Source organism: Diorhabda sublineata, chromosome 8 (genome assembly GCF_026230105.1).
Source record: "Diorhabda sublineata isolate icDioSubl1.1 chromosome 8, icDioSubl1.1, whole genome shotgun sequence".
Taxonomy (NCBI): domain Eukaryota; kingdom Metazoa; phylum Arthropoda; class Insecta; order Coleoptera; family Chrysomelidae; genus Diorhabda; species Diorhabda sublineata.
This window is the reverse complement of record NC_079481.1, coordinates 8,485,172-8,556,356: the sequence shown is the minus strand read 5'-3', so window position 1 is coordinate 8,556,356 and position 71,185 is coordinate 8,485,172. Positions and strand designations below refer to the sequence as shown.

The 71,185-nt window shown below is 33.4% G+C and overlaps 6 protein-coding genes across 8 annotated transcripts; 4 read left to right on the top strand and 2 right to left on the bottom strand.

Annotated features, from left to right (window-relative positions):
• Nucleotides 1-25,966: 25,966 nt before the first annotated feature.
• On the top strand, nucleotides 25,967-31,599 carry LOC130447675 (suppressor of cytokine signaling 5). 3 transcript variants are annotated; one of them, XM_056784629.1, is made up of 6 exons: nucleotides 25,967-26,105; nucleotides 28,125-28,540; nucleotides 28,752-28,952; nucleotides 29,051-29,206; nucleotides 29,261-29,439; nucleotides 29,496-31,599. In XM_056784629.1, the coding sequence occupies exons 2-6, from the start codon at nucleotides 28,137-28,139 to the stop codon at nucleotides 29,975-29,977; spliced, it is 1,422 nt and encodes a 473-aa protein (XP_056640607.1). In that variant the 5' UTR covers nucleotides 25,967-26,105; nucleotides 28,125-28,136; the 3' UTR covers nucleotides 29,978-31,599. The 3 variants fall into 3 exon arrangements, with proteins under 3 accessions (XP_056640607.1, XP_056640605.1, XP_056640608.1); XM_056784627.1 differs by lacking the exon at nucleotides 25,967-26,105 and adding an exon at nucleotides 26,148-26,339; XM_056784630.1 differs by lacking the exon at nucleotides 25,967-26,105 and adding an exon at nucleotides 27,529-27,787.
• Nucleotides 31,600-31,831: 232 nt separating this feature from the next.
• On the bottom strand, nucleotides 31,832-39,737 carry LOC130447875 (mucin-2-like). Its single transcript, XM_056784914.1, has 4 exons — nucleotides 39,708-39,737; nucleotides 35,001-39,468; nucleotides 34,162-34,395; nucleotides 31,832-34,095 (listed from the first exon to the last, which is right to left on the bottom strand). Exons 1-4 carry the CDS (start codon nucleotides 39,735-39,737, stop codon nucleotides 31,832-31,834), a joined length of 6,996 nt encoding a protein of 2,331 aa, XP_056640892.1.
• Nucleotides 39,734-45,435, bottom strand: LOC130447874 (mucin-2-like). The gene is made up of 4 exons (XM_056784913.1): nucleotides 45,426-45,435; nucleotides 40,797-43,202; nucleotides 39,839-40,439; nucleotides 39,734-39,770 (listed from the first exon to the last, which is right to left on the bottom strand). Exons 1-4 carry the CDS (start codon nucleotides 45,433-45,435, stop codon nucleotides 39,734-39,736), a joined length of 3,054 nt encoding a protein of 1,017 aa, XP_056640891.1.
• Nucleotides 45,436-49,177: 3,742 nt separating this feature from the next.
• On the top strand, nucleotides 49,178-51,018 carry LOC130447939 (uncharacterized). The gene is made up of 3 exons (XM_056784998.1): nucleotides 49,178-49,447; nucleotides 50,012-50,182; nucleotides 50,294-51,018. Exons 1-3 carry the CDS (start codon nucleotides 49,387-49,389, stop codon nucleotides 50,488-50,490), a joined length of 429 nt encoding a protein of 142 aa, XP_056640976.1. The 5' UTR covers nucleotides 49,178-49,386; the 3' UTR covers nucleotides 50,491-51,018.
• Nucleotides 51,019-51,794: 776 nt separating this feature from the next.
• LOC130447873 (uncharacterized) lies at nucleotides 51,795-55,779 on the top strand. The gene is made up of 9 exons (XM_056784912.1): nucleotides 51,795-52,220; nucleotides 52,280-52,466; nucleotides 52,529-52,764; nucleotides 52,855-53,097; nucleotides 53,197-53,421; nucleotides 53,494-53,743; nucleotides 53,830-53,990; nucleotides 54,116-54,244; nucleotides 55,594-55,779. The coding sequence occupies exons 1-9, from the start codon at nucleotides 51,795-51,797 to the stop codon at nucleotides 55,777-55,779; spliced, it is 2,043 nt and encodes a 680-aa protein (XP_056640890.1).
• Nucleotides 55,780-57,043: 1,264 nt separating this feature from the next.
• LOC130447872 (uncharacterized) lies at nucleotides 57,044-70,477 on the top strand. The gene is made up of 22 exons (XM_056784911.1): nucleotides 57,044-57,172; nucleotides 57,292-57,429; nucleotides 57,484-57,615; nucleotides 57,868-58,021; nucleotides 58,112-58,303; nucleotides 58,373-58,548; nucleotides 58,657-58,792; nucleotides 58,865-59,034; nucleotides 59,214-59,352; nucleotides 59,412-59,553; nucleotides 59,653-59,831; nucleotides 62,488-62,546; nucleotides 62,612-62,749; nucleotides 67,395-67,529; nucleotides 67,605-67,758; nucleotides 67,815-68,006; nucleotides 68,067-68,242; nucleotides 68,303-68,438; nucleotides 69,611-69,777; nucleotides 69,869-70,007; nucleotides 70,070-70,211; nucleotides 70,266-70,477. Exons 1-22 carry the CDS (start codon nucleotides 57,089-57,091, stop codon nucleotides 70,450-70,452), a joined length of 3,267 nt encoding a protein of 1,088 aa, XP_056640889.1. The 5' UTR covers nucleotides 57,044-57,088; the 3' UTR covers nucleotides 70,453-70,477.
• The last annotated feature ends 708 nt before the right edge of the window (nucleotides 70,478-71,185 follow it).

Below are 71,185 nucleotides of genomic sequence, written 5' to 3'. Positions count from 1 at the left end.
TAACCTGTATAACTGAAATAACCTGTATTCTCACCTCTATTAATAGAACACTCTGTAAATGAGATATGTAGATATTTATTTATACCTGTATATCTGAGACACTGGGTAAGTGGAATACCTCTATAAGTGAAACGACAGTGCAGGTCCCTTGATGTCTCACTTAACCAAGTTTCACTGTAATAACTTCTCCTCAATTTCCTATGCTTTTTGCAGATGATTAATGACAATCCGTTCGTCACTAATAACATTAACTAATTTCCTCCCATTTTTTTATTAAATTATTCCTTTAACTTCATAATCTCTGATACAGTGTTGCTTATAATTACTTGGAGAAGTATCGAAAGTAAAAAGATTTCAGAATCAATTTATCTTTATAGTGCTAATTAAGCAAGAAAATCTGCTACTTTCAATTCAGATTTATTAAAGAACAGCTGATCATTAATCAAAAAAGAAAATTCTATCTCCGATCCGACCCTATTCTTTTATAGAACAGGGCAGGACTGCGAATTATCAAAATCGTCAACTAAACATATAACATCATTCATTTTATATACGAGTTTTGGAATAAATAAGATAAATGAAAATAATTTATTTGTTATTTGAAAATTCTTTTTTAAGTGTAAATAATTTAGCAGTTGAATAGTTATAAAGAAAATTATAGCCCTGAATAATTAAAATACAAATCTAGAGGACCTAAATCAATAAATAGTCGCTTTGCAACAGCGAGTTGAGTAGATAATGAGTCTGACATTTATAATTTGTGTCTTAGAATTGATTTTTTTCTTTACCTCGGAAGATATTATAATACAATATTCGTAGAAAATATCGCTTGTCCAGTTCAAGACTGGTTTATTTAAAAAAAAAACGATTTCTCAGAAGAGCTGATTAAAGTTTATGCTTTTCTCTTCAATTGATATCCGATGATTGCATTATCCGAATTTTTTAAATTTTGCACGAATTCTCACAATAAAAGTACTCCTCTATAGATTTACAGAGGTTTTCTCCTCTCTCTATACTATTTTTTTTATGAGTAATTATGAGCAAAACTCCAAGATGATCCTATCTTGCACCGAAATATTTCAGGTTTTTATAGATAACTCCAGTTATTAATCATTCAAAATCTCTTTATTTTTTATGAAACAAGTACAAAAATAAGAACAAAAGTGTAAGGCATAATAAATATCTTCATGAATTCAAAAATCCTTGAGACTAGTGAGACATTTTTAGTGAAAAAAAGTCATGAGTCTTTATTCTCAGTGGTAACTACGTCTTTCTTCAGACTGGGGAAGGCACTCTTATCACAAATTGTAGACAAAAAAAACATTTTCATTATTTTAAGATAATCACAGCTTATTACAAAATATGACTTTGTACAATAAATGCATGTAAAACTTCTATCTAGATACTTAAAAAAAGAGAGAAAAAAATACTGTGCCAATTCGTTTCCTACTGAAGGAACTCAACAATACAATTAGTTGGAAAAAAATACATGTAAATACTTTTACAACTAGATACTTAAAAAAAGAGAGAAAAAAATACAGTGCCAATTCGTTTCCTACTGAAGGAACTCAACAATACAATTACTTGGAAAAAAATGCATGTAAATACTTTTACAACTAGATACTTAAAAAAAGAGAGAAAAAAATACTGGGCTAATTCGTTTCCTACTGAAAGAACTCAACAATACAATTACTTGGAAAAAAATGCATGTAAATACTTTTACAACTAGATACTTAAAAAAAGAGAGAAAAAAATACTGGGCTAATTCGTTTCTTATTGTAGGACATCAACAATACAATTACTTGGAAAAAAATGCATGTAAATACTTTTACAACTAGATACTTGAAAAAAGAGAGAAAAAAATACTGTGCCAATTCGTTTCCTACTGAAGGAACTCAACAATACAATTACTTGGAAAAAAATGCATGTAAATACTTTTACAACTAGATACTTAAAAAAAGAGAGAAAAAAATACTGGGCTAATTCGTTTCTTATTGTAGGACATCAACAATACAATTACTTGGAAAAAAATGCATGTAAATACTTTTACAACTAGATACTTGAAAAAAGAGAGAAAAAAATACTGTGCCAATTCGTTTCCTACTGAAGGAACTCAACAATACAATTACTTGGAAAAAAATGCATGTAAATACTTTTACAACTAGATACTTAAAAAAAGAGAGAAAAAAATACTGGGCTAATTCGTTTCCTACTGAAAGAACTCAACAATACAATTACTTGGAAAAAAATGCATGTAAATACTTTTACAACTAGATACTTAAAAAAAGAGAGAAAAAAATACTGGGCTAATTCGTTTCTTATTGTAGGACATCAACAATACAATTACTTGGAAAAAAATGCATGTAAATACTTTTACAACTAGATACTTGAAAAAAGAGAGAAAAAAATACTGTGCCAATTCGTTTCCTACTGAAGGAACTCAACAATACAATTACTTGGAAAAAAATGCATGTAAATACTTTTACAACTAGATACTTAAAAAAAGAGAGAAAAAAATACTGTGCCAATTCGTTTCCTACTGAAGGAACTCAACAATACAATTACTTGGAAAAAAATGCATGTAAATACTTTTACAACTAGATACTTAAAAAAAGAGAGAAAAAAATACTGTGCCAATTCGTTTCCTACTGAAGGAACTCAACAATACAATTACTTGGAAAAAAATGCATGTAAATACTTTTACAACTAGATACTTAAAAAAAGAGAGAAAAAAATACTGGGCTAATTCGTTTCCTACTGAAAGAACTCAACAATACAATTACTTGGAAAAAAATGCATGTAAATACTTTTACAACTAGATACTTAAAAAAAGAGAGAAAAAAATACTGGGCTAATTCGTTTCCTACTGAAAGAACTCAACAATACAATTACTTGGAAAAAAATGCATGTAAATACTTTTACAACTAGATACTTAAAAAAAGAGAGAAAAAAATACTGGGCTAATTCGTTTCTTATTGTAGGACATCAACAATACAATTACTTGGAAAAAAATGCATGTAAATACTTTTACAACTAGATACTTGAAAAAAGAGAGAAAAAAATACTGTGCCAATTCGTTTCCTACTGAAGGAACTCAACAATACAATTACTTGGAAAAAAATGCATGTAAATACTTTTACAACTAGATACTTAAAAAAAGAGAGAAAAAAATACTGGGCTAATTCGTTTCCTACTGAAAGAACTCAACAATACAATTACTTGGAAAAAAATGCATGTAAATACTTTTACAACTAGATACTTAAAAAAAGAGAGAAAAAAATACTGGGCTAATTCGTTTCTTATTGTAGGACATCAACAATACAATTACTTGGAAAAAAATGCATGTAAATACTTTTACAACTAGATACTTGAAAAAAGAGAGAAAAAAATACTGTGCCAATTCGTTTCCTACTGAAGGAACTCAACAATACAATTACTTGGAAAAAAATACATGTAAATACTTTTACAACTAGATACTTAAAAAAAGAGAGAAAAACATACAGTGCCAATTCGTTTCCTACTGAAGGAACTCAACAATACAATTACTTGGAAAAAAATGCATGTAAATACTTTTACAACTAGATACTTAAAAAAAGAGAGAAAAAAATACTGGGCTAATTCGTTTCCTACTGAAAGAACTCAACAATACAATTACTTGGAAAAAAATGCATGTAAATACTTTTACAACTAGATACTTAAAAAAAGAGAGAAAAAAATACTGGGCTAATTCGTTTCTTATTGTAGGACATCAACAATACAATTACTTGGAAAAAAATGCATGTAAATACTTTTACAACTAGATACTTGAAAAAAGAGAAAAAAATACTGTGCCAATTCGTTTCCTACTGAAGGAACTCAACAATACAATTACTTGGAAAAAAATGCATGTAAATACTTTTACAACTAGATACTTAAAAAAAGAGAGAAAAAAATACTGGGCTAATTCGTTTCTTATTGTAGGACATCAACAATACAATTACTTGGAAAAAAATGCATGTAAATACTTTTACAACTAGATACTTGAAAAAAGAGAAAAAAATACTGTGCCAATTCGTTTCCTACTGAAAGAACTCAACAATACAATTACTTGGAAAAAAATGCATGTAAATACTTTTACAACTAGATACTTAAAAAAAGAGAGAAAAAAATACTGGGCTAATTCGTTTCCTACTGAAAGAACTCAACAATACAATTACTTGGAAAAAAATGCATGTAAATACTTTTACAACTAGATACTTAAAAAAAGAGAGAAAAAAATACTGGGCTAATTCGTTTCTTATTGTAGGACATCAACAATACAATTACTTGGAAAAAAATGCATGTAAATACTTTTACAACTAGATACTTGAAAAAAGAGAAAAAAATACTGTGCCAATTCGTTTCCTACTGAAGGAACTCAACAATACAATTACTTGGAAAAAAATGCATGTAAATACTTTTACAACTAGATACTTAAAAAAAGAGAGAAAAAAATACTGTGCCAATTCGTTTCCTACTGAAGGAACTCAACAATACAATTACTTGGAAAAAATGCATGTAAATACTTTTACAACTAGATACTTGAAAAAAGAGAGAAAAAAATACTGGGCTAATTCGTTTCTTATTGTAGGACATCAACAATACAATTACTTGGAAAAAAATGCATGTAAATACGTTTACAACTAGATACTTAAAAAAAGAGAGAAAAAAATACTGGGCTAATTCGTTTCCTACTGAAAGAACTCAACAATACAATTACTTGGAAAAAATGCATGTAAATACTTTTACAACTAGATACTTAAAAAAAGAGAGAAAAAAATACTGTGCCAATTCGTTTCCTACTGAAGGAACTCAACAATATAATTACTTGGAAAAAAATGCATGTAAATACTTTTACAACTAGATACTTAAAAAAAGAGAGAAAAAAATACTATGCCAATTCGTTTCCTACTGAAGGAACTCAACAATACAATTACTTGGAAAAAATGCATGTAAATACTTTTACAACTAGATACTTAAAAAAAGAGAGAAAAAAATACTGTGCCAATTCGTTTCCTACTGAAGGAACTCAACAATACAATTACTTGGAAAAAAATGCATGTAAATACGTTTACAACTAGATACTTAAAAAAAGAGAGAAAATAATACTGTGCTAATTCGTTTCCTACTGAAAGAACTCAACAATACAATTACTTGGAAAAAAATGCATGTAAATACTTTTACAACTAGATACTTAAAAAAAGAGAGAAAAAAATACTGGGCTAATTCGTTTCCTACTGAAAGAACTCAACAATACAATTACTTGGAAAAAAATGCATGTAAATACTTTTACAACTAGATACTTAAAAAAAGAGAGAAAAAAATACTGGGCTAATTCGTTTCTTATTGTAGGACATCAACAATACAATTACTTGGAAAAAAATGCATGTAAATACTTTTACAACTAGATACTTAAAAAAAGAGAGAAAAAAATACTGGGCTAATTCGTTTCCTACTGAAGGAACTCAACAATACAATTACTTGGAAAAAAATGCATGTAAATACTTTTACAACTAGATACTTAAAAAAAGAGAGAAAAAAATACTGTGCTAATTCGTTTCCTACTGAAGGAACTCAACAATACAATTACTTGGAAAAAATGCATGTAAATACTTTTACAACTAGATACTTAAAAAAAGAGAGAAAAAAATACTGTGCCAATTCGTTTCCTACTGAAGGAACTCAACAATACAATTACTTGGAAAAAATGCATGTAAATACTTTTACAATTAGATACTTAAAAAAAGAGAGAAAAAAATACTGTGCTAATTCGTTTCCTACTGAAAGAACTCAACAATACAATTACTTGGAAAAAAATGCATGTAAATACTTTTGCAACTAGATACTTAAAAAAAAGAGAAAAAAATACTGGGCTAATTCGTTTCCTACTGAAAGAACTCAACAATACAATTACTTGGAAAAAAATGCATGTAAATACTTTTACAACTAGATACTTAAAAAAAGAGAGAAAAAAATACTGGGCTAATTCGTTTCTTATTGTAGGACATCAACAATACAATTACTTGGAAAAAAATGCATGTAAATACTTTTACAACTAGATACTTAAAAAAAGAGAGAAAAAAATACTGGGCTAATTCGTTTCTTATTGTAGGACATCAACAATACAATTACTTGGAAAAAAATGCATGTAAATACTTTTACAACTAGATACTTAAAAAAAGAGAGAAAAAAATACTGTGCCAATTCGTTTCCTACTGAAGGAACTCAACAATACAATTACTTGGAAAAAAATGCATGTAAATACTTTTACAACTAGATACTTAAAAAAAGAGAGAAAAAAATACTGTGCCAATTCGTTTCCTACTGAAGGAACTCAACAATACAATTACTTGGAAAAAAATGCATGTAAATACTTTTACAACTAGATACTTAAAAAAAGAGAGAAAAAAATACTGTGCCAATTCGTTTCCTACTGAAGGAACTCAACAATACAATTACTTGGTAAAAAATGCATGTAAATACTTTTACAACTAGATACTTAAAAAAAGAGAGAAAAAAATACTGGGCTAATTCGTTTCCTATTGTAGGACATCAACAATACAATTGCTTTGGAAAAAAATGAAAATAATAATAACAGTATAAAATATCAAAAATTGTAGGAAAACCAAGGAAGCGATTAGTTTGCACCTTTTATAAATTTTTGTAAAACTCTTTGTAACACAGAGGCATGACAGCTACACCATTGGTTTTTTTCTGGAAAAGAGAAAGTAATGCTTCTTTTTTTTTATTAGTGATGTTGATAGATTTGAAATCTTGCTGAGAGAATGATGTTTTATATCGAAAAAATCCAGACTCATCTTTGTGGGTCTCAATCACACAGATATCAGCGATTGGTACCTTAACACCGTCTTCATTGAACAAAGCGTCCTTTATTGTCAAGTCAGCTGTCAGCTTTTTCAAATCGATGATTTCGGAGAAATCTATTTGCTTGACAGCGTATACTGGAGGTGTCTTCTTTGCTTGTGAGATGATAGAAATATAATTTTCTGGGACGTAGATAGGTGAGGCTTTTCTATATTTCTTTATAGCCCGTTCTATAACAGAGTGAACGTTGTCGCCCCCGTTTTGAGAGTGTCCAGTTACTAGGAATTTGTGCGCTATAGATCTGATATTTTTAAGCTCCTAAGTGGCAAACATGAACAGGGCAAAAATAAACCGTTTTTTTGCTGACCTCCGCAGTTATCACTGTAAAAAATGACATCAACTGGGGTATTGACAGTTCTGTTTAGGTTTTCGAGGTACAACCAGATACAACTGCTAATTTCGTTGGCCCCGTTTTGCTTGGCCTTCATGCCACATGTAACAATATGTCTTGTTGGACTTTAGCTCATACATAGTGAAGTTATACACGTTTAATTTGGACACGTAATAAAAGGCTGATGATTCTCCTTGAGGGCAAGGCAGGGAAGCTTGTCGATCAAAAACGGTCACAATTTTATCTAATCCTTTATCTGTATCTTTTTCTAATCGAGCCATCTCCTTTTCTCTTAAATGCTCTTGGTAATTATCTTCGAGCTGTGCTTTCTTAGATTGAGAGGCGTTCAGGTAGCCCAAACAAAAATTAAACTGATCTTTTTTAGGGCGGTGGAAAGCAATGTTGAACTCGGTGTTGAATATGAAGGCGTACATTGAATACTTAACGAATGGCTGGCTTGCCTCTTTCTGGACCTCGACATAATCACGATGCAGATCTGCAATAGACTTTCCTCCTTCAATGTACTCCTTTTTACTATTCGATCGGCAGTAGTGGCTTTCGAGCCGAGGTATGGAGTTGATGTGATTTCGTACACCTTCCTTCATCTCAGGTGGAAGAGTGGGTTGCTTATGGTGTTTTCCTTTTTGGTCTGATTCAAAAATACCACCAATGTTGGATTTTTCTTTTCTTATCGCAGTGTTGAGAGTTGGATTTACCTTGAGTTCGGTTTCTGCTTTTCAAGGCCAAAGCTACCATTTGTTTTCCTCTGTTCATTTTGGTTTCCTGAAAGAGGAATCAGTAATCCTTAGTAAATAAACAAATAGAAAAACAGCGAATTAGTTATCGGAGGAGAAGAGTGTTGAACAAAATAATTCTTCTTAAGGGTCGTATACGCTACATGAAGAGAAAGATATCTCCATAATAGATCACTTACCAAGAACAATATTACTAAAAATTTCAGTGTTAAAGAGGGCTATCTCAAGTTGGCTCTTTCTTGAAGAGAATAATCTAGAGGGAAATAAGTTAATTTACCATTCAAAATAGAGCCATTATCATAATAGTTCAGTTTTGTACTAAAGATTGATATGAAAAAGTTACTTACTGTCGGTTTATCACATAATAACCCACTATTGCACAATAGAACTCCACTGTCTCTATGTGTGTCAAGGATCAAAACTGAAATGATTCAATCTTGCACAGCCCCCTCTCCACAAATCAAAGATGGCCCACTTACATGCACTCCATCTAGGGGTGATCCACTAAGTTTTTTAAGAAACGGTCTTGCACAGAGTAGAAGTGGCAACTTGAAGATAATTTATGCAAAAAACTGAAAATCGCTTTATTTTGAATTAAGCCAGTCTTGAACTGGACAAGCGATATGATGTAAGATTTACCACTATTTCTCGCAAATTTTTCTCTATGAGACAATCTCAATATTTTTTTGATACACCAATTCCATCTATTATAAGAGTATTTCGAAAAAAAAAAAAAATACACACACGACAAATACTAATCACGTCTCTGTTATTACGAGACGTGAAAAAGCATGTTATTCTCTAGATATTGTTTTTAATTTACTAGAACTAATCTTTTCGTTCAATTTCCGTTTGAATCGAATGCTTTGTGTTAAACGTAGACCAATTAATATTTCTTTGGAAACTTTTCCTATTTATTATATTCGAAACAAAACCTACAGCAAATCTTTTTTCGCTGCTGCTGCGAAACGTTGAAAAAGATTTAATTTTTTTCTGAATTAGATAAATGGAATTAACGAGGTTGGTGTTGATAAGAAATAGTGAATTTATCAAAACCCAGTTGAAGCATCCATCAATTTTTATTGATCTATAACTGAAAATCAAACCTCAATATGTACTGTACCTAAACGACATTATTAAATTGATTAATTTTGTAGTCCAATTTTGACGAGCACCTGTAAGTATTCTTATTGTTCGATATGATTTTCTAATTCTTGACGTCAAATTATTTCACTTGACATTTACGATAATGGAAGGAAATATATTGTTTCGCAGATTGAAGCCTCGCGTTTCTAAGGAAACATATCTATGTCACATTGATCTTTTAAGCTTTGTGAGGTCGTCCCCTTTGTCTAATTAGCTGGAAGTCGATTACCAAAGACTAATATCAGCTCTTAGTTCTACGGGAAAGGAACAGCTAAAACTCGTGAGGAAATGATGTCGATGAAGAAGATACCGATAAATTTATTTTATATATTAAATCAGGGGTGCTCAAACGGTCGATCGCGATCGACCAGTCGATCGCTAGTGCTTTTTGAGTAGATCTCGAGAAGAAAAAATTTTTTAATAAGTAGGTGGGTAACTAAACTACAAAAATGTATTACGTAATAAAATAACACTGCTTGCGGCAAAAGGCGGCTTTATCAAAAGCCGCGTTGTTTCTAGACTAGACTGTACTGTCTACTTTCGGGCGGCGCGTTTGACGGGAACATTCGAGACTTTCTTTCAAGCCGATATAAATGTTGCGCCTGCATGAATTGGAGTCATTCTGAATTGTAACTTGATAGCGATACTACGTCGATACAAAGTTTATTATTAAATAGTGGAAAATGAGTGCAGTGAAGAAATCTAAAACGTATCATTTTAATAAGGATTGGTAGGAAGAATTTTTCTTTTGTATGGTGAAGGATAAATGCATTTATGTTATTTGTCGTGCGTCAGTTGCAATACCTAAGCGTGGTAACTTAGAGAGGCATCATAAAAACTATCAAAAGGATTTTCCGCCACAGAGTGAATTAAGAAAACGAAAAGTAAGTGGTTTTATATCTTGTTTGAAAAAAGAACAAACCATGTTCACAAGACCAGCCAAACAATCAAAAGCTGCTACGATCGCGTCATTTAAAATATCTCATATATTGGCGAAAAACAAGAAACCATTCGAAGATGGATCGGTGGTGAAGGAAGCATTTATTGAAGTGGGTGAGACTTTATTTGGAGATTTTAAAAATAAAACAGAAATCATGTCTGCTATTAGAGAACTTCAGTTATCTCGTCCGACTGTCACAAGGCGTATTGAAGTCATGAGTCAAGACATCGCAGATAAACTAAAACATGATATCATGGAATGTACATACTTTTCTTTACAGTTCGACGAATCCACCGATATGACAGATACTGTCCAGCTGTGTATTTTTATTCGGATGGTATTCAATGACATGTCGGCTAAGGAAGAATTTTTGACAATCATTTCTCTGAAGGGAAAGACCCGTGGCGAAGATATATATGAAGTTTTCTTTAATTTTGTAAAAAACTACGAGCTACCAATATATAAATTAGTGTACATTACAACCGATGGAGCACCAGCAATGACTGGAAACAAAAACGGTTTTATGGCATTGTGTCGAGCTAATGAAGAATTCCCTTCATTTTTTTCATTCCATTGCATTATCAATTATCAACAAATTTTGTGTTCCAAAGTTTTAAACACGGAGGAAATTATGGGCATTGCAAAAAAAATTGTGAATTCCATCCGTGCACGTAGCTTGCAACGGCGGCTCTTTCAGTTGCAGTTGGAAGGTAGGGAGTCAGCTGAACACACTGATTTAGTTCTTCGCACAGACGTCAGGTGGTTGAGTCGCGGAAAGTTCCTACAAGAATTATTGCCCGAAATAACAGCTTTTCTAGACGAAAGAGGTGATGACACTCAGATTTTGAAAAACGAAAAATGGCTGACTGATTTGGCATTTTTGACTGACATCACAATGCACTTAAACATCGTTAACTTGGAGCTTCAAGGTAAAGGAAAAACTATTATTGAGATGATTAGCGCAGTAAACGCATTCAAAAGTAAATTGCAACTTATGATAGATCAACTGAAAAGAAAGGATCTGAAACATTTTCCGTCTTTGAAAGCAAGGATTCCTCAGTTTAATTATGATACGTATGAGGCTGAATTATCAAATATTTTGGGACAATTCTAAATGCGTTTTTATGATTGCAGTAAATTGGAAAATATAGCATCATTTATGAGTTATCCTTTTTCATGTAAAAACATTGAGGAATTAGCTACTGAAATAGCAAGTCAGTTTAATATGAACTCATGTTCTGTTGAAAATGAGTTGGTGCAGATTATATCAGATATACATCTCAAAGTTACAGCATCTGATACAAATTTCTGGTGTTCTATATCTGAAGATAAATATCCGAATCTAAGGCAGATCGCCCTTCAACTGACTAAGGCATTGTTTGGGTCAACTTACCTATGCGAGTCTGCATTTTCTGAAATGAAGAAAATTAAGTCAAAATATCGCATTCGACTAACTGACAATCATATGTCATCATGCTTGCGATTAGCACTCAGTGGTTACGTACCATCTTATGAAAAGTATGCTGAGGACATGCAGTGCCACGCTTCAACATCCAAAGCCACTCTTTAGTTAGGTTTAACACCATATGTAACTCTTTTGTTTTGTAACAACCAATAAACTCGCAATTTTGAATAACTATGAGTTTTTTCATTGATATTGTAGAGAAGAACCCAACTAAACCTAACCCAAACCTTGACTAAAATAATGTACCTATATTGTGCAGAAAGCTAATATCTATATATGCTACGGTACACCCTACCTAGGTAAGTAGGGTGTATCGTGTATGTACGACAACCCTGCATCACACATACTTGCATACTCGATGCAGAGTCGATCGTAAGTAGTCTAAAAATATTGAGGTAGATCGCCAGCAGTTCAAGTTTGAGCACCCCTGTATTAAATAAATATTTCATCGTCGGTATCCCAAATATCATTCGATGAAGATTAATTCAAATCTTTTTTTTTTCCTATTAAATTTCTTATTTTTCCAATAATTACTGGTCTAAGAATTTATAATATTACTCGTGCTGGATTGACTTCACAGCTCTAATTAGTTATCTACCTAAATGGCATACAACCTCAACTTATTGCAGACCGAAACGTTGTGATGATATCAGGTGTTGCTTGATTGCCTGCTATTTACCCAAGATAATCAAGTAGATAGCTGTTTAACTATGATGCAAATGTAGAATTTAGGTTTTTGACGTCGTAATTTTGTATTTTCTTTATATAAATGATGTGATTAATAATTGATTAGTAGTTTATTTGTCGTTGTTAACGCGAGGATCAAAATCTAATATAATTAAATCTGTTTAAATATTATTAAAGTTCGATAAACCGATTATGGGTTGAGTAATCGTTGTCATAATTATATTTAAAAGTATAATTTGTGACAAATTAGATTATAAATATATATAAATTATGATTTTTAAAACGAATAATCTATAAATGTTGTTTATAGTTTATAATAGATAAGAAATAATGTTTCAGGTGAGAAAAGACACAATTTTCACATAATATAGCAACGAAATTTTATATTCTTCATTAACATAATAAATCAATTAATCGTTGAAATAAAAAATGTGTATAGCTGGAGTTATAGTGAAGCTCTTACTGTTCTTGTTATTATTTAAAAAGTTCCACGATAAATCTTTCTCGATAACTCTATTATGTTCTTTTGAAGCAACTTTAAAATTTCTTTCCACTTCATTTTTAACCGTTCTTTCGGAAAAGCAATAAGTTATTTTTAATGTTAGATTTTTATTCTTAACGTGACTTTAATGGCGTTTTATTAAAAAAAAGTACTAGAACAACTTTCTCAAAAGGGAAAAAAATAATTATTGCGAAATTTACTTCGTAACATTACGAAGGACGATCAAAAAATAATAAGAGTAATAAAAACATGAAAAATTCTTCAGTTAAAATCAGTTTACGTCAAAAATTTTGTACAAGGTGTCCAAAATGAGTATCGGGTATTTGTTTTCGCACCAAATTGGAAACGGAGCGATAAATTGGAGCGGGGAGGCGTCCGCCATTTTGTGGAGTTTCAGTCACGATGGAACAGTACTCGGGGACGCATCGCGCATTTTGCGTACGAACGTATTATCGTAACAGTGATTCGATAGTGACCGCTCAACGTCTATATCGTGCGGAATATCGTACACGCCAATTGACGATAGCATTAGGAAATGGATCAGGATCTTCGAGAATACAGGTGCGACAGTTAAAATTCAAAACTCTGATCGTTCTAGTTCAGTTCGCGATGAAGAAATCATCGAAATCCATCTTTATCCATCCGAAAGCGTCAAACATCAAAAAATCGTCCTTACATTTGATTTTAAAGGAAAATTTGCATTTAGAAGCCTATAAAATTCAATTGGTTCAAGAATTGAAGGATACGGACTCTGCTAATCGACTGAATTTTGCGAACGAAATGATGCAGCGATTTAACAACTTTGAAAACATACTGTTCAGCAAATTTGTCGGTACTGGGCAGTCGAGAATCCGAGAAGAAAGCATGAACGACCCCTGCACAGCCCAAAGGTCGTTGTTTGGGGCGCTATGTCTGCTATTGGTCCTTATTTTTACGAGGATCAACAAGGCCGAGCAATCAATGTGAATAGTGACCGTTACTGAGCAAGATGGGTCCACTTGCCATACCTCGAATGACTCGATGGAAGTTTGGAATGAATTATTCCCTAATAGAGTCATTTCGCGAAGGGGTAACATCAACTGACCTCCCAGAAGCCCCGACCTTACCCCGCTTGACTATTTAGTATGGGGATACCTTAAAAGTAAGGTTTATCAAAATAATCCAACGAACCTAGCCCAATTGAAGGAAAACATCAGGTCAGAAATGGCAGCAATATCAAGAGCTTTGTATCGACGTGTTATCGCCAATCTTCGTTTATGGTATCAAAAAACAATAAAAGTTTTTATCGCTTATAAATAATTTTTGTTTACTTGAACTTACAAATACTCGATACCCTTTCTGGAGACTTTGAACATGTGGAAGAAATTGTTTATCATTCGAAATATGTAGCTAGAGTTTGGAGGTATGAGGTATGTAATTAAATAAATATCTCAGGCATATCTACAATAAAAACGAAACAACATACGACCGAGATGATTAGTGAGGATACACATACATTATCCATGTATAGCAATCTCTTTGATCTCATAATTTCATCGCAAATGCAGACACATTTTATTTGCATGGATTAATTCTAATTAACACTTTGTCAAAGGACCCGAATAAATGCAGTAATTCTAAACAAATATAATTCTAACTAAGGACGTCCTCAAACAAAATCAAATATTTACCTCAACAACTCCATTTTATATATGCGATAGAGCCGCAATTATAGAAGTAAAGCAGACCGAATATAAGGGACCAGTCGTCCCATTCGTTGAATGTTGAATGATGAAAAATTTTATCACATTATATATATATATATATATATATATATATATATATATATATATATATATATATATAAATAATAATTGACTAGCTTTTACCTGCGGCTTCGCTCGCATCGAATTCATTAAATAAGTATCAGAAATCATTATAATAGAAAAGAACGAACTGTGTAGCTATATTAGAACCTGAGATATAGATGTTTGAATGTAGAAAAATTCCCAAAAACCTACAAAAATCCATAACTTCACGTTGAATGTCCGCGCCTAGCTCCTCTCCAACTCAACCGATTTAAGTGTTCGAAAACTCAAAAGGAAGAAGGTATTTCAGCGAGTGTTCTCAAACTAAAACGAACTCTGTAGCTATATTAGAACCTGAGATATAGATCTTTGATTGTAGAAAAATTGCCAAAAACCTACAAAAATCCGCGCCTAGCTCCTCTCCAACTCAACCGATTTAAGTGTTCGAAAACTCAAAAGGAAGAAGGTATTTCAGCGAGTGTTCTCAAACTAAAACGAACTCTGTAGCTATATTAGAACCTGAGATATAGATCTTTGATTGTAGAAAAATTGCCAAAAACCTACAAAAATCCGCGCCTAGCTCCTCTCCAACTCAACCGATTTAAGTGTTCAAAAACTCAAAAGAAAGAAGGTGTTTCAGCGAGTGTTCTAAAAGCAGATCTAACTCTGTAGCTATATTAGAACCTGAGATATTGATCTTTGAATGTAGAAAAATTGCCAAAAACCTACAAAAATCCGCGCCTAGCTCCTCTCCAACTCAACCGATTTAAGTGTTCAAAAACTCAAAAGAAAGAAGGTGTTTCAGTGAGTGTTCTAAAATCAGAACTAACTCTGTAGCTATATTAGAACCTGAGATATTGATCTTTGAATGTAGAAAAATTGCCAAAAACCTACAAAAATCCGCGCCTAGCTCCTCTCCAACTCAACCGATTTAAGTGTTCAAAAACTCAAAAGAAAGAAGGTGTTTCAGTGAGTGTTCTAAAAGCAGAACTAACTCTGTAGCTATATTAGAACCTGAGATATTGATCTTTGAATGTAGAAAAATTGCCAAAAACCTACAAAAATCCGCGCCTAGCTCCTCTCCAACTCAACCGATTTAAGTGTTCAAAAACTCAAAAGAAAGAAGTTGTTTCAGCGAGTGTTCTAAAAGGAGAACTAACTCTGTAGCTATATTAGAACCTGAGATATTGATCTTTGAATGTAGAAAAATTGCCAAAAACCTACAAAAATCCGCGCCTAGCTCCTCTCCAACTCAACCGATTTAAGTGTTCAAAAACTCAAAAGAAAGAAGGTTTTTCAGCAAGTGTTCTTAAATCAAAATGATCTCTGTAGCTATATTAGAACCTGAGATATAGATCTTTGAATGTAGAAAAATTGCCAAAAACCCACAAAAATCCATAACTCCACATTGAATGTCCGCCTCTAGCTCCTCTCCAACTCAACCGATTTAAGTGTTCGAAAACTCTGAAGAAAGAAGGTGTTTCAGCGAGTGTTCTCAAACTAAAACGAACTCTGTAGCTATATTAGAACCTGAGATATATATCTTTGATTGTAGAAAAATTGCCAAAAACCTACAAAAATCCGCGCCTAGCTCCTCTCCAACTCAACCGATTTAAGTGTTCAAAAACTCAAAAGAAAGAAGGTTTTTCAGCAAGTGTTCTTAAATCAAAATGATCTCTGTAGCTATATTAGAACCTGAGATATAGATCTTTGAATGTAGAAAAATTGCCAAAAACCCACAAAAATCCATAACTCCACATTGAATGTCCGCCCCTAGCTCCTCTCCAACTCAACCGATTTAAGTGTTCAAAAACTCTGAAGAAAGAAGGTGTTTCAGCGAGTGTTCTCAAACTAAAACGAACTCTGTAGCTATATTAGAACCTGAGATATAGATCTTTGATTGTAGAAAAATTGCCAAAAACTTACAAAAATCCATAACTCCACATTGAATTTCCGCGCCTAGCTCCTCTCCAACTCAACCGCTTCAAGTGTCCAAAAACTTAAAAGAAATAAGGTGTTTCAGTTATCAGCGAATTTCGAAATTTCGTTTTAAAATGTCGAAATATAAAATCTTAATGGATACATTTACCTCGACTTGCATTTTAGCGTTTACTCTATTCGCGAAAGTTATGGAGTTGTTATTTTAATCGAATTACCCGTATAAGCTGGGATAAAACGAAATACACAGAACGCGAGAGTTTTGTTTACTCCAATTTAACGGAAACCTGAGAACTTCCACCGATTTAATATTATGTCAAAAGCAAATAGATCCCACTCTTTGTATTTGTGCAAGAAAGCGGATCAAAATAGTAATTAGTAAAGGTTAAGACACGACGCAAGACAACTCCGCTAAACTCCTTTGTTTTATTCAATATTCCGTTGGAAAAAATTGAATTAAACGTCTATTGCTTGCTTGTTTCCCTCGCCATTAAAAAGAAATTTATCGAAGAATTAAATCTGGTTCTAGAAAAATCCTCTTTCGTTTTCTATCTTGCAAAGTTGACATTGATCTTTTCTTTTTTAAATCCCAACGATATAGACGATTAGCAAAGTGACTAATATTCGATTCTCGTTGATATCACATTTCCGTTTTCTTTATCGCTTGATGAAGTTTTCCACCTTAATCCTCGTTGATTGCACCTTAATTTCCAGGAAAATAGTCCGGGTCTATAAATGGCAAATACACATTTGAATTTTCATTATCAGTCACTTGTAAGTAGATATTTGTACTTTAATTTCACGTAAGGGGTTAGGGGTAGTCAGGGGCACGAAAAAATGAGAATTTTCAGTATTTTTTTTCGCTATTAAATCGCGTTATTTTACAAAAGTAGTTATATGGCATTATTATACAATTTTTTGACTTGAAGTCACGAAAATTTAAAAAAAAAATTTTATTTCCAAAGTTATAGCTGTCTGTGTTGACCCAGTTCCAAAAAAATGTCCTTGCGGTGATAATCATAAGTCCTTGGAGATTCATCTAAAATCAATCGGATAAAAAAAATTAGTTTTATAAATAGATAATCCTGGGCTTGATCGAAGGATTTTTTTTCCCAAAAATTAACAAAATGGCGGCCTCAGGAAATTTTTGTCTAGATTTTTGGGAAAAAATCAACAGTTAATTGGTCTTGAAAAATCGAAATTTTTGAAAAAAATCCTTCGATCAAACTCGAGTTTATTATATATTCTAAAAGCTGTATAAATTTCATTAAAATCTACTGAGCGGTTTTCAAGTTACAGTTGTCACCAGTTCAAAAAACATAGTTTAGAGTTTCATACTATATTTACGTACAGAAATACGAATTATTAAATTACTTAAACCGAGTCATCTATTCCTGGACCATCTAATGGTTCTTCAACCAATGTGGAAGTTTCGGAAACATCAATTTGCTGTTGCCTACTACATACACCAAAGTCTTAGCTCATGGACGACAATACAAGCCTAAAAGACGGTTTCCTGCAGCTGCCCTAGCTACCTGCTCCCGAGCGCTTTGAAGTGCCCGAGCTCTCTTTGTTATTTGTCGAATAACTCAAATAGTAATTATCATATCAACTTGAAATTTTCAGAAAATATTTTTAAGATCTTACACTTAACGAAAATGCAAAAAAAAAATTGATTTTTTGAAAATTCTGACTGCCCCTAACCCCGTAATGGATAGGAAATTTACGTTGTTGAGTATCAACACAATTCAACACAAAAAATGTTTGAACATTTTGATCAATTATCTTTATGCTGAAGCAACGGTTTGAAGAATTTTATAATTTTCTCTTTCTTGGCAGTTTTTAAAAGCTCCTTCAATTCCGACTGATACGGAGCAGTCGCATTAGTAATTTGCCTCTTAAAAATAAAGCTTCGTTCCATAGACGGATCAATGTTCATAAAGAAATTGCAAAGCTAATTTGCCATTGTTAAACCTTCACAAAGATTTTTCGAATGAAATGTCACGTTTCCAGTGCTTGTTGAAGCCTCTTCTTCAATGGGCTATGAATTTAGCATTTCCTCCAATTCGGTTTCAGTCAAATCTTCATCTTGCGATTGAAACAATTCCTGAATATCACTTGATTCTATCTGCTCGAATCCATCTCGTCCTATTCGGCTATGTTTGCAGTCATAGTTTGAACTTGCACGGATTCTTCATCATTTTCCGCAGTCAGTTTTTTCCAGCATGACTTCAATGTGTTGCTTCAGTTCTTCCATCATTCCATAACATTCATATCAGGATTACATTCTATATTATCCAATATGATTCTGATGTAATAGAGCTTAAAGGCCTTTATTATTCCTTGGTCCATAGGTTGAAGCAAAGCCGTCGTGTTGGGAGGTAAAAATGACACTTTTATATTTGGATGCGTAGTTTCAAGTTCGCGAGGATGACCTGGTGCATTGTCCAAAAGTAGAAGTGCTTTAAAGTCTAAATTCTGTTTTTTTTTTTTTAATAAGTTTCAACTTCAGAAACAGAACAATTGTAACCCATTTCTTATTAGCGCGCCAAAACATTGGTAGGTTGTCCTTGTTTTGATTTTTTAAAGCCCGAGGATTAAACGATCTGTTAAGCATCAGTGGCTTAATGCCACAATCTCCAGAAGCATTCGAACATAGCAGCAGTATAACTCTATCCTTTGCTGCCTTAAATCCAGGAGCAGACTTTTCACTTTTAGAAATGAATGAAAACAGTGCAGCTTCGTCTGCATTAAATACTTGCTCAGGTTTGTATCCTCCATCAGCTACTAGGTTTGCAAATTCTTCTGGATATCGCTCTGATGCAGCAGTGTCTGCAGATGCTGCTTCTCCAACGATTTAAATGTTATTCAATGATTGTCTCACCTTAAATTTATTGAACCAACCATACATCTGTACTTTCACCACTACAACTACCATTAGGTTATTTAAAATGAGCATAAAGATGCTTTGCCTTCTCCCGGCCCATTGGACCACTTAGGGGGCATCCTTTTTTGGTTGCAGTCTTCGATCCATAAAGACGACGCCGATTCCATATTTTCTATTGTTGGATCACTAACAATTTTAGCTGACAATGAAGTTGAAGCTACAGACGACCTTATTTTATCTTCGGATTGTTTTATCGATCATACATCACAATTTTTATAACGAATGTGAAAGACACGCTGCAAACTTTTACCATAGAACGAAACAGCAACATTTAAAGTATTTATATGTACTTCATCATTGAATAATAAGGTTGCTTTCATTCTGTTTATTCAAATTCTAAAAAACACCGATTGCGGCGAAGGCGGCTGATGTCAAAGATCTATTTTACTTTTTTTATTAGTCCATTTGACGGCATTTACAAAGGATATTGGGTTGGATACCTATTGGAATCCTTTTATTATTATGTACGTACTTAAAAGATCCGCGAATAAAGAAATTTTTAGCCGCGAATATAGGAGGAAATGGGTTACATTTTTTTACTCCGCGAATAGTGAAAACGCGAATGAAGGAAGCGCGAATAAGGAACATTTACTGTACTAAAGCTTGACTGCCTCAGTAATGATCACATACACACATGAAACAATATGAGTCTATAATTAAAATTCTAATGAGAATCTAAAACTCACCGAGATTTACGAGTTGCTTTAACGATGGGATCTTATTACAATACTTAATTAAAAATAAAAGTAAAAGTTAATGTTGTTGTAGGAATATAACAAGAAAGTATTGAAAATTTATCGAAAAAAACCCAAAGAGCTCTTTTTTTATAATCCTATACACAATTTTGAGTTCCACTTATCTTCGATTGACTAACAAGCAGGTATAAACCAAAAGATGTACTTAATTTCACGTGAATTGCTACTGAAAACAAACAATTAAACATCATTGAGACAAATGTTAAATTTTCTCACGCACACTTCGTCGTGTTTATTTTACTTGACGCTACCAAATGGAATTTAAACAGACTAGCTTTTACCCGCGGCTTCGGTCGCATCGAATCCATTAAATAAGTATCAGAAATCATTATAATAGAAAAGAACGAACTCTGTATCTATATTAGAACCTGAGATATAGATCTTTGATTGTAGAAAAATTGCCAAAAACCTACAAAAATCCGCGCCTAGCTCCTCTCCAACTCAATCGATTTAAGTGTTCAAAAACTCAAAAGAAAGAAGGTGTTTCAGCGAGTGTTCTTAAAGCAAAACGAACTCTGTAGCTATATTAGAACCTGAGATATAGATCTTTGAATGTAGAAAAATTGCCAGAAACCTACAAAAATCCATAACTCTACATTGAATGTCCGCGCCTAGTTCCTCTCCAACTCAACCGATTTAAGTGTTCAAAAACTCAAAAGAAAGAAGTTGCTTCAACGAGTGTTCTAAAAGCAAAACGAACTCTATAGCTATATTAGAACCTGAGATATAGATCTTTGAATGTAGAAAAATTGCCAAAAACTTAAAAAAATTCGCGCCTAGCTCCTCTCCAACTCAACCGATTTAAATATTCAAAAACTCAAAAGAAAGAAGGTGTTTCAGCGAGTGTTCTTAAAGCAAAACGAACTCTGTAGCTATATTAGAACCTGAGATATAGATCTTTGAATGTAGAAAAATTGCCAAAAACCTACAAAAATCCGCGCCTAGCTCCTTTCCAACTCAACCGATTTAAGTGTTCAAAAACTCAAAAGAAAGAAGTTGCTTCAACGAGTGTTCTAAAAGCAAAACGAACTCTATAGCTATATTAGAACCTGAGATATAGATCTTTGAATGTAGAAAAATTGCCAAAAACTTAAAAAAATTCGCGCCTAGCTCCTCTCCAACTCAACCGATTTAAATATTCAAAAACTCAAAAGAAAGAAGGTGTTTCAGCGAGTGTTCTTAAAGCAAAACGAACTCTGTAGCTATATTAGAACCTGAGATATAGATCTTTGAATGTAGAAAAATTGCCAAAAACCTACAAAAATTCGCGCCTAGCTCTTCTCCAACATAACCGATTTAAGTGTTCAAAAACTCAAAAGTAAGAAGGTGTTTCAGCGAGTGTTCTTAAAGCAAAACGAACTCTGTAGCTATATTAGAACCTGAGATATAGATCTTTGAATGTAGAAAAATTGCCAAAAACCTACAAAAATCCGCGCCTAGCTCCTCTCCAACTCAATCGATTTAAGTGTTCAAAAACTCAAAAGTAAGAAGGTGTTTCAGCGAGTGTTCTTAAAGCAAAACGAACTCTGTAGCTATATTAGAACCTGAGATATAGATCTTTGAATGTAGAAAAATTGCCAAAAACCTACAAAAATCCGCGCCTAGCTCCTCTCCAACTCAATCGATTTAAGTGTTCAAAAACTCAAAAGTAAGAAGGTGTTTCAGCGAGTGTTCTTAAAGCAAAACGAACTCTGTAGTTACATTAGAACCTGAGATATAGATCTTTGAATGTAGAAAAATTGCCAAAAACCTACAAAAATCCGCGCCTAGCTCCTCTCCAACTCAATCGATTTAAGTGTTCAAAAACTCAAAAGAAAGAAGTTGCTTCAACGAGTGTTCTTAAATCAAAACGAACTCTATAGCTATATTAGAACCTGAGATATAGATCTTTGAATGTAGAAAAATTGCCAGAAACCTACAAAAATCCATAACTCTACATTGAATGTCCGCGCCTAGTTCCTCTCCAACTCAACCGATTTAAGTGTTCAAAAACTCAAAAGAAAGAAGTTGCTTCAACGAGTGTTCTAAAAGCAAAACGAACTCTATAGCTATATTAGAACCTGAGATATAGATCTTTGAATGTAGAAAAATTGCCAAAAACTTAAAAAAATTCGCGCCTAGCTCCTCTCCAACTTAACCGATTTAAATATTCAAAAACTCAAAAGAAAGAAGGTGTTTCAGCGAGTGTTCTTAAAGCAAAACGAACTCTGTAGCTATATTAGAACCTGAGATATAGATCTTTGAATGTAGAAAAATTGCCAAAAACCTACAAAAATCCGCGCCTAGCTCCTTTCCAACTCAACCGATTTAAGTGTTCAAAAACTCAAAAGAAAGAAGTTGCTTCAACGAGTGTTCTAAAAGCAAAACGAACTCTATAGCTATATTAGAACCTGAGATATAGATCTTTGAATGTAGAAAAATTGCCAAAAACTTAAAAAAATTCGCGCCTAGCTCCTCTCCAACTCAACCGATTTAAATATTCAAAAACTCAAAAGAAAGAAGGTGTTTCAGCGAGTGTTCTTAAAGCAAAACGAACTCTGTAGCTATATTAGAACCTGAGATATAGATCTTTGAATGTAGAAAAATTGCCAAAAACCTACAAAAATTCGCGCCTAGCTCTTCTCCAACATAACCGATTTAAGTGTTCAAAAACTCAAAAGAAAGAAGGTGTTTCAGCGAGTGTTCTTAAAGCAAAACGAACTCTGTAGCTATATTAGAACCTGAGATATAGATCTTTGAATGTAGAAAAATTGCCAAAAACCTACAAAAATCCGCGCCTAGCTCCTCTCCAACTCAATCGATTTAAGTGTTCAAAAACTCAAAAGTAAGAAGGTGTTTCAGCGAGTGTTCTTAAAGCAAAACGAACTCTGTAGCTATATTAGAACCTGAGATATAGATCTTTGAATGTAGAAAAATTCCCAAAAACCTACAAAAATCCGCGCCTAGCTCCTTTCCAACTCAACCGATTTAAGTGTTCAAAAACTCAAAAGAAAGAAGTTGCTTCAACGAGTGTTCTTAAATCAAAACGAACTCTATAGCTATATTAGAACCTGAGATATAGATCTTTGAATGTAGAAAAATTGCCAGAAACCTACAAAAATCCATAACTCTACATTGAATGTCCGCGCCTAGTTCCTCTCCAACTCAACCGATTTAAGTGTTCAAAAACTCAAAAGAAAGAAGTTGCTTCAGCGAGTGTTCTCAAATCAAAACGAACTCTATAGCTATATTAGAACCTGAGATATAGATCTTTGAATGTAGAAAAATTGCCAAAAACCCACAAAAATCCATAACTCCACATTGAATGTCCGCCCCTAGCTCCTCTCCAGCTCAACCGATTTAAGTGTTCAAAAACTCAAAAGGAAGAAGGTGTTTCAGCGAGTGTTCTTAAAGTAAAACGAACTCTGTAGCTATATTAGAACCTGAGATATAGATCTTTAAATGTAGAAAAATTGCCAAAAACCTACAAAAATCCGCGCCTAGCTCCTCTCCAACTCAACCGATTTAAGTGTTCAAAAACTCAAAAGAAAGAAGTTGCTTCAGCGAGTGTTCTCAAATCAAAACGAACTCTATAGCTATATTAGAACCTGAGATATAGATCTTTGAATGTAGAAAAATTGCCAGAAACCTAAAAAAATCCATAACTCCACATTGAATGTCCGCGCCTAGCTCCTCTCCAACTCAATCGATTTAAGTGTTCAAAAACTCAAAAGAAAGAAGGTGTTTCGGCGAGTGTTCTTAAAGTGAAACGAACTCTGTAGCTATATTAGAACCTGAGATATTGAGGATAGAACGTGTGTATGTGAAAAACTCCCATAAGTAATGTACAGGGGGAAATCGCATTTGAGTATAACTTGAGATTTGTGAAAATTAGATAAAATCCGATGGTTGATGGCTGATCTGTGCATCAATACCTTTCATTGAAAAAAAAAAATTAAGCAAATCGGTTGGGTAGAACGCCTGAACGGACTCGGGATGGAAATCATCAATTTTTTTAATATATAAGATTATTAATACGTCGTTTAAAATGAGAATGAATGAATTGTTGTAAATCACCTGGTTGTAATAAGAAAAACAGGTTGTTATATCAAATCGTACCAAATTTAAGCAACTGCACGTTTTGTATAAATATACACGCGGCACTGTTCTCCCAATCAAATATTAACAAAATGCAAATATAAACCTAACCTAACCTTTGCATGCAATACTATATATATATATATATATATATATATATATATATATATATATATATATATATATATATATATATATATATGTAGAACAACCCTGTATCATTAAAGTTCGGTTATCAAAATTTTAGATTAACTTTATTCCTGTGAAAGGGACTACCTAATTAACATTTGAACGTTTTAAACAAGCCCAGGTACACACGTACGTTAATTCTCTTTAGACGGCAACGAGATTTCTACTCTCTATTCCTGCAGGAATCAACTCACATTAGGAATTTAGATGCTCTTATCACAAAACATCAAGGTTAACATCTTCATTCTATTCGCTCGCCGTATTATGACATAGCAGTTTAGTGTCGCCGATGATTTCGAACAAAGTACAAGATTGTAATCAAGAAATACGAGGAGGGTGTTAAAAGTTTTACGGAACAAATTAAACATTAATTTTCTCAAGTTTGTTGCACGTGTTTCCTTGAATCACTTCAAATTACATGGAACGTGAAGTAAAAAAATCCTCTAAAGAGATTGATTGAAAGGTCCATATTAAGAAATATTTCCGTAAATAGAAATATAATTATTATTTCGTAATAATTCTATAAATTGATTTTACACCTTATAATTATTTACCAATAAAACTACGACTTATTACGTATAAACCGAAAAAATGAATTTATACCAGAAAATTTCCATGCTTTCCGTACATTATATCGTCTTTATCTCGTAAGTAGATTTCCGGCCTCGATTTGTTAAGCTACAGAGCTCGTTTTTTGTCTGTGCAAAAACGTATAGAATTACGACTAGTGTGTCTTCAAAGATGTCTCGAATAATATAATTAATCAGGGAAAGTAAAGTTGTTTGTCGGCTTAACTATTTGTATGTAGATTAGAATTATATTTGCATAGTTACGAATATAATATATATTAGGAAGAGAAATAATTACTATGTTGAATTTGAATTAGATATCTTGATTAACATATACAGCTTTCGCCATCTATTAACAAAAGGCCACACTTTTGTGTATCTAAATGTGAAGATATAGATTCCTACAATAAATCTACTATTGTGAAAATAAAATAATTAAATTTTATTTTTATATTTGAATCTATAAACTATATCAAATAAACAATAAAATGTTTACCATATTCACAATATTAACAGATAATATAAACTACGTACTTAGGAATTTCAATAATATAGAGTCCTACAATTTTTATATGATATCTTCATAAAATTGACGTACCAAAAAGTTTTTCATATTGACATACAAAAATTGGTTCATTTTCTTATACTTTTTTATGTTTTTCTTATAAATTATTGAAAGCAAATATGATTTCCATTTAAACATAATAAATAATATAATTTAGGCCATCTATTGACAAGAAGTCACACTACTCGTTTCTAAATTACAGATAACTTTTACCTAGCATATATGGATTCAAATATTTTCATTGAAACTCTTTCTAATTTTTCTTAAAAAAATCACAAAATGTAATGATAAACTCGGTATTCTTTTATTTATTATATTATTATACCCCTTGAAAGCAACCGTAGGAAGTTTGAGTTTGCTATGTTGGTCACCAAACTTATTTCTATGAGATTATGTCAAACGTATGTCAAGTCAAATTTGTCAAAAGATATTTTTAGAAAAAAATATTTGTTTATCAACGCGATTTTTATTTTCACATCCATATTTAAATTTTGTGTTTTTGCTTGCCATTAAAAGAAAATTTCAATAACAAACGAGGAGCAAATCTAGGTATGTAATATTTTTTAGATTTATGTATAAGTACGCCCAACCCATTCCAAAAGAATGCGTGACGTAATGTTTATCTTTAGTTTCGAAATTAATTTAATAAAGCTTAATCAAAATTCCTTCGCTATTCTTTGAGCACACACTTGATACCATGGCAATAAATTAGATAAAATGTGTTTTCGAAGTACAAGATTATATATAACCAAAATGGCGGAATGTCGAGGTCGTATAGAAAAAGTAAAAAATTTAATTATATTATTAATTGCTCTCAACTAATTTTTATCATTCTTGTATGTAAACAACATCGCAAATATAAATATAACTTTTCAAAATTCTTCAAATAAAGTTTGTTAATTGTTTTGTATTGTAGGGGTAAGTGGATACATGAAACTAATAAATCTTTTGAATCGAATTCATGCATGTTTCCATGATTTATTTTTGTAGTAATCTAATCAGAATACCAAAAAAATTATTTATTTATTTGTTGTAATTCAGATTGTGTGAATATTAACGATGTATTTTAGAGACTTGTTTTTATAGACTGTATGATATAAAATGTTTTCTAGTCCTGTTACATTATGAAAGATAATATTTTATTGAAACATCGTTACATAGTGCTGTTTTCTACAAAAAATATTCTTTAAGATAATAAGATTTAAGATATAAATTTTAGTAATTGCATAATATTATATACTTAGTGAAAAATTAACAATGTAAAGGTAAACTTAACAGGTTCATTTTAAAAAAATCAGATATACTAAATCATTAACTTATATCCTTATGAAAAAACCAATTTCCTGTTTCACTCAACCCTAAGTATCTTTTATCTACATTGTTGCCATGATTATTATTTTAAAGTTTTAGATTTTTCAAGGAGAGCGATATATATATATATATATATATATATATATATATATATATATATATATATATATATATATATATATATATATAATTAAATTTGCAACATCTGTAATTAATCTTGTTGTTTTATACAGTATGGGATTAGAAATGTTTATCAATAACCATTAAAGTTTATCGACTAAATCCATACAATCTTGTGCAAATTAATGTTTATTGTTATAATAGCGATAACGATAATAGTTTATTATTTTTTGAGGTAATTCTGTTTCTAAATCCTAAATGTACAGTTATACCAAGAAACTAACTTTTTCTATTAGAACCAATGGTAACAATTCAAATTTACAGCTCCTTAATATCAGCAGCTCTAGGTTACAGCCTACTCAGCCTGCTGGTAAATCCACCATTGGTAGTACATCCCCAAACAAACATAACGTCTAATATTAACTCAAACTATATTTTATTTTCAATTAACGCAATTCTCTAGACCATAGAAATAAAATAGGCTTGATTATGTCACACTAAGTGATTTATTTATTATTAATTTCTTTTTATCGTAACATTTTTTATTGTGAATAATAAAATATTAGCTTGAGAAAGGTACTGTTTATAGACGTTTTACATTTCCTGTATAGATATCTTCCTTATCATTAAATTAACATACATGCCGGCAACTACGCTTCCATACAAGTCCATTCATGTTGCGTACCGATTTTTTAAATTAGTCATTTATTAAAAGATTGTATCAAAGCTATTTCTTCCAGTGCTTCAGTCTGTGCATGATACTCTTTTTATTTCAATGTCAATAAATTGATTGATAAGATGTAAGTAATATAAATTAATTTTATGTCTCATGAAAACGTAATTATTTTATAAACATTCACTTTCTATTTTATCTTGAATAGAAGTTTTTTTTTAGGGATCGAATTATAAACATGTTAATTTATAATAATTTATATTGAAATTTAATTTTATCATATCAAAAACACTAAAAAAAAAAGAAATATGATAATCTAAACATTTTTTGTGATACAGTGTGACTCAAAATATTTCATAACAAATTAAAAGTAGATGATTTTAAACATTGAAAAAATACAATCGAATTTCATCTACAGGGTTGTCGAAAAAAGTTATGAATAAAGGATATCTGGAATTTTTCAGATCCTGCATGAGATGAAATGTAAATTTTATGGTTTCTTGCATAATATAACTAATGGTTTACTTCAAATGATGGATAACAGTTCTTGCATGTGTGATGACCGAGAAACGGTAGAAGCCGGTCCAAGCACATCACAAATTTCAGTACCAAAAGACAATACAAAAAAGAGTAGAATCAATTTTTTTAATATCTGTCGTGACCGACCACTTCCTTTCACGTCGAAACGCGAAAAAAAGCCGACATCGTCTAATAGAAGCTCGACATCCATGAAAAAATCACCCAAATGGGGTATTAAATTCAGATTCAAAAGGACCACAACACAGGATAACCAAAATTGTTGTCAATGTACGTGTTATCGTAATTATTCTAATGAAAACAATAATGTACCTGCGGGATCTAATGAAAGTACTAATGAGAGGTACGTTTTCGTCAAAATATTTTTATTATTATTACTTTATCAACATCAATTGGATTTTTTCTCAAGAATTTTTGTCAAGACTTAGGAGTGAGTGAATAAACCACAAGTTTTAAGATTGAATGTGTTTCAGTGATAATGTCTGATCGAATTGTGCCCTTTTATTTAATATTTTTTTATTGAATACCTATATCAAATATTTGATTGTTTTTAGAGAAAGTCAGAGCTCTCTAAAAAGTTCTGAATCATCGACCAGTATTTCTGATAATAATGTAACTAGAGAAGAAGAACAAGAAGCGAGTGGAACAGCGGCAGTTACTGAAGTGAATGGTGTTAAAGGGATATATGGGACAGCACCGGCCACTAGTTCCATACCTAATATTATAATAAGTTCCCCTTTTATGGACATGCAATGGTAAGTAAGAGCCACCAATTTAAAATACCAAAGGAACGTAATAATTGATTATGACCTAACATATTTTATTTATTCATTATTAATTTTTCTTGATATAGGATGAGGGGTCAACCTGAAGATTGCGAAGAAGCTGCTAGAATAGCTAGAGCTAGAGAAATAGAAGAAGGTGTCGTAGCTCCTGCGAATTTCCGTTTAATCAAAAGGGTTCAGTTGTTGTGTTCTGATACTGAAACAGAATCACAAGCTCCGAGGAGGTAAAAAAAAATATGAGAAAAACTGTATTAAGAAATTAACGTTTATTTTTTTAGGTTACAACTGGTTTGTTCTCCTGATTTCAATGTCGAATCCTTGAAATCGTTGTTCCAAAATCATGTTACTTTCAGATCGGGTCCGTTAGATACGATAACAGGATGTCATACTCAAGTTGATTTTATACATTGTTTGGTACCCGATTTATTAACTATCACCAATTGCAGTTTTTATTGGGGTAAATATTTAATTAATAATTCAAAATTCTTATTTTGAATACTTTATTCTTTATAGGCAAAATGGATCGATACAAAGCTGAAGAATTACTCGAAGGCAAACCCGAAGGGACGTTTTTATTGCGAGATTCGGCTCAAGAAGAATTCCTATTCAGCGTATCTTTCCGAAGGTACGGTAGATCTTTGCACGCGAGAATAGAACAATGGAATCACAGATTCAGTTTCGATTCACACGATCCGGGTGTATATACGTCGATCACTGTATATGGTTTAATAGAACACTACAAAGATCCTAGCAGTTGCATGTTCTTCGAACCACTATTAACTTGGCCGTTAAATAGAAAATTTCCTTTTTCCCTTCAGCATTTAGCTAGGGCGGTAATTGTATCATCGAAACTCAATTACGACGATATAAATCAATTGAAGTTACCAAAAGATATCAAAAACTACTTGAAGGAATATCATTATAAGCAGAAGGTTCGCGTCGAAAGGTTCGACGAAGATACGCCATGGTTGGATATGAGAGATATTCCTACTTGATTCGCAATCAGGATACTCAGAATCCGAACGCTGTTATCGAAAAATTTTTATTAGAAAAACCGCATGGATTTCTGTTTTTTTCGAATATTAATATGTACCTACATATCAATTTTAAGGTATCTCGGTTTTTGTGATGAAAAAAAGTACGGCACATATTGATATTTAAATTGCCATTTTTTTGTGTTGGCAATGTCTCTTGAGATACCAGCAGCAGTGAGCAACTACTTTGATAACTTTTTATTATTTCTTGTATGTCTTTGTGGAACTGTTCACTTTACTTTTCGCTGTAACCTTAGAGAAAGAGTCAAAATGGGAATGTAGGAGGCGCATTTTCACGCCCATGTTACTGTATCCAAGATTTCTACAACGATGTAACGTTGTTTCTACTAGTATTTGTACTCTGGATCTTTATTGTTGCCAGGAAAAACTTTTTTTCTGATTCATATTTGCAACTTCTGAAAGATACTTGAAGCAGGCGCCTCCTTTGGTTAAGCGATAACAAATTGCTTTATGTGCGAATTATACTGAATTCGTTTCTCCCATTTGCTACATTACAACCCGGAAAACGTTGATTTTCATTCAAGAAAATTTTATTTCCAAAGAAGAGGTGGGAACTTATCTCAATATTTGTATGTGCCGTGTTTTTTTATTTATGTAGCTAGTTTCGCAGCATAATGATTATTAATTTTTTCTCCCGCTGTTTGAAACGTTCGTCAGAAATACAGGGTGTGTTTATTAAACACTATTTATCTCGATTACAAAAAAAAAATATTTCGAATGCAATTCTTCATCAGGTGATAACAAATGTGGGCAAATTTGAAATTATTTTTATCATTGAAAGGATGGCTGGCACCTTAAGCCGGTACTATACGATACGTTCAACGTTTACGCCGATATTCGCCTTCCAATGTATAGTTGATCATTGGAAGGATGGTTGGAACGTTACTCAAACTACTTAAAAAAATGAAAACGTGGCGAAAAAGTTATGCGCATATATAAAACTGAATGATACTTGCAACTTTCGGTTTTTCATATAAAACACGTAGCATTCACGCGCAAGAGAACAAGAAGTTTTTAATTACGAACCAGTTTTAGTTTTTATTTAATTTTAATCCGAGAATTAATACCCTTAATATTGATACTTAACGCCACTGGCATTTTTTTTATGGCGGACTGAATAGTTATAACAGTTGGTTTCAAATTTTGCAACAAGTTAAAAGTTTTTCAATTTTAGAGAACGTTTTTTGTTCGCCTGAAAAAATAAATAATGCCAAATGATACGAGGATTGTTTACAAAGTTTCCAACTTATAAAAAAAAAAATTAAAAATCTAGTAGTTGGAATTTCAGTTTTAGTTAAGTTCTGTGGATTTAATGGAAACTATTCACTTCGTATTATTTGTAAAAAAAATATTTAGTTTTTTTATTAGACGAATAATGTAAATAATTGTAAATAAAAATTAATTTTATTGAAGCTTTAAATAATATTATTTAGATTGTTATAATTTGTGTTTATTTTTTTTTGTTTGTTTGTACACAAATCTCGTAATTTTGAATTTACACAAAATTGTTCATTATTTCATTTATTGTATAATATGGTGAAAAAGTAAAATGATTTTGTTGTCGTTTGGGTTTTATTTATTACCCTATCACGACGACGAAATACGGAGAGGTACATTTAAAAAATCGCACAGACTAAAATGTTTTGTATGAGTGGTCCGTACATTGGACAATCTTCAAAAAAAAATTGATTATCATATTTCGATAATAACTATATTAAATATATATAATATATGTACACATACTGTAATAACAAGTTTTATATAATGTGAACAGTGAGGTTATGTTAAATTTAATCATATATTTCCATCTTTTTTGCATAAGCACGAATTTATCAAACCTAACAAAGACAAAATCCTGCTGCAAGATATACCTTTGGAATATGGAACGATTTGCGTCGTGGGATCCATAATTTCGTTAACAGCAGATACGTTTAAGTTAGTTGATCTAATATTGGGAAAGTCGGGGTAAGAAGCGTAAATATCTGGATTCCAAAAGAACGGTGTTTGCAAGTTTGATTCTTCTTTTTTCCTTGGTTTGAATTTATTGGGTCTATTCACGTAAAGGTTTTTTCCTTGATTTTCTATTTGGTTGATTCCATACATTTCTTTGACCGTCTCGAAGTTATTCCATTGAACCATTTTATTACTCAACAAATTCTTAAATGGAGTGTAATCACCCAACCCTTTGCTATAAATGTTGTATATTTTATAACGTTTAGAATTCATGTATTGCTTTTGGTGGATATAAGGTAAACATTGTTGTAACAACATCGATTGCGAGTTATCTCCTCTAAAGTTTTGTTTTAACCATTGTTTCGCATCAGGAGACGATAGTCCCATGGGTAGCGTCATATAATAGTTAAATTGATCACATATCTGGGATGCGTAGAGATTGTAGATACCATGTAACTTCCATGTTTGTTCTGGAGTGATAATATTATACGATATGTACATTTTAAATAGCATATTAAAGAACGGTACGTAATTTGTCCACAGTCCATTTAATCCATTGAATAATACGTTCGGCTGGTACTTCATGTATGGCCTCATTAAAGGGTACATCATATACTTCGACCCGCTTGGATACCTGGACCCTTCTGCTGACTTTGTCGGAGTGAAGGGATTCATCACGAATTCCGTCCCACTAGATGGAGCAGTTGTAGGCCTGAAAGTTAGTGGAGCTGTAGTCCATTTTATTCCACCGGATGGACCAACTGTTGATGAATCGATTTTTTGTTCCGTTACACTAAATGGAACAGTCTCAGGCGTGAAAATGTGTGGAGCTGTCGTCCATTTTAATCCGCCGGATGGAGCAGCCGTTGATTTAGTTACAGTTGAGGCATCGATTTTTTGTTCCGTTACAATAGATGGAACAGTCGTAGGTGTGAAAATGTGTGGAGCTGTCGTCCATTTTAATCCGCCGGATGGAATAGCCGTTGATTTAGTTACAGTTGAGGCATCGATTTTTTGTTCCGTTACACTAGATGGAACAGTCGTAGGCGTGGAAATGTGTGGAGCTGTCGTCCATTTTATTTCACCGGATGGAACAGCCGTTGATTTAGTTACAGTTGATGCATCGATTTTTTGTTCCGTTACACTAGATGGAACAGTCGTAGGCGTGGAAATGTGTGGAGCTGTCGTCCATTTTATTTCACCGGATGGAACAGCCGTTGATTTAGTTACAGTTGATGCATCGATTTTTTGTTCCGTTACACTAGATGGAACAGTCGTAGGCGTGGAAATGTGTGGAGCTGTCGTCCATTTTATTTCACCGGATGGAACAGCCGTTGATTTAGTTACAGTTGATGCATCGATTTTTTGTTCCGTTACACTAGATGGAACAGTCGTAGGCGTGGAAATGTGTGGAGCTGTCGTCCATTTTATTTCACCGGATGGAACAGCCGTTGATTTAGTTACAGTTGATGCATCGATTTTTTGTTCCGTTACACTAGATGGAACAGTCGTAGGCGTGGAAATGTGTGGAGCTGTCGTCCATTTTATTTCACCGGATGGAACAGCCGTTGATTTAGTTACAGTTGATGCATCGATTTTTTGTTCCGTTACACTAGATGGAACAGTCGTAGGCGTGGAAATGTGTGGAGTAGTCGTCCAATTTATTTCACCGGATGGAACAACTGTTGATGAATCAATTGTTTGCACTGTTATATTAGATGTAACAGTTGTTGATTTAGATGCACTATCCGGAATAGCTGTTGATTCCGTGTCAGTTGCATAGATTGTCGGAACAGCTGTTGATTTTGAAACAATGAATGAAGAAATTGTTGATTCCAATTCCGACGCATTAGATGGAATAGTAATTGCACTAAATGGAGCAGTTGTACTGGATGGAATAGGCGTTGATTTTGTTACATAGAATGAAGCAATTGTCGATTCTGTTGCTCTAGATGGAACAATTGTTGATTTCGCTTTTGTGTATTGAAGATTTGTTGATTCCGTTGCAACATATGGAAAAGATGTTTCTGTAACAACGATTGGAGAAATTGTTGATTCTGTTCCTTTAGATGAGATATTTGATTCTGTTGTAATTGGAAGGGATGCTAAAAATTAAATAAGGATATATAAATAACAGAATGAGATTTGGAAGTGAAGAAAAAATAACTTACGTTCCGTCGGCTCATTCATGACAACAGTTTTCTTAATATAATTTTCATTTCTACATTTCATTGATTCTTCACTTTCCTTTGCGTATTTTGTCACGCAATCTATATCCAAATGATACATCGTTATAGAGTTGGTGCTATTCGGTTGAACATTGAACCATATATTGGTATCAGCGTTGATGTAAAGAATTACTGTTGATCGCGATAAATGCGATTTATCGATCATTTGTAGTTGATCTGCGGAAAAAAATATATAATAAAAAAATTATTGAAAAGTATACGCTCCATTTCTTCGAACACTTTATATATGTAGGAAACTTGGTTGTAATTCTGGAGTAAATACACATTACCTTGTTTTCCAAGCGATTCCTCGTTGTTTTTCCCTCACATCCATTTCAACAATAATCTGATGATTCGGCTCCACAATTTTATAAATATATGTACCTTCCACAGAATAGCGAAATATTTGCAAAGTTATGTTAAATTAAGAAAAGTAAGTGGTTGATAGAACGCGATTCCATACACCAAATGTAGTTATGAAATTTGGGAAGCTAATATGATATTGAGGTAGCTTCTGTTAGAGATATACTTCAGAATTCAAACTTTTATTTTGCAAAAATTATGAGAATTTTCGATTTTTAACAAACGCAAATAATTAAGTAGCATAATTTATACAGTATGATAAGCTATATAATAACAAATAGAATAGAGTATCTAAAAACTATTAAAACAAAAAAATAATATTTCAATCCGAAACACCAATATTTTTCATGTGAAATTTTTTGGTTACATAGACACCGGAAGCACTATGCTCTCCTCTCTATTTTTTTTATTATTCAAACACTCGTCTAATGACAATTTCGTTTCTGGGTTTTCAGTATCAATGATCATTAAGCTTCTTAAACTTGCTTCTAGTTCTATTGAAATGCATTCGATGACTACAACTGAAATTTTAGTCGTACTCTCTGGAGGAGTTTCTGTAGTCAGCTTAGTAGAGGCTGCTTGAATTGTACTTTCTGATATTGGAGATTCAGATCTTTCACTATACATAGAACCTTCAGTCTGTTGCGTGGTGGCTTCCGATAATGGAACTTCAGAAACTACAGTAAACACTGTTTCCTTGGGTATGGAAAATGTCCCAATGTGCATCGTAGTACCTTCTGATGTTTCACTAACTTCTGTTACACTGTGAGTTGAGATGGTTCCAATCTGCTCTGTGGTGGTGTCTGATACTGGAGTCTCGGGTCCTTCAGTATAACTTGTTGATGTTGAAGTGGAGCTGGTTTCTATCAGTTTTGTGCTAATTTCCAGTAATGGTACCACTGGCACTTCAGTAGGTTCAGTTGTTTGGAATGTGGAACTTGTTTCAATTTGCTTAGAGGTGCTTCCAGTTCCTACCTGCTCTGTGGCGGTTTCTGATACTGGAGTCTCAGGACCTTCAGTATAACTTGTTGATGTTGAAGTGGAGCTGGTTTCTATCAGTTTTGTGCTAATTTCCAGTAATGGTACCACTGGCACTTCAGTAGGTTCAGTTGTTTTGAATGTGGAACTTGTTTCAATTTGCTTAGAGGTGCTTCCAGTTCCTACTTGCTCTGTGGCGGTTTCTGATACTGGAGTCTCAGGACCTTCAGTATAACTTGTTGATGTTGAAGTGGAGCTGGTTTCTATCAGTTTTGTGCTAATTTCCAGTAATGGTACCACTGGCACTTCAGTAGGTTCAGTTGTTTTGAATGTGGAACTTGTTTCAATTTGCTTAGAGGTGCTTCCAGTTCCTACCTGCTCTGTGGCGGTTTCTGATACTGGAGTCTCAGGACCTTCAGTATAACTTGTTGATGTTGAAGTGGAGCTGGTTTCCATCAGTTTTGTGCTAATTTCCAGTAATGGTACCACTGGCACTTCAGTAGCTTCAGTTGTTTCGAATGTGGAACTTGTTTCAATTTGTTTAGAGGTGCTTCCAGTTCCTACTTGCTCTGTGGCGGTTTCTGATACTGGAGTCTCAGGACCTTCAGTATAACTTGTTGATGTTGAAGTGGAGCTGGTTTCTATCAGTTTTGTGCTAATTTCCAGTAATGGTGCCACTGGCACTTCAGTAGGTTCACTTGTTTTGAATGTGGAACTTGTTTCAATTTGCTTAGAGGTGCTTCCAGTTCCTACCTGCTCTGTGGCGGTTTCTGATACTGGAGTCTCAGGACCTTCAGTATAACTTGTTGATGTTGAAGTGGAGCTGGTTTCTATCAGTTTTGTGCTAATTTCCAGTAATGGTACCACTGGCACTTCAGTAGGTTCAGTTGTTTTGAATGTGGAACTTGTTTCAATTTGCTTAGAGGTGCTTCCAGTTCCTACCTGCTCTGTGGCGGTTTCTGATACTGGAGTCTCAGGACCTTCAGTATAACTTGTTGATGTTGAAGTGGAGCTGGTTTCCATCAGTTTTGTGCTAATTTCCAGTAATGGTACCACTGGCACTTCAGTAGGTTCAGTTGTTTTGAATGTGGAACTTGTTTCAATTTGCTTAGAGGTGCTTCCAGTTCCTACTTGCTCTGTGGCGGTTTCTGATACTGGAGTCTCAGGACCTTCAGTATAACTTGTTGATGTTGAAGTGGAGCTGGTTTCTATCAGTTTTGTGCTAATTTCCAGTAATGGTGCCACTGGCACTTCAGTAGGTTCACTTGTTTTGAATGTGGAACTTGTTTCAATTTGCTTAGAGGTGCTTCCAGTTCCTACCTGCTCTGTGGCGGTTTCTGATACTGGAGTCTCAGGACCTTCAGTATAACTTGTTGATGTTGAAGTGGAGCTGGTTTCTATCAGTTTTGTGCTAATTTCCAGTAATGGTACCACTGGCACTTCAGTAGGTTCAGTTGTTTTGAATGTGGAACTTGTTTCAATTTGCTTAGAGGTGCTTCCAGTTCCTACTTGCTCTGTGGCGGTTTCTGATACTGGAGTCTCAGGACCTTCAGTATAACTTGTTGATGTTGAAGTGGAGCTGGTTTCTATCAGTTTTGTGCTAATTTCCAGTAATGGTACCACTGGCACTTCAGTAGGTTCAGTTGTTTTGAATGTGGAACTTGTTTCAATTTGCTTAGAGGTGCTTCCAGTTCCTACCTGCTCTGTGGCGGTTTCTGATACTGGAGTCTCAGGACCTTCAGTATAACTTGTTGATGTTGAAGTGGAGCTGGTTTCCATCAGTTTTGTGCTAATTTCCAGTAATGGTACCACTGGCACTTCCGTAGCTTCAGTTGTTTCGAATGTGGAACTTGTTTCAATTTGTTTAGAGGTGCTTCCAGTTCCAATCTGCTCTGTGGTGTCTGATACTGGAGTCTCAGGACCTTCAGTATAACTTGTTGATGTTGAAGTGGAGCTGGTTTCTATCAGTTTTGTGCTAATTTCCAGTAATGGTACCACTGGCACTTCAGTAGGTTCAGTTGTTTGGAATGTGGAACTTGTTTCAATTTGCTTAGAGGTGCTTCCAGTTCCTACCTGCTCTGTGGCGGTTTCTGATACTGGAGTCTCAGGACCTTCAGTATAACTTGTTGATGTTGAAGTGGAGCTGGTTTCTATCAGTTTTGTGCTAATTTCCAGTAATGGTACCACTGGCACTTCAGTAGGTTCAGTTGTTTTGAATGTGGAACTTGTTTCAATTTGCTTAGAGGTGCTTCCAGTTCCTACCTGCTCTGTGGCGGTTTCTGATACTGGAGTCTCAGGACCTTCAGTATAACTTGTTGATGTTGAAGTGGAGCTGGTTTCCATCAGTTTTGTGCTAATTTCCAGTAATGGTACCACTGGCACTTCAGTAGGTTCAGTTGTTTTGAATGTGGAACTTGTTTCAATTTGCTTAGAGGTGCTTCCAGTTCCTACTTGCTCTGTGGCGGTTTCTGATACTGGAGTCTCAGGACCTTCAGTATAACTTGTTGATGTTGAAGTGGAGCTGGTTTCTATCAGTTTTGTGCTAATTTCCAGTAATGGTACCACTGGCACTTCAGTAGGTTCAGTTGTTTTGAATGTGGAACTTGTTTCAATTTGCTTAGAGGTGCTTCCAGTTCCTACCTGCTCTGTGGCGGTTTCTGATACTGGAGTCTCAGGACCTTCAGTATAACTTGTTGATGTTGAAGTGGAGCTGGTTTCCATCAGTTTTGTGCTAATTTCCAGTAATGGTACCTCTGTCACTTCAGTAGCTTCAGTTGTTTCGAACGTGGAACTTGTTTCAATTTGCTTAGAGGTGCTTCCAGTTCCTATCTGTTCTGTGGTGGTGTCTGATACTGGAGTCTCGGGACCTTCAGTATAACTTGTTGATATTGAAGTGGAGCTGGTTTCCATCAGTTTTGTACTAGTTTCTAGCAATGGTACCCCTGGTACTTCAGTAGGTTCAGCTGTTTCAAATGTGGAACTTGTTTCAATTTGCTTAGAGGTGCTTCCAGTTCCTATCTGTTCTGTGGTGGTGTCTGATACTGGAGTCTCGGGTCCTTCAGTATAACTTGTTGATGTTGAAGTGGTGCTGGTTTCCATCAGTTTTGTGCTAATTTCCAGTAATGGTACCTCTGGCACTTCAGTATGCTCTGTCGTTTCAAATGTGGAACTTGTTTCAATTTGCTTATAGGTGCTTCCAGTTCCCACTGGCTCCGTAGTGGTTTCCGACAATGGAATTTCAGAACTTACAGGGTACTTCGATATTATGGTTGTAGAAACGGTACCAATTTGCTCCGTGGTAACTTCTGAAGCTTCAGACTCTGACGTTCTACTATAATCTGTTGTACTGTGAGTTGAAATTGTTCCAATCTGCTCTGTGGTGGTTTCTACTAATGGAGTCTCAGGAGCTTCAGTATAACTTGTTATTTTTGATGATGTATCGGTTTCAATAAGTTTTGTGCTAATTTCTAGTAATGGTACCCCTGGAACTTCAGTAGCTTCAGTTGTTTCGAACGTGGAACTTGTTTCAATTTGCTTAGAGGTGCTTCCAGTTCCTATCTGTTCTGTGGTGGTGTCTGATACTGGAGTCTCGGGACCTTCAGTATAACTTGTTGATATTGAAGTGGAGCTGGTTTCCATCAGTTTTGTACTAGTTTCCAGTAATGGTACCTCTGGCACTTCAGTATGCTCTGTCGTTTCAAATGTGGAACTTGTTTCAATTTGCTTATAGGTGCTTCCAGTTCCCACTGGCTCCGTAGTGGTTTCCGACAATGGAATTTCAGAACTTACAGGGTACTTCGATATTATGGTTGTAGAAACGGTACCAATTTGCTCCGTGGTAACTTCTGAAGCTTCAGACTCTGACGTTCTACTATAATCTGTTGTACTGTGAGTTGAAATTGTTCCAATCTGCTCTGTGGTGGTTTCTACTAATGGAGTCTCAGGAGCTTCAGTATAACTTGTTATTTTTGATGATGTATCGGTTTCAATAAGTTTTGTGCTAATTTCTAGTAATGGTACCCCTGGAACTTCTGTAGATTCTGTTGTTTCAAATGTGGAACTTGTTTCAATTTGCTTAGAGGTGCTTCCAGTTCCTATCTGTTCTGTGGTGGTGTCTGATACTAGAGTCTCAGGAGCTTCAGTATAACTTGTTGTTTTTGATGATGAATCAGTTTCATTTTGTGTTGTGATAGTTTCTAGCAATGGTATCTCTGGAAATTCAGTAGTTTTTGTTGTTCCTGGTTTGAAACTAGTAGTAGTAGTACTTTCAGTTCCCAACTGATCCGTGGTGGTATCCCATATTGGAATTCCAGAACTTCCAGGGTACATAGGTATTTTGGTTGTAGAAACGGTTTCAATTTGTACTTTGATTCCTTCTGATATTTGAGACATTGTTGTTTCATTATATTTTGTATATATTGTTGATATTATACTAGGTGTAGTTTCAAAATGTGGGGATATTGAACTTGCAATGTTTTCTATTGGACCTGTTGTAGTATATGGAGTATGTTCTTTTGTTGGAATTGGCTCGGTAGATTCCGTAGAGTAACTAGTTGTAGAGAATGGAGTTGTTTTTTCTGTTTTCTCGGTTGAAGTTTCGTTGAAACATTCAGTAGCTTTTGTAGGCTTAGAAGCAAATGAACATTCTTCTGGTGTTGCAATCATATCTTCAACGTTACAAACTGTAGTTAGAAGAGGGCTAAATGGAATGATGTTAATGCTATCATCCATTTTTCGGTAGAAGTGTTTCTTGAAATTTTTGGATTTCTTGATGACTACTACAACAGTATTCATAGTATTGGGCAAGAAGTTAAGGAATAAGTTATTATTTTCATCAGCATAGCATTCTTGAGAACATACTGGAGATGTTGTACCGTGTCCTGTAGGAATAAAATAAGTATGTTATGTATACAAACGGGGAAAGATATATGCATTTGGGGTTCAAATACAGTTTCAAATGTGTAGTCGTATAAATATGATAGTTTCAAATCAATACCTCGAATCGTTTACTATTGAGCTTGAAATTCTGATCGCTATTTTTTGGTAAATGTTTTCGCAAAAAAAAATCTTGCATATGCATGAGAATCAAATGTGAATAAAAATCATTGTGGTAGAAAAGATACTTGATTGTTTATTAATACTAAATAAATACAATTACAAAACTCATTTTTTTAAGCATAATTGAGTTTTATGAATGCAAACGAAAGTAGTACTGAATGGAATGCTTCAAGGAGTACTCATAGGCAGTGGTATGATAACAGTACCATTTTCTCCATTTTTCACGCATTCCTCTAATGATATATTACCGATTGTCTGATCCTCTCTGACAATCTTTAAACTTTTCAAAACTGCTTCTACTTCTATAGTAACGCATTTAACAATTAAAGCAGATATTTTGGCCCCTTGACCAGTAACAGCTTCGGTAGAGATTTCTACCGAACTAGTTACAGTTTCATTTATTACAGGGGAAGTAGGAGGGAAGAATGTTGTGGAGGTTACGTCTGGCAAGCTTGTTTCTATTCCGGAGTATTTCGTTGTTTCGGTTATAGAATCCGGTGTTCTGTACGTGGAACTAATTTCAGTCAGTTCCTTGGTGGTTTCTGACATTGAAGGCTCTGCTGTTCCATTATATTCTGTTGTTTTATACATAGAACTGGTTTCGGTCTGCACCGTGGTGGTTTCTGATAATGGAGTTTTGGAAGCTACAGTAAATTCTGTTGTTTTGGGAGTGGAAACGGTTCCGATTTGCTCCGTAGTACCTTCTGAAGCTGGAGACTCAGAAATTCTACCCAAATCTGTTGTTCTGTGAGTTGAAATAGTTCCGATCTGTTCTGTGGTGGTTTCTGCTACTGGAGTCTCAGAAGCTTCAGTATATCTTGTTGTTCTCGACGTTGAACCGGTTTCAATCTGTTTTGTACTAGTTTCTAGCAATGGTTTCTCTGTCACTTCAGTAGCATTTGTTGTTTCTGGTTCGAAACTAGTTTTAGTTTGCTCAGTGGTACGTCCAGTTTCTATGAGCTCTGTGGTGGTTTCTGCTACTGGAGTCTCAGGAGCTTCAGTATAATTTGTTGGGGAACCGGTTTCAATCTGTTTTGTGCTAGTTTCTATCAATGGTAAATATGTAACTTCAGTAGCATTTGATGTTTCTGGTTCGAAACTAGTTTTAGTTTGCTCAGTGGTACCTCCAGTTTCTATGAGCTCTGTGGTGGTTTCTGCTACTGGAGTCTCAGGAGCTTCAGTATAACTTGTTGTTTTCGACGTTGAACCGGTTTCAATCTGTTTTGTACTAGTTTCTAGCAATGGTTTCTCTGGCACTTCAGTAGCATTTGTTGTTTCTGGTTCGAAACTAGTTTTAGTTTGCTCAGTGGTACGTCCAGTTTCTATGAGCTCTGTGGTGGTTTCTGCTACTGGAGTCTCAGGAGCTTCAGTATAACTTGTTGTTTTCGACGTTGAACCGGTTTCAATCTGTTTTGTACTAGTTTCTAGCAATGGTTTCTCTGGCACTTCAGTAGCATTTGTTGTTTCTGGTTCGAAACTAGTTTTAGTTTGCTCAGTGGTACGTCCAGTTTCTATGAGCTCTGTGGTGGTTTCTGCTACTGGAGTCTCAGAAGCTTCAGTATATCTTGTTGTTCTCGACGTTGAACCGGTTTCAATCTGTTTTGTACTAGTTTCTAGCAATGGTTTCTCTGTCACTTCAGTAGCATTTGTTGTTTCTGGTTCGAAACTAGTTTTAGTTTGCTCAGTGGTACGTCCAGTTTCTATGAGCTCTGTGGTGGTTTCTGCTACTGGAGTCTCAGGAGCTTCAGTATAATTTGTTGGGGAACCGGTTTCAATCTGTTTTGTGCTAGTTTCTATCAATGGTAAATATGTAACTTCAGTAGCATTTGATGTTTCTGGTTCGAAACTAGTTTTAGTTTGCTCAGTGGTACGTCCAGTTTCTATGAGCTCTGTGGTGGTTTCTGCTTCTGGAGTCTCAGGAGCTTCAGTATAACTTGTTGTTTTCGACGTTGAACCGGTTTCAATCTGTTTTGTACTAGTTTCTAGCAATGGTTTCTCTGGAACTTCAGTAGCATTTGTTGTTTCTGGTTCGAAACTAGTTTTAGTTTGCTCAGTGGTACCTCCAGTTTCTATGAGCTCTGTGGTGGTTTCTGCTACTGGAGTCTCAGAAGCTTCAGTATAACTTGTTGGGGAACCGGTTTCAATCTGTTTTGTGCTAGTTTCTATCAATGGTAAATATGTAACTTCAGTAGCATTTGTTATCTCTGGTTTGAAACTAGTTTCAATTTGCATAGTTGTACCTCCAGGTTCTGTAAATGTTATCTCTGGAGCTTGCTCAGTAGTGGTACTTCCGCATACGTTTGTTTCTCCTTGTGCAGATTCGAATGTAGTTTTTGGCAAGCATTCTTGGGGCAAAGTAGCATTAATTATTTTTTCAAGTTCTTTTACATCTACGCAATCCGATATTTTTGTTGGTTGATCCGATGATCCGTTCACAAAGATATTGATTTTGGGCAAATAAAGGTCAGAATTATATATAGGCCTATCGACGACGACTATAAGATTGTTCATGGAATTCGGTAACAAATTCACAAAGACGTTGGTACCATCAAAATGACTGCATCTTTCTTCGCATGTTCCAGGTTCTGTAGCAATAAGATATTATGAATTGATCAAATAGTAGAAAAATATACTATAGTATATAAGAACAAGAACCGTTGTTGTTATCTTAAAAATGACATTTAACACTAGTTCTGAAAATAATTTCATATCTTTGCCTTTTGTATTGAAGATATATGTAGGTATTCAGATATAAAATATATTAACATTTTGTTTATATGTTTAATTTGCTATAGGAAACGATTTGAGTAGATTAACTTTGTAGAAACCTATTTTTACCAACAGTGACATAGCAATTTGTCTTTCATTTTCACTTCTCTCATAATATATTATTATTACAGCTGGTATTTATTCAAGTAAAGGAATTAATCAATTTGAATTTAGATTCATACTTGAATTTAAACAATGATTCTTGTTCTGAGACACATTTTTCGCCAATCAATCTTGACATTTTCTAAATTACGACTAAATGGTTTTTAGAGGAAAAAATTCATTATAATACGATACGAACTCTATAGAAATTATTCTCTAGTCCTTATTATATACATTTACAAACAAAATCCTTTCTACATTTACTGAATCAATCGAAAAAAGTTAAAAATAAAAATAGTCTCACATAATTGATTCATTTCACGAAATACCAGCATAAAAGCTCAGTAGAAATTGTCGAAAAAGTAGCTTAGAAGTGATAAATGAGAGGTAATTATTTGCCATGTCCTGATAAATAGTCGTCATCCCAAGTTATGCTTCACACTGTATAACAGTAGATCTTAATAACCTCAAAATTGGGTACGTTATTTGATCTATCTTATAAAAGTGCATTTTATTATTGAAAAAGTAAAATGTATTAATAAGAACACTTTTTGGAAATTATTTCAAAAAGATAAAACGTTATAAATATCTGATGGTCCTCATTATTTTAGAAAATATACAACGTTTGAAACTATATTGAACCTCTAAAAACCATTAGCAGGATTTCTAATTTTAACGGCATACTAAAAGAATTTAAATCAGTTAAAGAAAATTTAATATTTGACTTATTATACGTACCACTTATATTTTCATGATTAATTTTTGAATTTCAAATAACTAGTAGTTTTAAAACTACGCGAAATTTACGTCAAAGTACTCTTAACCAATTGTAAATTTTGAATAACATCGTATATCCAACTTAATTAAGTGGAACGCTCACTTACCTGTTAACGTAACTTAACACCATTTTTTCTTGTTTAGAAACATAAAAACTTCTAGTAACCGATTTATATAACATCAACAAAAGTTGTTAAAACACCAAAGAAAAGTTTGATTGATAATTGATCCAATTTCGGAAATGCGAATTTTTAAAACTTTTCTTTGTTGATTAAATATGATACGTTACTAAAGTGGTACGTTTACTAAATTTTATTTCTAATTTAAATTGTTGTAAGATGGCCGTATTCTAACCCAGTGTTTCCCAAATTGCAATAATTTTTGAATATGCACACTAAGACCCGCTGAGAATGCAGAAATTTCGTTTAGGATTTCACTTCATGATGTAAATGGAAATGTTAACTTATTCTACTATATATTCTATTGATATTTCACGACTTTTTGTATTTACCAAAGAAAAGTTTATATTAAAGTTTGAAAAAATTCGCATTTACGAGATCTATCAAAAAATTAATCTAAAGCTGCTCCCAAATTGAATTTAAAATTTTACTGTCAAAAAATAAAACAATGTATCGTTTATCATGACCGACCGATGACCGTTTAAGATTTCAAAAATCCTAAAGAAATAAATAGCACAATTATGGCGGCCAGTGTTGAGTTTCCATACCATCCAATTTTGACCATAAAAACTCCATTTAAAACTTCAAACGTCAAACTCTAATAGTGCTCACTTTTTGGGACATCCATCATTTAATTGTTTGATGGTAAATAATATGTCACAGCTAAATTACGGTTAATTATTTTTTCAAGCAAAATTTTCGAATAACTTTCCTACTATTTTGGGAAACACTGTTTTAATTACTTTGAAGCATCGGGTATATTGATCAAAAATTTAATAAAATAAATAATAAAAATGATTAATTTCCAAAACTATTTTCAAAATAACAATACATCGTGTGACTAACTAAGATAAACAAAGTTTTTTTGTCGAAAAACCATTTTATTCATTAATGTAATCCCTCGATGTCGTACTTGTTGAAGGATTTGTCTTTCGCCTCAAAATAAACTTCAGTTTCAGCAACTTGAACTGAATTTCTTACCGGCGATCATTTTTTCGAGAACAGCGAATAGCTAGTAGTCACTTGGGGCCAGATCTGGACTATACTATGGTTGAGGAAGCAATCGTTCAATTTAATCCACTAAAATGAGGCCGTTTCACCTTGGTTCCATCATAGGTGTATGTACGACCACGTTTAAATTCCGCAAACCAATAAATAATTCTTCTTCCGCAGTCCGGATAACATTTTTGAATCCATTACTAAGCTTGTACAGTATTTTTCTCAACAAGAAGCAATGATAAACTAACACACGAAATTGTTTTGAAAATAACAAAAGTAGCTTTACTTAAATGGCTATAATTTTTTTCTGGCTAATTGAAATGTCATGAAATTTCAGACGTAGTTTTTTGAAAGCTGGTACTTCATAAACGTCATATGAATTTGACAATGGCAGCGCTATCTATGTGTCAGTCACTCGACTTATTGTGTGATGTTATAGTTGCTTTATTTTCAATACAATCCGACGTTCAAATCAATAGAATTCCAAATAATTAATAATAATGAATATAGTAAGCTAAAATGGTAAACAATTTTTTATAATTAATTTACGTAACAAAATTAGAAATCTAAGCCATTATCATATTATTCACATTAACTTATTATATTCATTTTAAAATTTAATATCAATTGAAGAGTATTAAATCCAACATTCATTTGTATTATGCAATAATCAATCTAAAATAAATAAAAACAATTTCTTCTTTTTTATATGATCCAAAGTGTAAGGGAAATCATTACGGGCGTTCCAGGGGAATTACATAATCAACGTTGGCAGTATCGTCAAATGTATTTTAATTTAAATTTAAACGTTCCGTAGTTTCAATGCCATCTACAGGGTAAAAATATAGTCGCAATATAACTGAATTTGAAAATATTTGAAGTTAAAAAGATTGTTACGTATATGTTTCTTAATGTTGGACGTAATACCCTAAATTATTTTTAAAAATTCGACAAAAAACTTACTTAGTTGGGAATCGATGCTGTTTCCTGGAAAAAATTCGAATAAATTGACAGAGAAATGGCATATTCGTAAATTTTTCGATATAACGAACATTATTAATATATATTGATAAAAAACTCACTTATCGTAAATATTTCTCCCGATACTATCCATATTGTTAGGAGTAACCCCAAAAAACGAACCAGTAACAAATTTAACATTTTACGCCCATTAGGTGAAAAACTACAACTTGAAATGAATTCGAAACGAGTTTCTATAAACGATTTATGAAGCCGTCACCATAATTTTGATAAGAAGTACAATATATCGTTATAATTTTTTATTATTTTCCTTTTTACTCAACACCTACATCATTAGATTACGTTTTATTACATCAATTGATTTTCAATCAATATTTTTAATTGCAATTTTAATTAATATTTTTATATTAGTATTTGGTAATATTGTAGTGCCACGAAAAATGGAACTATAAAAAAATTTAATTGAAAATATCATTTAAAGACAATCTGTATATCAAAATACTTAAAAAAATATCTTTTACCATAAGTTTACAGCCTGTATTATATGTAATACTCCTATATGGACAGTTGGTTTGAGAAAAAAACGTTGTTAATAGTAGAATCCTTCGTCTTTTTTATTTTCGGAGTGGCCTTGGATTATTAACTATACAGAGTAATGCATCCACTATCTAATATTAGGGTCGCCCTGCAAGGACAACTTACTAACGTCGGTAATGGAACATAAATAGAGTTAATAATCTACAGGGTGCGGCAGCATAACTTCCTTTTTTCAAAAGTTAATAAAACTTATTGTATGAATCAGAAAATTTTTATTCGTTTTTTATAATACAGGCACATACATAAAGTTTTGTTTTACTGAGTTTTGAAGATCAAATCAGTTAGGTGACGTCCCCCATTCTCCATACACTGAGTAAACCGATTTCTGGCGTTTGTCATGACTCTTGCCAGCATAGCAGGCGTTATGTTGGCAATTTCTTCCTGGATGTTCGTCTTCAAATCTTGTAGGGTCCTTGGACGGTTCACATACACACGGGATTTCAAAAAACCCCATAGGAAATAATCACAAGGGGTCAAATCGGGAGAGCGGGCTGGCCACTCCAAATCGCCCCTAATTGAGATAAGGCGCTCTGGGAAGTGTTCCCTCAAAACAGCCATCGATGTTCTTGAAGTGTGTGCCGTTGCTCCGTCTTGTTGGAACCAAGTGTCCCCTAAGTCCAACTCATCTAGCCGTGGGAAAAAAAATTCCTGTAACATGTTTACATACCGGTGCGAATTCACTGTCACTGTGACTTCATTTTCCTCAAAGAACCAGGGACCAATAATTCCACGTGAGTAAATTGCACACCACACTGTGACTTTAGGTGAATGCAAAGGCCGTTGATGCAATTGTCGAGGATTGGTATCAGCCCAGTAGCGCATGTTTTGTTTGTTTACGGATCCACACAAATGAAAATGGGCTTCATCACTAAAAAAACAATAGCGTCCTCAGGAACGACTTCCAGAAAAACCTCACACGCGTTCCTCCGAGAATTGAAGTCACGTTCAGAAAGTTCCTGCACAATTGCCATCTTGTATGGATGAAAATGAAGATCATCATGAAGTATTCTCCTCACAGAACGATCGGAAAGTCCAAGGGCAGACGCATGTTTGCGCGCAGAACGCCGTGGTGATCGCAACACTGAAGTTCTAACTAACTCAATGTTCTCCGGTGATCTAATGGGCCGAGGGACTCCAGTTCTTCGTCTTGTCACACTTGCAGTTTGTCTGAACGTAGTGACCCACGTAACAATTGATTTCCGGTCCGGGACAGGGGCCAAGGGGGCTAAATTAAAGCGATTCCGAAAGGCGCGCTGGGTTGCGATCACAGAACATCCGCTCGAAAAGTAAACCTCAACGGCAAACGCACGCTCCTCACTGTTCCAACGCATGATGGCGACTGAACTGTGCCGGGACAAAACTTTATAGTCCCCCCTCTCGAACGAGACCACTAGCACTCCGTTACGACATCTACCGACTAAATGGCGAACTTTTTAAAAAAGGAAGTTATGCTGCCGCACCCTGTATAATAACATTTCATGTACAAGTACATCATTATAATCTCTAACACCATATGATTTCAAAGAATATGTGACGTCATTTCGGCCTCGTTTTTATGAGCATTGAGGCAGAAAATTATTTCTATTTAGAACCATCAATGAAGAACATTTCAACGAACGAGTTTCGTTCCAGCTACGATTTATGACTTATTGACCATACCAGTATAAATGGGATACTCAAAAAAATATTTTCACGACACCTAAATGAATAAGGCAGCTATTTAAATAGTTCATGGTCTAGTAATCTTAATAATATGGTGTGAATAATAAGGCGGAAATTGTGGATTATCCATTTAACTCGTTTCATCATTCGAAATGTGTTTATGGAATAAATAATTTCTTATAATTTCAATTTTATAAAGGTAGAAATAACTATTGAAGTGAAGCGTATACACAAAATGTGAAAATACCACGGAGAAAATATGTTTTTATTTCATTATTCTATCACCCATTTTCATTGATCTGTATACTAGGAAATTGGTTTCTTGAAACCTTCCAAAAATATTACTATTTTGGAAATAATGGAGTAAATTGATGGATCGCTGATTTAACAAGCGATACGTGCGTTTATATAATTTAAAATCGACTTAATCGTCGTCTTAACTAAAATATAGCGAATTAAAACTCAGATATAAAGAATCAACACTACTCCAATTTATTTATTTAACTTTTAACGTTATAAACGGCCTCTTCCGGCGTTTTGATATAATTCGTTGACGCGCACTCTCTGTATTCATTTCTTTCTCGCGAGGCCGTCTCTCTTTGCCTTCCATCACGTCCTTTGCGGCCCTTTCAGTGTCCTTTTGTTCCAAATTTTATTCCGCAATTCCTATCGATCCGATAAATATATCCATACGCACACAAAAATGAATCAGTGGCAGTGTTTTTTTGGATTGTTAGTTATTGCCGTGGTTTGTATTCAAAAAAGTGAGTTTTTATTAATTTTTTCCCAAAAATTGAGTGAGTAGATTCCAAAAATGTTTTTTTGTTTCAATTCTTGCTACTCTAGTACGGAGATCTATGATTAAATGGCGAAGAAACGTTGAGAATACTTATAAACAAGAAAATTTAAATCATCATTTTTTCACGATTTTTTTTATTAACGTTTTTATTCACAAAAAATTCACCGATTGAACATTCTAGTTTCCAGATATTGTCATTGATATTTCCAACTACTCAATAGATTTTATTTAGTAAAAAAAGCCGAAAAACAATTACGAAAAATTACTTCAATTTACGTTTGTATTTCTAATTCTAAAAATCAATACTCAGTGTTTTCCTGAGCCACGTACAGAAACTATAAATAGCCTTACAAAGTTATGGAATCATTGAAAGATTAAGTGATAATTAAAAAAAAAATGTTTTCAGTGAAAATTGTTCGATTTCGTATTATTTTCCAAACCATGTTTTCATTTGATTTCGAAAGACCAATGCTAAGATAAATCTGAGTTTTTTTGGAAAGAGAATTATTTCAGACAACTTTTTGTTTAGGTACCGGGTTATCATGTTATGATTGTAACAGTGTTAACGATAAACGGTGCCTTGGAGATGAAAATAACAAACTTACAGAGGACATGAAGAAACCGTGCCCAGAAAGGAAAGGAAAACCTTACTCTTTGTGTAGGAAAATCAAACAAGTCATCGACTTTGAAGTCAACGGTCGTAAGTATGAATATATAAAAATTAGATGTACACTTTTTGTTATTGAGATACAGAGTGTTTTGAATATCGTCTACTATCAATCAAAATTGTGAAAGTAAAACTTTATTGCAGTATTACCAGATAGCAGAGTAATCAGAGCGTGCGGATATGAAGACAGCACTTACAATAATCGATGTTATCAACGATCAGGATTCGGTGGAAGGCAAGAAGTTTGCGCATGTGAAACTGACGATTGTAACGGAAGTTACACCATTTTGGCGTCGTTTTCTCTTGTTTTTGGTTTGGTTTTACTGAAACTCAATTTTTAAATTTAGAAATAGGAAAAAAAAATGTTTGTTTGATATATAAAATCATACTTATTTCATTAAAAGTTGGTTTTTGTGGCCCAGAACGCTATAATTGTTAATGGTAATCAATTTTAAGTAGTGATTGTTAAATATAGGAACAAATTTGTTTCTTTCGTGATTTAGTGATTAGCAATAAATTGTTAAAAATTCATTTTTATATTGAATTTATACAAGATAATTTCAAGTAGAAATGCCAATAAATGTTTTTATTTCGTATGAGCGTTATTGTCAATACATTTTGACAAATGTTCGAAATTTGGTTAAATTTAAGACAATTAGAAATTGACGTCATCTATATTTCAGGTCCTTTATGTATTGAATATTGTATTAAATTAACACAGACAATTATAAACGCAATTCGAACTAGTTTTAAGTGTTGTTTTTGTAGATACTGATCAAATCGCTTCATTGGAATGTTAATTGTAAATAAAACTGCCACAATCAATGATAATTATGTGAAATTGAATGAATAAAATATTTAGTAACGAGTTCGATTTTTTTTTACTTCCTACTTTGCTTAAAATAAACAGAATCGTTCGAGGTATTATTTATAAAATTAAATAGCTAACAATTTCCTTAATTCTTAACTCGTAATATTTTGTTTGTTTATTTGATAAAACCCAGTTGTCATAATCGCTGTCTCCTCTCGAGGAGCTTCAGAAATTAAAGTTAACCTAGAAAAGTCACTTTTGACAACGATTTCGAAAGAATTAAATGCAGTCGAATCTAGTCAGTTGTCAAACATTATATGTCATTGGATGGAATTTTGACAGTTTATTGTCAGCACGCATGTTAACGTTTTTTGATTCGAGTTTAAATGTTAAATAGTTTTACTTCTAGAAAGTAAGGAATAATAGGTAAGTGATGGAATACTTTTTCTAATTCGGTTGGTTTATTTTTGAATAAATGATTTTTTAAACGATGGAAATTATCATTTATTTGACAACATAAAACAAAATAAAACATTTTTGTTTGTTCTATTACGGCCATCAAAACGGTCGTCGATATTATTAATATGCTAAAAAAATTGTAAGTATCTACAGAAATTTTTTATTAACAATATTATGTGTTTTCTCTCGATTTCAAATTGAAAAAAAAAACGGGAATAGTCGATTGACCAAGGTAGCCAACAACAATTCGAGAAATGACTTTTCATTGTTGCGTTTTAATTAATCGAATAAATGTATTGATTGAAATATCGGCCCATTTTGTATTTACACGTTTTTTCAGGAAACCTACCGTCTAAAAGCATACATTCATATAATATGGATCCAAATCGTACCGAAAGCAGTACCAGCCAACAACAAAACGTACATTTGCACATGCATCACATGTGCAACTGTCAAAGTAACGTTTACCCAACCTATTATCCAGCCGTGGGTTATAGAACCACAGTACCTTCTCTGCTGACTTACACTTCCCCACCAGTACCAAGACCTTATTTACAGCATTACCAATATACGCAGTATAACATGGGAAATCAATTTTCGGTACCTATGAGTCATGTAAATAATAATACACCAATTTACGGTAGTACCTCGCTCACAACTACCGACGTCGTTTTTGGTGGCGTTGCGAAGGAAAAAAGAGAAAAAGCTGGTTCTCAAGAAGAGAATAGCGATGTTGAACGTATGAACGAAACGATCGATTACGGTCAAATTACACCACCGGTTAATGAGTTGCTGTTAACGGTACTTAATCAAATTAAAAATTTCTCAAAAATCATATTAATTTTCGAAATTTATATTAGGATAATTCCGAAGCTACGGTCCCGGATAATTTCGTGAAATTTCTAGAACGTAGTTGTTTGACGGCCGAACAAATCGCTTATCGAAATAGAAATCGACCATGTTTCAGAAACATTCAAAATCTATGTATTAGAACAAGATCCGAAATTTTAAAACCATGCACGACCATTTCAAACATACATTCTCAAGGTAATTGAATAGATTAAAATAAATAACAGTTGAAAAGCTGAAAGGCTTTGTCCAACTTTTAGGCATCCCTTGGGCCACCAAGGATTTCATTTACGCTTTCGTTCGTTTGACAAATTGTTGGCACATCCTTAAAGGATATTGGGAAAATAGAGATGGCGCTAGTCTCGGTAAAATCGAGAAGGAGCTAACGCCCGAATTTCGTGCCTGTTACGTACGATGGGAGAGGGAAACTATGGAATTGGCTTCTCAATTGACTAGAGTATTTTATAATTTGGATAATAACCTCGTTCCACCACAGGTATGTTAGATAAAAAAAATTATTATAAATAACGTCGTCAATCTAGATAAAGTTAGCTGTTAGCAAATATTTTTTCGTATCGTTGTTCAGGTGAATAATATAATAAAAACTTCTACACCCGAAAATTCCGAGAAAAAATCTTCGACTGGTCAAAACGTTTCTACTTCAACATTGACCAACATATCAATCAATAATTCAAGATCAACGAACGTTCGAGGACTGATTCGACTCCCGACCAATCAGACAACCGAAACCGTCGACCAGGCTAATCAAACATATTCCGGGGATTTTTGTACGATGAAAGAAGGATTCGATTCCGAAGAGGAACGGAGAGTGAGTTTAGAAAATTAATTATTTTCATGTTATTGTTGAACAGTTGATAATAAAGTTAGTAATTTCTTGCGACGTGATTGTAAAATAACTTTTTTGAAGGTGTACATGAAACCGGGTAGTTACAACGTACCAAAAAGGGACAGTAACGACGGCGGTACGATCTCGAGTCCGAGAGCCATTGAATTTTTAGAAACTGCTCAAAATGTTAACAAAGCGCAAACAACTAACGATAGATACTGGACTAATATCAACGTGGCGGGAATTAAAAAATCTGGAGACGTAAAAATTCTACAGAATAATATAACACCGGAAGCGGAACTTGAGGTACGATGAAAAATAATCAACAAAAAAATTTGATTTTCAAAATTGATTCGTTTCATACATTTTTCCGTTCAGCTCAATCTGGCATCCCATCTTAACGTACACGAATGGTTGTTAACTAGTAATTTTTCTGATTTCGGCGAACCTTCTCCTGTTTCGACATCTACACAAGATATAAGGACATTTTACGTAGATTCGTCATCTTTATATGAGTCTTCGCCTCAATTAGATAACGAGGCTCAAAAACCGTCTACTAATAAAATTTTACAACGCAGTAAACACACTCTGAAGACAGACAAAGAACCGCCTCTAAATGGAGTTTCAGGTAATTGATCCTCATATTCTTTTCTACACCACTTGTCAATAATTTGACAATATTTTTATCGTTCTAATGCTTCGAATTTTTCTAAGAGGAAACAATTAGAAAAATGAGAAAATCACCTCCCAAGAAAAGCGTGAACGAATATGAAAATGATTCGGGCATTACTTATGCTGGTATTGCCGCTTTACGAGATTTGTTGACAGAATTAAGAAAATACGACGTGTTGGATGGACTCGAAGAGTCAGATAAAGTAAGTGGGATTTTAAAAATTGATTTCATAAGTTTTAATATTGAAATTTTCGTGGTTTTATCGATATTTTTAAAATTTATATTCAACGTATAAATTGGGAAAAGGATTTTGTTTTCTTATCGCAGAATTATTTCTCACCCGCTATCGATGTTGATGGAATAATGGAAAAATTGAAATCCCAAGAGTACGCGTATATTGATGAAGTTTTTAGAGACTTGAAATATTTCATCAATTATTGCAACGCATTTGCAGAAGTGAGTAACTGTTTTTTTTTCTTTAAAAATACCATCAATAGTTTCATATCTAAGGGTTTTCCAATGAAAAGTGTTATTTTGAACAGCCCGCTATTTCGGTAAATGTCACTTTTGAAGCTGTCATTTTTTGACATTTGACAAGTAGAAACTACGCCATTAATGAAAATGGAACGATACACGCTTCAACAACGCATTGAAATTAGTAAAATTCACTATAAAAATGGTGAAAGTTTGAAGTTTGGCAGAGACGGTTCGTAAAACTAAAACATTTTTGGGTCGACGTGAAGCACCTTCTCGGACCGCAATACAGAAATTGGTGGAAAAATTTAAGCTGTTGGGACAAGTTAGTGATGTGTAGAATAAAACCCGTGCACGTCGCTCAAGAACAACTGAGAATATTACTGCTGTAGCCCAAAGTGTTGAAAAAAACCCAGGTTTGTCCATTCCTCGTCGTTCTTTGTAATTAGCCATTCCACAAACGTCATTACACCGTATTTTACATAAAGACTTGGGTCTTAAGGCCTATAAAGTTCAGTTAAGACAAGAACTTGAGCCGGCCGATCATCAACAACGTCGTGTCTTTGCTGATTAGGTCCTCAAAATGCATGAAAATGATCCGGAATTTCATCAAAAAATCATTTTAACTGATGAGGCCCGTTACGTCAATAAACAAAATTGTCGAATCTGGAGCTCGTAAAACCCAAGAGCTATTGTTGAAAATCGTCTCCATCCTCAACGCGTGACTGTTTGGTGCGGTTTATGGTCTGGCGGTGTCATTGGATCTTACTTTTTCGAAAATGAGGCTGAAGCAACAGTTACGGTGAATGGATTGCGCTATCGAGAGATGATTAATGATTTTTTATGGCCGGAATTGGATGGTATTAATTTGGACAACATTTACTTTCAACAAGACGGCGCTACGTGCCACACAAGCAACGAAACCATCGATCTTTTACGAGAAAAAAAGAGATGATCACAATTGGCCACCGAGATCTTGTGATTTAACACCTTGCGACTTTTTCCTTTGGGGCCACGTGAAAGATAAGGTCTACGCCAACAGTCCAGCATCGATTCAAGACCTCAAAGGTGGAATTCGTGAGGCTATCGAAGACATAGGGCAGCCGCTTTGCAATTTGGTTACGGAAAATTTCATGAAAAGGATATGGTCCTGTAAGCGCAGTTCTGGCGGCCATTTGGCTGATGTTGTGTTCATTATTAACGGCATATCAAAATAACACCTCTTATTGGAAGACCCCTCACATGTATCGGATGCTCTATTTATTTCCTGTTTGAATCTTATCCTTATATGAAACTAATTGGGATCTTTTTGTCTTCAACGGTATTTTCAGCATTTCAGCAATGTGGATAGCAAGAAAAAAGAAATGGTTACGTTTATAACTCAAATGTTTTCACTAAAATTACGCGAAACTCTTAATGACAATTTTATCGGCTACGATTTCGGCGATATGCAAGGAGACGTGTTGCAAACTGTTGGAAGAACAAAATTCAAAGACGAAAATCAATTTTATAAATGAAGTTTCTGTTACCGCCTGATAAGTGTTGATGATTGATTATTGAATGAAATTTTAGGAAAGCAGTTTTTCACAAATTTCGTAGGACAAGCTAAACGTACAAAATATGATGTTTATAATTTTTGCACTACGATTATATGTTAAGATTTAAAAATTACTGTATTAAATGATAAAAAATAAATTGTATTAATATTATTAATATTGTTTTATTTCTATAACAACATAATTATCAATCTTTAAACATTTCCGAGATTTCGCATTCGCCTTTCGAAGGATTCTCATCAATTTCTCGTCCTTTTTGTTCAGCGCTTCCTTCTAGCGGCCACAAATATCCAGTGTCCTTTTTCAACGTTAAACACATCAAAGTGCTAATCAATCCTGTTACTAAAAAAAGCATCAGAATTCCAAATCCTTTCGATATAAAAAAGATTGGTTTTCATTTTCCTCCGAATTGACATAATTGATCTGGGTGAAGTTTTCCGTTAATTGAGAAGACATCGAACTTTCTAAAAATTAGACTGAATATATAACTTTTTCTATTTTTACGTGTTTTATATTAAAAATATAATTGATAAACTTACTGATTTTATTTAGAAATTGTTTCTAAATGAACGATTTTTCTATTTTGTGAAAATATCGAAATACCTAGCGGTGATGGAGCTGTCACAATATTACAACCAACTTCAACGGTTTCTGGGAGTCTGAAGCTTTTAACTTTCGGTCGCTTTCAGGCAATTTCAGGCCCGGTTATACATACACAAGTGCATAATTAGATATAAAAGCCACTTCAAAATTTAATTTCACATTTAAAATTTGATTTTAGAAAAAAAAATATTTTCTCGTTCAAGAATATTAAATTTATTCTGATTTTTTTTGCATTGCAACTCCCGCTGAAGTTAGAAAAAGAAATATACTCGGGTTTGAAATAAAAGCTCGATCTATTGATTTGTATTGAAAAATCTACTATTTAAAAAAATTAAAAAGAAATATAACCGAAATATTAAATCCTATAAAATTATTGGTATTTAATTGAAATAGTTCAATAGAACGTGAGTTAATTGTGAATTTAAGGGGTCCAATATCAAATATGACCTCTGTACAGGGCGCTCAATTGAGTTTAAGAATATTTTTCAATACTTATCTCTAATTTGAAGTTGATGACGTTAATGAGAAAGTAAACAAAAACTTGAATGCAATCAAAATCCTTGGATGATAAAACAATTTTGAATGATGATATTGTATTTTATTTAAATTTGATAAATCCATCATGAAAATTGTTCGATAAAAAATATTTTGATTATTTATAAGTAAAATGTTTAGTGCTATTAACAAAATATTTGGAATAAAAATGAAGAGCGCGTTAGTGATAATATTTATATTTTCTTCGGTTTTAGCGGTGAGTTTGACCATTCATAAAATTAATTTATGAAGTTAAAAAAGTTATAGACAATGTTTAATAAATTTAATAAATAAATATACATATAAATGTTATATTAGAGCGATTTCCAATTATAGGATGGAGATGATCCAATTGTTCAGCTGAACGAAGGTAAAATACGTGGACATGTGTTACAAAGTTACGGTGGTCAGGATTATTACGCGTTTCAAGAAATTCCGTATGCAGCTCCTCCTGTAGGAAAAAATAGATTTCAGGTTCTTTGTAATATCATTGGAAAGCTGAAATATTGACATTGTTTTGATTTGCAGCTTCCTAAATCGCCTGAAGCTTGGGAAGGGACTCTTGATACAACAAGGAATACCAAAGTTTGCCAACAGCACAACACATATTCCTTGAACAAGACTGAAGATTGTTTATATTTAAATGTTTACTCTCCTGTTGTAAGTATGTTTTGTGCGATTACAAGTCGAATTACATTATAAAATATGATATGTATAGGTTTTACTATAAAAACATAAATTTTGTTGAAAACCGCAGTCAAAAAATCGTTTGAAACAACGAGATTCAACGTTTCTTACCAAATACACAAACTCTGATGATTTATCTCTCCCTAACGATCGATACTTTTATACTTACTATACAGAGTAGGCTTTAGGTCTCGAAATATTATTTATCACAAAAATACGTTTCAGAAACCAGGAAGTGACGAGAGGTTACCGGTGTTGTTCTGGATTCATGGCGGAGGATTGAATTGGGGATCTGGAACATATAATGATTACGGTCCTAAATATATAATGGATTATAATGTGGTTGTTGTTGCTATTAACTACAGATTGTATGCATTTGGTAAGCAATTAACGCAGTGCTAATATCTAGCTTCGAGATTGACCGCTTCTGCAGATGATTATAGTTTTACTTTTTATGATTATATTTTAGGGTTCGCCTCAACTGATGACGATGTTATTCCGGGAAATCTTGGACTTAAAGATCAAAGATTTGCTCTCGAATGGGTTAACAAATATATTCATCTCTTCGGAGGCGATCCGAATCACGTAACTATCGCAGGAGAAAGTTCCGGTTCTGCTGCAGTTGGACTTTTAGTTATGGGAAATTGGAATGGAGACAAAGGTGAAATTTTTAATATAAACATAAATTATCTTTAATCACTGTGTATATAATACCGGTATTTGCTAATAGAACTATTCCATGCGGCTATAATGGAAAGCGGGTCGATGATTGGTGGTACTTTGCAAAAAAATGCGAAAGAAAATATTATCGGTCTAGCAAAATATTTAGATCCTTCGTTTACATCTGAAAAATCTGAAGATATTTTGGAATTGTTACAAAATGCTTCCGCAGAAGACATATTAGCGGTAAGTTATGATTCACAACAAATAAACAGAGTTTTCAGATTTTTAATTAATATCCTGGTCGAGTTTTTCATTTGTAATGGAATATATACATAAAGTTTCCTTTTTTAGGCTAATAGAAACTATAGTAACATGATAGAAAAAACTGGTTATTACTCACTTTTACCTCTACAAAGTTTCATGGATGCTGATTTCAAAAAAGTTCCTCTTATGATTGGTTTTAATTCAGAAGAATGGATTAGTTATGGTGAGCAATTTCGACGAAATGCTTAAACTATTAATGAATTATTTTCTATTAATTTTAATATTCCATTTATAGTTGTTAACAAAGGAAATACAGACTTATTGGAAGGTTTAGATAATGATCCCAGTCGATTGGTACACCCTAATTTAAATATGTCTCCAGAAAATAGAACTATAGCTGGACGTCTGTTGAAAAAAGTTTATACGAATCAAACATTTATGGAAGATTTCGCAGCTTATATAAGAGTGAGTTAACAAGAATTATCCCTTATGTTTTGATCCTCAGCAACCGCGCTCGTTTCGTATTTATCGCTTTTCATTCATAGCAAATTTCTGGAAAATAATAGCAACGTGTCAACGATGTAAAATATATCATAATGTATTTGTAAATACATCATAAAAACCGTTTATGTGATTTATTGCAGTGGAGCAGTGATCAATCATTTTCAACGCCAACGGGTAAACAGATTGAATTGGGATCAGTCCACGCACCTTATTACGTGTATCAATTTTCTTACAAGGGAGAGCTGGGAGGTAAAATGGACGACATGTACATCGTACCAGGTAAATGATAAATGTAATATCATGTACTAACTGGAGTAAAATGAAAATTGATGTTATAGGGGCCGAACGAGTTGCTCATATGGAAGATCTTCATTATTGGTGGGAATTTTCCAACAATAACGATATTTCCATATTTCCGGATGAAGATCAATTAATGATGCGTCGGTTTCTGACGCTTTGGACAAATTTTATCAAATACTAGTAAGTATTTGCTTTATGATTATATAACTAATGAAACAAGTCATCAGATAAAAATGATAAATCACCAGAAGCGTGTATTTTTTATTATTTTTTTTTCAGTAATCCAACACCGGAACCGGATCCGCTACTAGACAATATCATTTGGCCACTATCCAACCCTGACACTTTAACGTACTTAAACATTAATGACACGTTCGAAGTTAGGGAAAATCCAAGGGTGTATCGATTTGTAAAACCGATTTTCGAAAAATACATGGAACCCCCATACGTTTCTTTTGGTTAAAAGTTTATAATTACACTGAAACAACATTATATTGTAAATAAATAAAATAAACCATTATTCTTATTCTTTTATTGAAAAATAACACCTATGACGTAAATACAATTTTCATAATACTGAAAATTTAGTGCTCATTCAATTGAAGCAATGATCAGTCATCTGATTGACAGCCAATCAGTACAACATTACGAGGATTGTTCTAGAAGTATCTGGCCTGTCTTAGAGATGGCGGTAGTTGTTTGAAAAATACACTGTATTAGATAGTACACAGTTTGAAAATACCACGTTGTTTAGTATTTGTTTAGCAGCCAGGGAACTTGTAAATATGGAAAAATTGGTCATTGTGACACAATATTTTTATTTGAAAGGCATTAGTTCCACAAATATAAAAGCTTAACTAGATTATAAATACAATTGAATCAATGATCAGTCATCTGATTGACAGCCAATCAGTACAACATTACGAGGATTGTTCTAGAAGTATCTGGCCTGTCTTAGAGATGGCGGTAGTTGTTTGAAAAATACACTGTATTAGATAGTACACAGTTTGAAAATACCACGTTGTTTAGTATTTGTTTAGTAGCCAGGGAACTTGTAAATATGGAAAAATTGGTCATTGTGACACAATATTTTTATTTGAAAGGCATTAGTTCCACAAATATAAAAGCTTAACTAGATTATAAATACAATTGAATCAATGATCAGTCATCTGATTGACAGCCAATCAGTACAACATTACGAGGATTGTTCTAGAAGTATCTGGCCTGTCTTAGAGATGGCGGTAGTTGTTTGAAAAATACACTGTATTAGATAGTACACAGTTTGAAAATACCACGTTGTTTAGTATTTGTTTAGCAGCCGGGGAATTTGTAAATATGGAAAAATTGGTCATTGTGACACAATATTTTTATTTGAAAGGCATTAGTTCCACAAATATAAAACCTTAACTAGATTATAAATACAATTGAATCAATGATCAGTCATCTGATTGACAGCCAATCAGTACAACATTACGAGGATTGTTCTAGAAGTATCTGGCCTGTCTTAGAGATGGCGGTAGTTGCTTGAAAAATACACTGTATTAGATAGTACACAGTTTGAAAATACCACGTTGTTTAGTATTTGTTTAGCAGCCGGGGAATTTGTAAATATGGAAAAATTGGTCATTGTGACACAATATTTTTATTTGAAAGGCATTAGTTCCACAAATATAAAAGCTTAACTAGATTATAAATACAATTGAATCAATGATCAGTCATCTGATTGACAGCCAATCAGTACAATCGTTGTTGTGTACCACGTTGTTTAGTATTTGTTTAGCAGCCGGGGGATTTGTAAATATGGAAAAATTTGTCATTGTGACACAATATTTTTATTTGAAAGGCGTTAGTCCTACAAATATAAAAGCTTAACTAGAATATAAATACAATTGAATCAATGATCAGTCATCTGATTGACAGCCAATCAGTACAACATTACGAGGATTGTTCTAGAAGTATCTGGCCTGTCTTAGAGATGGCGGTAGTTGCTTGAAAAATACACTGTATTAGATAGTACACAGTTTGAAAATACCACGTTGTTTAGTATTTGTTTAGCAGCCGGGGAATTTGTAAATATGGAAAAATTTGTCATTGTGACACAATATTTTTATTTGAAAGGCATTAGTCCTACAAATATAAAAGCTGAACTAGATTATACTCTGGGTCAACAATCAACAGTGAAATATTGGGTAGCAGCTAGAGGCCTTTTCATAACCATGGATGAAACATGATGATGATGATGATGAAACAAAAAAACAATCAACATGAAGGCAAAGACCGTTCCATCTGCAGGCGAGGTCATGGTATGCGCGAACCAATATTATCATAACAAAAGTTGACATTATAACACAGCAATTTTCGAAAAATTACTCATTATGTGCTGAATTTTCTCTCAAACATTTTTTTCTTTGTATTCAGTACTTTTTTCTTTATAAATTTTCTTTTTCTCTATATTCGATCATAGTCTAATACGAGGAGCATTTCATGAAATCTAAATTTCATCGCTACAGAACTGAAAAAGGGTTTGTTATTTAGGGGTTGATGAATGTAAGTTCTTGGATTCCATTTTAAAATTCAAGATACAAAATGTATAAAATAAAATAAACAACAATTCCTCAAATAATTTTTTGATGTTAGACGAACTGATTTTGGTTTGCATAGTTTGTCAATTTTGCAAGCCTGTCTCATGGACTTATTCCTTATTTTTCTGTATATTCCTAAATATCATATCAGGCTCTAACATCAACCAAGGAAGGGAACGTTCATCCATTCCGAAGCCTTATTTTCCTTCAGTCAATTTTAGTATTCATTTTATCTTTTTTTGAGCAATGCTTTAATTGTATATCTAAGCAAGGAGCTTTTATTTTGCATTTTTATATTATGAAATACTGAATATTCGAATTTACTATTATTTTATTTTTCAAAAATTCATGATAGGGTATGGAGCTTCTTACATTCCTCAATTTTATGAGTGTTTTTAACGTGCTTATCGCTAGTTTTTACTTAAAACTGAAGGATGATCAATCAAGATAAAAATTATAATTTTCAAAAGTGCTTGGTATCTTCAAGTACGTATTAAATATAATAAATTGTTACATATGATTTAAAAACACATTTTGAAAATGTTGTTCCCGGCTTTGTGTGCAATTATATTTTTAATAAATCCTGTAATTGTAAGTAAATCAAATATTTTGATTAATAACATTTTTAAACAAAGCAAAATTTTGAATATGTATAGTCAGACGATGGGACCGTAGTAACTATATCCAATGGAAAAATTAGAGGACACATATTGAAAAGTGGAAACGGTGAAGATTATTACGCTTTCCAAGAAATCCCTTATGCGACACCTCCATTAGGCAAAAATAGGTTTCAGGTAAAGACGTAAAACTTTTTATATGTAATTTTACTTTTCGTCGTCTCCTTGTATACTTTTGAGAGAGAGAGAATTTGAGTATATTAGAACCAGAAAGCGAACTTGAAACAGAATTACCAAATTACCAAGTTTTATCTAATTTCTATGCTTATGTTTCTAAATCTTCTTGATTTTAGGTTTCTTCCATTAGTCCAGGCGCTGAATGAAATTGAGTATGCAAAATGTCAGGACCAGGAACTATGCTCAAATTCTTTTACCTGGGACCCTAAATAATAGAAAATCACATGTTGTAGGCAGCTGTGCTGGTCCATTTCCCTTTTCTCCTTCCCGTTGTCCCTGCTCGGCACGTTGCTGAGTCATAGCGCTTGGAGTAGTCAGTAGAAAAGAATTTGTAGCCTATAACGGCTTATTTTTGCCTATTTAAGTAATAGTATTTAAGTTTTTTCGCAGTCGACTGTTTATTAGTGTTTATTTAAATAAAAACGCGGATAATGTCACTAAAAGTGATAAATGTGAAGAAGCGAAAGATAAATGAATTGTCTTGTTTGTTTTGTGATAAAACGGGTGATTTAGTGAAGAGTCCAAAATCACAAACGTTTATTAGTATTAAAAAAGCAGCGGATCGCAGAAAAGATTATATTAGTAAGAAAATAGAAAGTGATACAGACTTTACTGCACACAATTGTTCCTGGTATCGAGCTTGTATTGCAACTTATATTAGTGAAGAGAAAATAAGGCGTCGAAAATTAGCATCACTAAAGCGGAGAAGGCCTCTACTTCCACCTCCTCTACAGAAGCAAATGTTTTAGGTAGCCAACGTATTCGTCGGTCATCAAGAAGTGAATTAAAACTTGATACGAAACAGAAATGTTCAATGTGTGGTAAACAAACAATAAATAAGAACAAAACTCTTTTTTTATGTCCTGAAATTTTCAGTTTTCACAAAAATTGGTACTTGCGAACAATCAGCTGATTTATTTCCAATGGAAGTGAGGTATCATTGTTATCGTGATTATCTGCTACCACCAAGGAATTCTGACAATCCGGCAGGCAGACCTTGAATTAAAATACCACATGACATACTTATAGAGGCATTTGAAAAGCTGATTATGAAATTGAAACATCAATTAACATCTCACTCTTTTAAAGTATCATTCTTGGCCAAGCGACTAGCTGAACTCACTGAAATAGAAGATGCAATTGTAGAAAATCGCGTTATGAAATCATCGCTCATTAATAAGTATGGTGAAAATGTTTTATTTTCATATACGAGTGACAGATCAAAATCATCATTGGTATTTATGGTCAATATACCACTGGATGAAGTCATTGTATATATGCGTACCATAAATTCAAAAAAAGCCGTGAGCAGCAGAGCTCCATCACGAAAGTCGAATTTTTCATCGAATGAAGAATTTAACTGATACACAAACAAATATTTCCATAAAATGAATTTCTTGGAAATGATATCAATTCTCAATCTTATTTCTTTATTTGGAAAATTTGCCATTCCTCAATAACTTTTCATTTCAAAAGTTAACTCTCTCTCTCGAATTAAAATTTATAATTTCAATAGACCCGGTGGTCTCGAACCCTCTTGTTCAATTCCAATTGACAACAAAGAAAAAATTGTCATAATGACAAGAAATTTCGAGAATGGGAAGTAAAAAAAATCATCCTAGCAACGATCATACTCGTATTATTCATTAAATAGGAGGTTCAACAATTACAACGATCAAAATGATTTCGGGCGTTTTGTGCTAGAAGAACTGAAGAAGAAAACTTTGAACATGAGAAAGACAATTCTTCAACTTCATCCCTACTTGCACGCGAAGTTCGAACCTTCTAGTTAAACTTTTTCTGGCCAAAAAATAAGAAAATATAACAAAAATGACCATAAAATGGAGAGGGGTGGAGATGGAAAGTTTCGACCTTAGACAAGAAATCATCTCGCTCAACTAATTGAACTTACATGTGAAATTTCATTTTCAGTCGCTCTTCGTTTGACCTGCAGAGGTGAGCAAAGGTCAAAAACCACTTTTTTTGCATTGCGACCCCTCGAAATATTCATTTGTTTTCAACCAAACTCTAATAACATCAATCCGCCGCCAAAAAAGCCATGTATGCTAATTTTGAACCAATTCGGACCCATAGCAATTGCTCGAAAGACGAAAATAAGAATTGTAGCTTAAACAGATATATAGATATATAAATAAACTACAGACATTCGAAAAATCATCATAATCGTGTTCAGGAGGTCTCAAAACATGGGAAAAATGATGTGCTCCCCATTTTTCTTCTAGTCATGCCTACCGTAATAGTCTAATTTTTCCTTGAAAATATTCGACTAAAAAACTACATTGTTCAAGTAGCTAAACAACTCCGAAAAGAAATATTAAATGTTAAAGTAATACCAGATGGATATTTATGTGTTGAAATTTTAATTGAACAATTTTAATTGCGCGATCTGAATGGTTGCGATTCGACTAGCAGATTTGGCTCGAAAAAAAATGCTTTAAAGGCTGCATCGTTGGATTTTGTACAAGAAGCTCTAAAGCATTTGGGAAATCTATACCTAAGTGCTAAGTCGAACAGCTAAAAGAGTTGGAAAACAGTTGCACCTATCTTTTTTCAAAAAAAAAACTTACCAGATGATGAACTTCGGTATAAGTTTCCCAAATTATGGGTTTCGGCTTAAATTTATTAAAAGTTATTTGCACATCAGATACTCTACATTTACATCTATTAAGAGCTTCAGCACAAACATATGTATGGATAACAAACTCAACTACTGCCAATTGATTACACCTTCTTAGGCTATGAAAGGAAGGATGGTAATTTGCACCCACGACAAATGACCAAGCAACCACTGCCGGAATTGTTGATTCAACCTTGTAAATGTCCATCCAGTTGTAAAAAAATGACTTGCTCTTGTGAAAAATTACATATTTATTGCATTTCTTTAAGCAAATGCATAAATAACGATTGTCAGAATAAAAAAGATTGATAATTATCATTTTTTCATTTATAATATATGAAAATTTGATTTTTTTGGATTAAAAAATTTTGCAGAAGAGCAACAAGGCTTCCACCCAAATAGATCCACCATAGACGCAATATTTATATTACGCCAGTTGATAGAGAAATCCATAGAATACAATAAACCCATGTACACATGTTTCGTAGATCTAAAGCAAGCATTCGATAGAGTAAAACTCAACGATGTAATCCACCGACTAAACCAAAAAGGCGTCAAGAAGCATTATACAAATCTAGTAAGGCAACTTAACATCAACACCAAAACAAGAATAAAAACAGACTGTGGGCTAACAAGAGAACTCAAAGTCTCATCCGGCATAAGACAGGGAGATAGCCTCAGCCCATGCCTTTTCAACGTTATAATAGACCAAATAATTGAGAGCGTAAACGAAGTTAATGCAGGATTAGAAATGAATAACCGTCACCAGAGAATCCTTTGCTACGCAGATGACGTTATACTTATAGCTGAAAATGAAGACGATCTACAACGCCTCCTTCATAAATTCAACCTAACGGCACAGAGACTTAACATGCAAATCTCATAGTAATATCCAAAGACCCAATAAGATGCAAGTTGGTAGTAAATGAGCGCATTATAGAGCAAGTAATGAATTTCAACTACTTGGGTGTAGAAAGAACGAGCAGCAGAAACATAACGGACGAAGTAGATAAGCAGATCAAGAAAGCAACTAGAATATCGGGATATTTACGGGACATTATATGGAGAAATAAATATATGAGCATAGAAAGTAAGACGCGAATCTACAAGACCTGTATCAGACCCATACTAACCTATGCCGCAGAAACAAGGGCAGACACAACACAAACAAAGAGAAAAATGAGAACAGCAGAGATGAAGATATTACGAACAATAAAGGGTACCACACTCCACGATAGAATACCCAACACAGATACCTTAAGAGAACTGGGAGTACAAGATGTCGTTAGATGGGTAAGAGCAAGACGCCGACAATCGAGACCATGTAGAACGAATGGCTCCAGAACGGATTGCCAAATGGGCCAAAACACAGAAACCAGACACAAGACGCCCAATTGGTAGGCTCCCAAAACGCTGGTACGATAGCTAGACATCGGCGTCATAAGAGGGCAGATGACAGACCTGACAGAACCTCGTCCTACTACAAGAAGAAGAAGAAAAATTTTTTTTTTTATCAATAATAATTGTTTTAATTTTTAATTTTCCTGTTGTTTTTTCACTTGAATAGCTGTAAATATCTTTAATCATAAAAATCAATTGGATTCTCACTAAAACAATCGTTATAATGATATCAAAGTATGTGTTCAGTCCATTTACTAGATGTCTAAAGGGGCTGGGGTGTAAAAGAAATTGACCAATATGGCTGCTGGTAACATCCAGAATCATAATTTGCATGCTTTTCTGAGTTCAAAACCATACACCGAATGCGGTTTTCACATTTTGCACACTCAACTCCATCCAGCGCCCGGTCTATATTTCAAAATTTGTTTTTTTCTCAATAATTTTTAAGATGGTTTAACGTTACGATTTTTCTTTGAGTCTTTATCAAAATATGATATTGACACTGACAATTTTCTTATTAAAAGTACAAAAATAAAATTATTGTAGTTGGCAAAGGAACCGGAGAACTGGGAAGGGATTTTAAATACAACAAAAAATACAAAGATATGTTACCAAGGAAACTATTATCCAAATCTTATAAAAACAGAGGATTGTTTATATATAAACGTATATACACCTGTAGTAAGTAAATAGATAACATATGCAATCCTTAAACGTAAATATCAAATTTTTTTGTAACATGCGCTCCCCTTGTAGGTGCCCGGAAGTGATAATTCGCTACCAGTATTATTCTGGATACACGGTGGAGGATTTAATTGGGGATCTGGTACTTTCGACGACTACGGTCCAAAGTATCTTATGGGAAATGGAATAGTCGTAGTAAGCCCTAATTATCGTCTAAATGCTTTCGGTAAATATATGAATACTAATTATGGATAAGTAATTATTTTATATTTATTTACACAGGTTTTATGACGACAGAAGATGATGTAATTCCCGGTAATTTGGGTATGAAAGACGTACAACTGGCTTTACGTTGGGTTAATAAGAATATTCATCTTTTCGGAGGAAATCCTAATCAAGTTATTATTGCCGGAGAAAGTTGTGGATCGATGGGAGTTGGTATGTTGCTTATGGGACCATGGAGTGACGGAATAGGTCTGTTAATATTTTGTTTACTTTTTAATCACTGTGTTAATACATATTTGAATATTTTAGAATTGTTTCATGGAGCGATTATGGAGAGCAGTTCTCAATTAGGGGGAGTTTATCAACTCAACGCTAGACAAAACGCTTTCGATCTTGGAAGAGTGTTGAATTCTACATTTAATACGGATGATTCCAAAGAGTTATTAGAAGTATTGCAACGCGCCTCCACCGAAGACGTATATAACGTAATATTTTTCCACATATTTAGAATCACGATGGAAAGAAAGAAAATTCTTATGTTTCAGGCTAAACTCATCTATGGTACAGTCACGGAAAAAGAAGGAGACTTTTCGTACCCAGCTCTGCAAGCTTTTATGGATAAAAATTTCAAAAAAATACCTGTCATGATTGGAATTAATTCAGAAGAACGGATAGCTCTTCGTAAGATTTTTATTTATTATTATAACGAACTATTTGATGGATAAATTTTATATTTGATTATTTGCAACTGTATATCAAACAAAAAAATTTGAATAACCACAATAAACTTGTATAAATAGAATCTGAACGTAAGCAAATTTGGTAATTATACACTTTCACGGTCACCTGGTTTTTTGGCTCTAGAAAATCGAAAAATGGATGGATTTTAATGATCTTGGTCTCAAAATGTTCCATTTTACGGCGGATTTATAAAAAAAATTAGTAGAAATAGCTGGAATGAAAATTTCTCATAGTTTTACTGTTTTAAATCGTAAAAAAACGGTTTTGCAAAATAATCCTTTACAAAAAATTATCTCATTATCAGATAAAGTTCTTATATTTTTTTTTGTATTTTACATAAATTAATAAACAATTTAAAAAAAAATCCAAGAGGAATGATTTTTTATAGCTTAAAATGAAATCGATACAAAACAATCAATTTTCGTGAATAGTTTCGTACTCTATATTCTTCAATGTTAATAGTTTTTGGACCATTAAAAATCGAAAAATAGATAAATTTTATAATTTTGGTCTCAAAATGTTCCATTTTACGACGAATTTATGATGAACACGGGGGTAGTGGCTGAATTTGCGGTTTTTAATAATTTTAAACCTTAAATAGTAGAAAAACTTTTTTTTTTCAAAATATTCATTTTTTATGTAAATTGCGAAAAAAAATATACGAACTTGATTCCACGACGTCAGAAACAGTTACGAAGGATTATATGTAGAAAGTCATTTTTTTGCATTTAAAGTCATGAAACTGAAAAAAAATATTTATTTTTTTTTAATTTTCGTATTTTTTTTTATAAATCCGCCGTAAAATGGAACATTTTGAGACCAGGATCATTAAAATCCATCCATTTTTCGATTTTCTAGAGCCAAAAAACCAGGTGACCGTGAAAGTGTATAATTAATGAAAATTTAATATTTTCTATGTTAAAATATTAAAAGAATGTCTGGTAAAGACTCATTTTATTTTGTATATCAATCTTTTTATTGTTTTTTACGTTAAAATCGTCGCGATTTCAAATACCATCTACCTCATGTTTTCCGAAGCATTTCGTCGCTCCCGGACGTGGTTTTTGTGGAATTAGTTTGTTTTATTGAAATGTTGTTTATTGTTGTTTTAGCTTCGTCTAAAAATGAGACGTTGCTTCGAGAATACGACGATAATCCTAGTTTACTGGTTTCGTCTAACATAAACATGTCACCTGAAGATAGAGCTACTGCTGGGAAACTTTTGCATGAAATATATACGGATAAGACATTCGTGGAAGATTTTGGTGCTTACATTAGAGTACGTGTTTTCGATTTTAATATGACTTTCGTCTCTTCTTCAACTAGGCTTTAAAAAAGAGTGAAAAAAATTTGTTATTAATTGTTTTTAGTGGTCTACTGATAATGATTTCACAACCCCAACTGGTAAACAGGTTCAGTTAGGTGCAGACGTTGTACCATACTATCTGTATCAATTTTCTTACAAAGGTGACTTGGGGGGTAATAATTCTCCTGATCTCTACGTACCAGGTTAGTACTATATATTTGATTCTCTTAGCAAATACAAGTGGAAGCGTCGAATTGTTTTTTAGGTGCTGAAAGAGTAGCTCACATGGAAGAATTACATTATTATTGGGTATTTTTGAATAACGATGATCTCAGTATATTTCCAGAGGAAGATCAATTAGCGCTTCACCGAATGGTTAGACTATGGACGAATTTTGTTAAATATCTGTGAGTCAGTGAATAATTTTTGAAAATTTGATATAAAAATAAGAATATTTCTAGTAATCCGACTCCAGTGGAAGATCCTTTATTGAATAACGTTATTTGGCCACGATCCACGCCGGCTAATTTGGAATACTTGAATATCAACAATACTTTGGAAGTAAGGCAACATCTGAGGCAGCATATTGAAATTAGCGAGGTTTTGGATAAATATATGAAACCACCTTATAATGCATATGGACATTAAATGAATTTATGTACACAGTTTCTAATAAATCTTATATATTAAAAAAATTCATCTAATTTTCACCATTTTCAAGTTATACTCAAATACTTATGGTAGTTTTTCCTTCTTTTGAGTTTTTGAACACTTAAATCGGTTGAGTTGGAGAGGAGCTAGGCGCGGACATTCAATGTGGTGTTCTGGATTTTTGTAGGATTTTGGCAATTTTTCTACATTCACCAAAGATCTATATCTCAGGTTCTATTCAAGATAGAGACTTCGTTTTGATTTGATAACACTCGCTGAAATATCTTCTTTCTTTTGTGTTTTCGGACACTTAAATCGGTTGAGTTGGAGAGGAGCTAGGCGCGGACATTCAATGTGGAGTTCTGGATTTTTGTAGGTTTTTGGCAATTTTTCTACATTCATCAAAGATATATATCTCAGGTTCTAATATAGCTACAGAGTTCGTTTTAGTTTAAGAACACTTGCTGAAACACCTTCTTTCTTTTGAGTTTTTGAACACTTAAATCGGTTGAGTTGGAGAGGAGCTAGGCGCGGACATTCAATGTGGAGTTCTGGATTTTTGTAGGTTTTTGGCAATTTTTCTACATTCATCAAAGATCTATATCTCAGGTTCTAATATAGCTACAGAGTTCGTTTTAGTTTAAGAACACTTGCTGAAACACCTTCTTTCTTTTGAGTTTTTGAACACTTAAATCGGTTGAGTTGGAGAGGAGCTAGGCGCGGACATTCA

Bases quoted from the DNA above. Each gene is read 5' to 3' on its own strand.
- LOC130447675 (XM_056784627.1), top strand. From the start codon at position 26,274: ATGTGTTTTCGAAGTACAAGATTATATATAACCAAAATGGCGGAATGT. The intron at 26,340-28,124 runs GTAAAAAATTTA...GGAATTTTTCAG, and splicing joins GTCGAGGTCGTATAGAAAAA to ATCCTGCATGAGATGAAATG. The intron at 28,953-29,050 runs GTAAGTAAGAGC...TTCTTGATATAG, and splicing joins CCTTTTATGGACATGCAATG to GATGAGGGGTCAACCTGAAG.
- LOC130447875 (XM_056784914.1), bottom strand. From the start codon at position 39,737: ATGAAACTGATTCATCATCAAAAACAACAA. The intron at 39,469-39,707 runs GTTATACTGAAG...ACCACAGAGCAG, and splicing joins TTCATCATCAAAAACAACAA to ATTGGAACAATTTCAACTCA. The intron at 34,096-34,161 runs GTAAGTTATTTT...TTTAATTTTTAG, and splicing joins CATGAATGAGCCGACGGAAC to CATCCCTTCCAATTACAACA.
- LOC130447874 (XM_056784913.1), bottom strand. The intron at 40,440-40,796 runs GTACTCCTTGAA...TTATTCCTACAG, and splicing joins TATCATACCACTGCCTATGA to GACACGGTACAACATCTCCA. The intron at 39,771-39,838 runs GTTGGGAACTGA...CTGAATTTCCAG, and splicing joins TGGGATACCACCACGGATCA to AGATACCATTGCTAGAAACT.
- LOC130447939 (XM_056784998.1), top strand. From the start codon at position 49,387: ATGAATCAGTGGCAGTGTTTTTTTGGATTGTTAGTTATTGCCGTGGTT. The intron at 49,448-50,011 runs GTGAGTTTTTAT...CTTTTTGTTTAG, and splicing joins CGTGGTTTGTATTCAAAAAA to GTACCGGGTTATCATGTTAT. The intron at 50,183-50,293 runs GTAAGTATGAAT...ACTTTATTGCAG, and splicing joins CGACTTTGAAGTCAACGGTC to TATTACCAGATAGCAGAGTA.
- LOC130447873 (XM_056784912.1), top strand. From the start codon at position 51,795: ATGGATCCAAATCGTACCGAAAGCAGTACCAGCCAACAACAAAACGTA. The intron at 53,098-53,196 runs GTGAGTTTAGAA...ACTTTTTTGAAG, and splicing joins ATTCCGAAGAGGAACGGAGA to GTGTACATGAAACCGGGTAG. The intron at 53,991-54,115 runs GTAAGTGGGATT...TTCTTATCGCAG, and splicing joins GACTCGAAGAGTCAGATAAA to AATTATTTCTCACCCGCTAT.
- LOC130447872 (XM_056784911.1), top strand. From the start codon at position 57,089: ATGTTTAGTGCTATTAACAAAATATTTGGAATAAAAATGAAGAGCGCG. The intron at 70,008-70,069 runs GTTAGTACTATA...ATTGTTTTTTAG, and splicing joins TCCTGATCTCTACGTACCAG to GTGCTGAAAGAGTAGCTCAC. The intron at 70,212-70,265 runs GTGAGTCAGTGA...GAATATTTCTAG, and splicing joins ACGAATTTTGTTAAATATCT to TAATCCGACTCCAGTGGAAG.